Source organism: Sardina pilchardus, chromosome 2 (assembly GCF_963854185.1).
Source record: "Sardina pilchardus chromosome 2, fSarPil1.1, whole genome shotgun sequence".
Lineage (NCBI taxonomy): Eukaryota > Metazoa > Chordata > Actinopteri > Clupeiformes > Clupeidae > Sardina > Sardina pilchardus.
The window spans coordinates 21,551,729-21,623,817 of NC_084995.1; the positions used below are offsets into that span (position 1 = coordinate 21,551,729).

Genomic DNA, 72,089 nt, shown 5'->3' on the forward strand with positions numbered 1-72,089 from the left:
ATTACTCGATTTTAAGATTAGATTACCTAATAGTTACTTTTTAAACTAAGCCCCCCGCCGCCTCAACATAGAAATGGCAACCGGTTTTGCCAATACTCACTTTATTGGAAGTGCATTTTAACAGTAACATCTAGTCAGGGGGCCAAAACTGATATTAAAACTTTGCCGGACACTTTTTGGTACAAGCATACAACCTATCCAGTATTGATATTTAACCCCTCAACATGAGTTCTAGACAGGTTGTCAGCTTATAAAATTTTATTTTGTCCATTTTAACACTATATTCTTAAAAATGGAAAAAGCGGATTTTCCCCCTCAAGGTGCTTCCTTTTTCTTCCATGTTACCTACTGTAATTTTGGGCAAATGTGCAATATAATCCAACTTGTGTGCAAGCATGATCATTAAAAAACAATGATCAATAAATACCACAACAGTATCACACCACAAGGGCCACTGTTGTGTCAAGGGGCCAATTCTGAAAAGGGCTTCCGTTTTGCAGACATGTTTTGGTTCAAGCTGTCAGTGTCACCCTATTTTTTTTTTGTTAGAAGACACAAATAGGTAAGATATCAGGGTGGTTGTGAAGACGAAGTTAAAAGCTTGTAGGGAGAGACATGCAATGCTGCACAAGTTATAATATTTAAATGTCACAGTGAAAATGTAGAACTGTAGATGGTGGTGTATAGTGCTATTTAACTTCATTGATATATCAGGCTGTGACACAAATGATATTTAATGAACATATTACTATAGTTATTCATTCAATACAAACATAACTGCTCTCTCACTACTTTAGGGTTAGGGGTTAGTAACTAGCTAGCAATAACAACTTTGTTATAGTCGTATGGCAAAGGTATGTTTTTCCCCTGTAAAACCCGGGAAGTTAACTGAACTCAAATTATTTTAGTATACTGTAAAGCCTGGGAAGCTAACTTATCTGAAATTATTTGAGTAAACCGGATGCCTTGACATTTGAGTTTGGCAACTCATTTAATTTGAGTGTAAATAAGTCATTCAACTGGAGTTATTAGTATATTGTACAGTATGTATTGCATTTTGTGTTGGGATAACTTAAAGGAGTCAAGTAAACTACACTAATTTTATTCACCTAATAACAACTTGAGTGAATTGTCATGACAAGTAAGAATTATGTAGGCCTACACACGAAAAAATGCAATGTACTCAATGTGTGAGCTATCATTTTCTATGGATTATGGGTAAATGCTTCTTTGATTTTCTAATAAGTATTTGTTCTCTTAGCTGTTAATTGTGGCTTCTTACTGTTTACCAGGTGATGGGCAAAACTATTGTGTTGATGATGATTTTCAGAATATGGTCAGATATACCATTAAGGAGAAGCCCATTCTCAAAATATAAAGAACATTTTGAAGTTGAAGAACTTTTTCTTGGCCTAATGCAAAGTTGATTGCGTTTCCCAATTTGACTTTGACCTATAGTCACTTGAAAGTATCATAAAGTTGAGTATCCCAATGGTGTGATTGAGCCTCCTATTGTCTGTCTGTATTGTCTCTTGGGGAGATACAGACACATTATGCATGTTTACATTGAGTAGCTATATTACCCCTCTTATGGACAGGATATGAGCTTCAGGAGTAAAGATTTCAGGATTTTTTTATAGGTTTAAATTTCTATTAAATGAATAGGATTACTGCAGAATGATGGTAGTGAAACATAATATTTATCACCATTATTGCTTTGGCTAGCAATATCACACAATGATATTGCAAATGGCTGAATTGAAATATCATGGCATATCCGATCATTATAGTTCTGGTATCATTAAAGAAAACAGGTTAATTACCCTAAAATATATATTTTTCTGAGAAGTCTATATACTCTAGATGTGATAAAAAAATGTGCATTGAGATATCTCCCAACTTCCTCCATATCACTATACTCTAGCTGTAATGTATTTTGCATTACATTGAAATGCATTGATTTTCAATGGACAGCTATTGGTTATGGGTCTAAAGTAGCTGTGTAAAGTGTATGTTCAGCTATCTAACCCATACATTTTTCTAAAAGCCCATACTCTCTAGATGTGATATAGCAAGAGTTGGGATTTGACCCACCCACTTTCAGTCCTTTGCCTAATCCTATATTATGTAGGTGAAAAAGTGTACAACGGATACATTTTAGCCTATGTGATTCATGAAAAGCTATATAATCCATCTAAACTATATATTTTCTAAATGCCTATGGCATCTACATGTGATATAACATGGATTAAGACATATCCCATCATCCCACACACTTGCATACACCTATACCTACACATAGGCGTGTATTGTGAATTGAACTGGGTATGGGTATAAAAGCCAGTAAAAATACAACTAAGCTACTACTTAGCAAAGGTTATCATACCAAAACATATCTCTCAGACATAGAGGATTAAGAAAATCATTGCTAGATTTTGCCACCTTTGGTGAGACCAACTTCTGCTCTGGCCCATGGACTATAAACAAATAAAAATCCCAGTTAATAGGTTAACTTTAGCTGACTGAAAAAAAATAACCATGGCTCAGTGCACCAACCAGTAACATAGCAACATACAATCAGCATAGGCCTATATATATATATATATATATATATGTATATATGTACAGTATATATATATATATATATATATATATATATATAGCCTATATATATATATATATATATATATATAGCCTATATATATATATATATATATATATATATATATATATAATGCCTATGCTGATTGTAGCCAATGATATTTTTGGCATAGGCTGTAGGCCATGTGAAAGCGTCTCCAACATATTTTTAGACTCAGAGAAAATAACCTGAAAGATGTAGCCTACGTGACAAATGGCAGGTAGCCTACGTGACAAAATAACTACCAAAGAAAAAAAACGGCATGCTCCCTGCATCTGCACAGACTCTGCGCATCAGCTATCTGGCCGCAGACGCCGAACTGAAGCTTAGGCTAGGCTACTCCCATATTGAAAGTGAGAAGTTGTAAAATTATCGCCATTTTAGACGTTGAAATGTGTAGTGGAAAGGCTTTGTTGGATTTGTTGGAAACCTGATGTTTTACTACAGGAACCTATTTAGTGATGAGTAGGCTATACAATGTTTGTCCTGCTTCGTTATATTGCTTAATTATTTAGAACGATGGATATAACGTCAGATGTCCAAGAAGAAAACCGGAGACATAATCCCAACAATGTATTGTTTCATCTTCAAAAACGGGGATTTTAATGATAATTGTAATGTTCTGCTCAACTGTACAAATGAATGGTGCTGTACATTGTGATAATTTCTCTACAGAACGATATAGGCTAGCTCTCTACAGAGCTAAATGCAAGTATATTATATAATTAGGCTGTGGTATATGATGATATAGCCAATTATATTTTTGGCATAGGCTATGCCATGTGAAAGCTTCTCCAACATCTTTTTTGACTCAGAGAAAATAACCAAGATGTAGCCTATACGTGACAAATGGCAGGTAGCTGTAGGCCCTACGTGACAAAATAACTACAAAAAAAAAACAAAAAAAACCCCGCATCATGCTTCCTGCAACTGCACAGACTCTGCGCATCAGTTATTTGGCCGCAGACGCCGAACTTACTTCCATAATGAAAGTGAGAGGTTGTAAAATTTCGCTGCAAAACTTGCTATAGAAGATCGTTGAAGACCAGTAACCACTTGATGAGTTGCTATTTTTTTTTTTTTTACGAACATTTAGGGGTGTTTTAAGGACAGAATCATCCTGTCTCATAGCGAGCAATGCTGAAGTCATACAGAGATCACTTGCAGTGGAGATGAGTGACAACTGCCATGGAGATAAAGTAGGCCTAATAGTAATAGCCTAATAATAATGCAATTTAAACGGGGACTATAGGTTGTTTTAAACGGGGGCATAGTTTTTCTGTATTTTCCCAGGGACAGGCAACCAAAAACGGGGACTGTCCCCTGAAAACAGAGACAACTGGTCAGCCTCATTGGTCACTCGCTGCAGCTGGCTCTTGATACAGGTGCAAATCAGCTTAATCAGCATGTGATGTCACAGCAGTGCAGTGCCAGTGCGATAGACCTCTGAAGTTTGCCTACAAAAAAGCTTGGCTTCAATTAACTCCCGGATCTCCTTATATGGGTTTGGATCCTTTTTAGGCGAACTTCAGAGGTCTATGAAAAGTCAATGGGGAAAAATATTTTCATGCATTTTATTTAATCTTGTGAAATGTTGGATAGGCTACTCATTCAATGCAGGGGATAACGTATTTGAAGGGGACGTGACCTTTTACGACTTGATTCAAAACAAGGTCTGGAGGCATCGTTTTCACAGTTAGAGCCTCCCGATGCACCATGGAATGCATTGCTATCATAGTAGGATTCTTCTGCTTGGATTTGGTTGAGAAGCTTTCACCCAACCTGTTATGAAGGCCGCCCCGTCAGTGCAAGCACCTACGCAAATATCCTAGTAGGGCTGTGCAATTAATCGATTAATCTTTTTTTTTTCTCTGAAAATCGATATTATTAGCCTATTGTAAATCGTAATCTACTGTGAAATCGTAAAAATCGATTTTTCACTTTAACTAGGGTAAAAACGGTACTTATGTTTGCAAGTGTTGAATTTTGCGGCAAATGTTTGAAAAAGTTTCTTAATATCAATAATTTTAAATGAATTATGAATAATTCATATTGTTTAATAAGAGCAAGATTTGCACTTAAATCCCAATGGGGAAATTATTTGCAAAATGTTCAATAAAAAACAGCATATTTCAAACAAATTCTTGCCTTTTGTCATTTCAAAAATAATCGTAATCGAAAATCGGATTTTGAGAAAAGAAAATCGAGATTTCATTTTTAGGCAAAATCGAACAGCCCTATATCCCAGTAAAAGTGAAAGCAGAGTTGATCTACAGCGTTCAGAAGAATGTTTGATGCAAGTTCGATGTGTGTGGTGAACTAGGCTATTTGTTTCTTAGCAGAAGCAATCGTGATGCACGCTGATATTGACTTTTAATTTCTGTGCGTGTAAACTAGTCTACTGGTTTTCATCGTTTTAATCACAAAGCCTGTCTACCTTAGGTCTACTAAATTGTTTAGTTAACACCTTGTCATTTCGCATTTGTCCAGGCGTTCCACTGGTAGTAGGCCTACTGTAGTGTGTCTCTGGATATAGTGTTTGGTAGTTGTAACAGCTTTAGTCAGATAAGCCTTTTTTCTCTCAATAGTGCTCTTCCTATGAGTAGGCTATCTTGTGTTCCTTGTAAAAAAATACAATGTAGGATTATAATATAATATTTTAATAGGCTACTGTAGATCCTCCATTGCCTTCTTCATTTCGCGCACCCCTTAATGCCCCCTTTAAAAATTGTAAAAATTGTAGGCTACAGTATGAGCAGCTCCTGAATACCGCGATTAAAAAAAATGCTAAGTGTCTATTCGCATATCTCAATGACACATGCACACCTGCATAAGCCATCATGCTCTTCAGTGGTACCTTGTGGAAGTAAGAGGTGAAGCCCCACCCATTGATCAGACTGTAATACTTTCAGACTGTCAGTCGCTGCAGTCTACAGATCACTCAGACACTCTGTTGACTTCAGCCCTCAGACCCTGATTGAAGACTTGCCTATCAGACCTGAAGTAAGTAACTCTGGGGTGTGTTTCCCGATAACGATGGATACACGCACTACGAGGGTCTTCTGCGATTCATCTTAAGATCGTTCATTTGTTTTATCCGACTGTTTCCCGAACATGCTCGTATAGCGTGAACGCGCACTGCTCTTTAATGCACTTAAGGCAGCGTTTCTCAAACTGTGGGGCGCGCCCCACTAGTGCGGCGCAGAGACATGCAGGTGGGGCGCGAGCTGACGTGAAAAAACGGAGATTTCTTTTTAATCTGCAGTGTGCCTTCCTTTATTGATAATTACGAGAATGCACCTCCATCTCACAAAACAAACACAAACAAGGTAATCTAGAGTCTTGTAGGCCTATCATTGACCAGATGAAAATGTTAGTCTGTCCTGGAACCATAGTCCGAAAAAATGATTGATGTCGGAATTTTAATTGCAGCGGAAACAAAAAAAACCCGTTTATGTTCGAGACGAGCGCAGTAAAATTGGAGGATATCTTGGCTATCTGTCCGACGACATTGCTGTTCTGCGATCTCGAAGAACAACTGCTTGACAAACGCAAACACTTCATGTTTTGCCTTGCAAATGGACAAGGCCACCGACAGTTACAAAGGTGGTTTAGTTATTGCTTATGTCCGCGTTGTTAACTTGACAGCGGGCGAAGATATTCTATTCTGCGAGTATGCCAAAAGTAGGGCCACTGCAGATGGCTCGGACTGGCAATCTGTACAGTCGGGCAAATGCCCGGTGGGCCGGTGCACATGTGGGCCGGTGGACTCCGAGATACTTTTTTTTTTTTTTTTCTATGGCAAAATGTTTAAGTTATTTATTTGCGGCCAGTCATGTATAAATTGCTGTAGCCTAACATCATTGCTATGTAGTCCGCTGACAATTACGGCGGGGTTGGTGCTTCTTTCATTCATAGGCTATCACTCATTGCAAACTTTGTCCGTTATCTAGTGGATTTCATTGAAAGTGAAAGCAGACGGGTTGATCTGCGTTCTGAAGAATGTTTGATGAAGTGTTCGATGTGTGTGATGCACTAGGCTATTTGTTTCTTAGCAGAAGCCATGAAACGGTAAAGGTCAAATTATTTATTTAAAAATACATCATTTAGGACAGGGGTCTCCAACCTTTTTGGGGATGAGGGCTACCCGAAGAACTCAAAATCATATGGAGGGCTACCCATTTGAAACAAACAGCCCCTCACAACCTTTTATGCGAGGGTAACCCTCCTAAATGTGATTTACAATGTCAAATTATCAATATTATGTGCTGTGGGCCCATACCTTTATTAATTTTAAACAACTGTATTTTCATCTGATTCTTCAATATTTTAATATCAATATGCAACACTACCAACATCTTGTTCAGTTTGTTCATTTCAAAGTTTGCATGGGGAACCTAATATTTGTTTTTTAACAAAAAAAAAATGTTTTGTGCAACTAATAATTTAGGTTAGGTACATTTTTAAGGTAATACTCACCATTAAGAACAACTGTTTTTTTTTAACATTCAATAGCAAACACCACCTTCCCCAACTTATGAATTTATAGTTAGCCTATTGCTCGTCTCCATGATCTGACAACATGTTGCGCCCGGTAGGTTAATTGGATCATGGCCTAGCCTACATGCCACACGATTTCCAGCGCTACACGGAGGAGAAAAGGCCCGTGCGCTACAGTAAAGCAAACGTTTTTCAGTCCTTGAACAATCATGCACGAACCGATCCGTATGGGACAAACACGGAATGGGCACAGAACTTTAGCGAAGACATGCTTCCATTTGCTACACCAGACCAGCGAGCTTGTTTTTTCTGCATGTGTGCGAGCAGCATGTATATGCGCTCCACTTCCGTTGTCGAGTGAATGGGAAAGGTATTCTGAGCCAAAGGCTAAAATTTAACCAGCTAGGCCTACAACTTAAGGTATCACCACCAATCTCAAGTTAATGTTAATGTAGTTAAGGCTACAGATTGTTGTCTACATACATTCTTAAAATGGTTTAAATGATTAAAAACGTCACAACGGAGGATGTTTTTAGAGCGTGATCTGCAGACGACTTGTGGGCTATTTTTAGAAGGTGCGCTGCGGGCGCCTCATATATGCGTCTTGCGGGCTACCCGCGGGCACCACGTTGGAGATCCCTGATAGGAAGTTGTTGTTTTTTTGTTGGCTTTGCTCGCGTTCGCGTCCAGTTTGACTTGTCAGGATTTTCCGATAATGACTGCAATCTCGTGATGCTGATAGCCTATATTGACTTTTATTTTCTGTGCGTGTAAACTATAGTGTAGGCTACTGTGCTTGAAACTGTGACAGACTAGCCTAGGCCTACTGGTTTTCATCATTTTAACCACAAAGCCTGTCTACAGGTATACTAAATTGTTTAGCACCTTGTCATTTCGCGTTTGTCCAGCCGTTCACCTCCGTGCGCCCCATGTCATTCAAAACATATTTCGGGATAGAAGTAGGCTACTATGCGAAAACGTATGATGATAGTAGGCTACTAAGAGATTAACACTTTGGCATGCTTGGCAAACATCAGTCTTGTACATAATATTGAGATAAAGTTTTTAGTGGAAAAGTAGCCTATTTAAAGGCACAGTCTGCATTTTAATCCTATAGCTCTCCATCAGTGTGCGCGCAATTGTAAAACTATGATGCCTAGCCTACACAATCCTGGCATCTACAGTATAACAGGCCTACGATTTATTGTAGGAGGAGAGGTGTAGGACATGTTACTTTGGAAGGAGAGGGAGTGGTGCAATTTGATTTTCTATGGAACTTAAATAAATATCAACAACCTTCAAGCAACCTCTTCAATCAGCATCAATATCAATAGGCCTATATGGTTCACTATAGGCTATTGTACAAGACTAGAGGACTGTAAGGGGGCAGGCTATATATTATCATCAAGTAGGCCTATACTAAATAATGTAGTCCAAATTAGAACTTTATGTTGGTTTAAGTTCAAACAAAACATGTCATGAACTGAGAAAATCCATGGTTCTACATCATTGTTGGCAAAATGATCATGATATATTTCAGCCATATCTGGTTTAGAGTAGGCCTAGCTACTTTGCTCCATTATAAATGAGTTTTCTTTAGGCCTTATAGACTATATTGTAATATGCTATAATGTTTGAAACATGTAGGCCTATCTCAATTTATCAATAATTCTCATAAAAGTCATCAGATGTCGTTATTTAAGGGGTTATTTTTAAAAAAAAATCTCCCGGGGGGGCATGCCCCCGGACCCCCCTACTAATTTACATTTTGTGAAGTGCACAGTGGCCAACACTATAATACCTGAACTATACACTACAGTATACACTATAGCAGCGGTTCACAAACTTCCCCCCCCACGCCCACTGAACTATTCAACTTTGATCTCAACAATTAGTCTACCAGGCAGAACAGGACATCAAATGGGAAAACTGTGAGGGACTTTGCTCGGTTGGCGCACAGACGATAGCAGGTAAAAGAAATGCTATCGTCGTGATAAGGGTAGTGCCCGATGCGCAACAGACGGACTGTTTCATTCAGGGAAGCGCTCGCGTCAAGGCTTGACCTGAATAAGATTTTGAACGAGGTTGTGAGAGTGTTGAACTTCATTTATAACACAATGGTAACATATAGTTGGCTCTTTTGCTGTATTATTGGAAATCAGCTTTTTTTGAAGCAAGGATTGACACCTTGTCAATGACAAAAAACTGACGTTATTGGTCATTGATTTAGATTTTTATTTTCTCTATTTTTGAACTGATATTTATCTTTAGTAGCCTAACTGTTATTTGTTAGGCCTACTGATGTATATTTAGCAAGTGACGTTATAAATATGAAAATTTTGAGCTTGACCTATACTTTCTATAGAGCGATGATGGACAGGTGGGGCTCGAGAAAGCCCCCTTGATCAAAGTGGAATGAAAGAAAAAGTTTGAGAACCACTGACTTAAGGGGAGCTGTCCACGTTAACAGTTCGGAAATATCCCTTAATTTGATGGTGATGTCAGGTGACTGAATGTCACAGCTAGGCCCACCGACCGTCTGAACTTCGGATCTATAGGCTACATTAATTAACATCTATAAGAAAATAGAAAACCTTTGACATCTGCATGCAGCATCCCAAGTAGGCTATATTGGCTAGACCGGGTATGCTTGTAACACTTTTTTTCCAGCACCTATAACTCACTCATTTTTTTAGCTACAATCCTGTAACCTTTTTTTTCTCAAAATACCCACGTTTGTGTACTTCAGATAGAACCAACTCAAATTTCTGCAAGAAAATTACAGACCTAGTAATTTGGTGTAAAATTCAAGGTGACCCTTTGTTACAACCGACCCCACTACGGGGTGGGATGCAACACATACGGGGTAAGTTGTAACAGTTAGGTAAAAGAAAGAAAAAGAGAGGTCAAAGGTCCGTGTATGCTTCGTTCATTTGAAATTCAATTAAGAACCAAAAATCAAAAAATCCAAAAAATGACTTGTTATTTCATTATTTGTTTATGAATGTGATACGAAGAAGAAAATAATGCTTTGTTTTTCAGACTTTTGATTTCGTGGTCAGATCAAAAGTAGAACATTTAAAAAACGGACTCAGGGCTAACTGATTTTGATATTTATTTTTTTCCGATTGCTGTGACCTGGAAGTCAATTCAAAGTCTGTCTTGGTCTTTCAGTGCTCAGTGTTGCCAACTTTTAGGTCTATGGTTGCCCGTGTTGCCAATTTAGTGACTTAGGCTATTTGTTGCTGGCTTTAGCGACTTTTGGCAATTTTAGCGACAGAAAATATTGTCTGGCAAACCAGAGACTACGCGACTTTGCGCAACTCAGTTTCATTGTTGAATCGTCAGAAAATCATCTCCCTTCTCGTGCCTGTTTTCTTGAACATTGCATTCGCCCAAATCGTTGCTCCATGATTATAAAAGTAGCCAAATGATAGTCTGTAGTAGCCTAGGCTATCAGGCCATGTTATTGCATGGAAGTTGGCTGGAAGTTTCCGGTGTTATGCATCAGTAAAAGATTTGTATGTCTGCTTTTCCCCAACTAGCCTACTGGTTTCTTTGCGCATGCATGCTCGCGTTGCTCGCAACAGCTGCAGGAGTTTTCTGTGCCATAGCCTACACTACAACCACTCGGACGAAGACATGTGAAATATAGGCTGCTATTTTAGCAAAAAGTGGACCACAACTTCATTCACAAGCAGAGCAAACCATTCAAAATTAGAAAAACCTAGATTGTCAGCTGAGGGGACGGTTAAATAGCCTATAGCCTAGGCTAACCATAGTGTTTAGGTTAAATTGTGTAGCCTATAGCCTATGGTAAAGTTATATTCGGACTGGTCTGACAGAAGCAGCAGCTGGCAATTGGAAGTCAATAAATAATTTCCGGGTCACAGCAATCGGAAGAAAATAAATATCAAAATCAATTTGGTCCCAAGTCATTTTTTCAAATGTTCTACTTTTGATCTGACCACGAAATCGAAAGTCTGAAAAACAAAGCGTTAATTGCTTCTTCGTATCACATTCATAAACACATAATGAAATAACAAGTCATTTTTGTATTTTTTGATTTTTGATTCTCAATTGAATATCAAATGAACGAAGCATACACGGACCGTCAAACCATGCAATATGTTTCAAAAACATGTTTGGGGCACTGAAATAGGTCCATGAACACAAGAAAACAGTTTTCTTTAATTCTGTTTCTCTTTGAATGACCAAAGCAGCCTTTGTATATGTGGTTGTGTGTGTGTGTGTATTTGTTTTATGTTAGATGTGTGTAGGGGTGTGTTTGTGAGTGTGTGTGTGCTTCTCTGTGTAAATTTGACTGGATAGTATAAAGTATTGCACAAAACTTGTACTACAGGGCCCGTATTCACAAAGAATTTTAGGGCTAAAAGTAGCTCCTAACTGGCGAATTTAGGAGAAACTCCTAAAAATAATGGGCGTGTCACTCCTAACTTTAGGACTCCTAATTTTTCTCACTAAAAGTAATTCACAAAGCATTTTAAGCCTAAAAGTAGCTCCTAAGTCGAGAGGACTCCTAACTCAGTAAGACCTATTCACAAACCGCTTTTAGTGGCATTTCACGTCGCGATGTAGTGAAATGACCGTGCGGTTACAGGAGCTGTCATGCGAGGGAATCATTGTGCATTGCAACTAAGAGATGCAATAACGCCACCGACAATCAAAAAAACACCACTGCATTTAACTAAATGTAACGTGTCCTTGTAGGGCTTAATTAAATTAAATTGTTTATCCTCTTCGCGAATGTAGGCTACGTGCTTTCATACAGATTCATTTAAATTATGTTGCAAATATAGGCTACTGCTCCAGTCCGTGTTTCATTATGCTCCTAGGCTATTTGCTTTAGCCTACTCTTTATTAATTTAGGCTATACCCATGTATTCATCTTCCATCCTTCACAGTCCGACATAGCGCACGCATTCTCACCAGCTAAGACCTGACACCTGTCACTCAACTCGTCATCGTAGGGGAGGTTTTTGCCATCATTCCCGCGTTATAATTACCAGCCAATCAAGGTGGTCACTTTCATCAAGCTCGTGCATGAGTAATGACGTCAACCATAGCAACGAAGACTCACTTTTAGTTTAGGAGTGGGCGTTTCTCCTTACTAAAAGTAGGTCTGAAAGGCTTTGTGAATAACTTTTAAGGGAAAACTCCTAACTAAAATCTTCTAGCGCGATTTAGGAGTACTCTTAGTGGTAAGATAAAATGCTTTGTTGTAACACAGGTAAACTATAAGGCAAATAGGCCTATACCTGGAACTGGAATATCAGTGGCTCCAAGAGGCAGACCAAAGGTTGTAGCAAAACTTATTTATTTTGTTAATTCATAGATAAGATAATGGCTTGTACTACCACAGACACAAAGGTTCAAGTACCCCCAACCCTGCAAACAAACGTGTAAAAGTAACACTGCAAGGATCACGCTATAAGGCAATATCAAAATCACACCAGTCTCTCACACGGGTATAAATCTTACTGCAAGGGTCACGCTATAAGGCAATATCAAAATCACACCAGTCTCTCACACGGGTATAAATCTTACTGCAAACAATTAATACACACAGCACTGCAACCGTGAAACAAGGCAAGCTGGGGGCAATGCAACCTCACGATAGGGCATACAAACATAGTTAAAATAGACACGCATATAAAGAATAAATTATATCAAACATTTACATTTACCCAGGCGGGAAGTGCGACGGTCGGGAGAATGCGTTGCCTGCCGCTACAATTACAGCAGCACTAAACATGAACTGATTTGCGCTCTAGACTACAACAAATGAATTCAACTTCACATATCTCACCAACTCAACGTTAATGGCGATTTTCGTGGCGTGCTCTCCCGACTCCCGCATTTCCCAGACAAAGCGGCCGCTTCTCACCTGAGTCTCAAACATTTTAAAAACATACGTTCATCCACACACCTCCCTCACACCTCTGTGACGTCATGACGCAAGTTCATTCACTCAACCAGAGTGCAGCACAGGATGAGATCCAATCACACAAGCAGGACACAACACACACCCAATACGAAAGGCACTGTGTCAAATAACAAACAGACAGTATCCAAATCACCTCAACCACACAAAAATAACCCTCTACTGGACGCCCGTTACATCCCTCCCCACTTTGCAATAGCCATGTCCTCATGGCAGCTTGTCCGTTACGCTTCTTCAATGAGACGAGTGGGTGGCGCCCCCAAGTTAGAGCGAATGGATCGTCTCACACATTGTGATGGGGTTGGGGTAGTTCCAGCACCTGACGGTTGCTGGCTGAGAGGCTGACCATTGTCCTGTTCAGGTTCCTGTTGGAGCGCAAATGTTCTTACAGCAGGCTGTGGACCAGACTGATCATAGACAGTCGAGGTTGGCTGATCATCGCACGCTGGGGTGTGTTGCCGAATCGTCATACCAGAACAGTCATTGTCTGGCAATGGAGCAGTGTTGGATTGACCATCTGTGGAGGAAACTGGAACCAGACAGATGGATAGTTCGTCGTCCCCTGGGATGGACTGTATGCTGCCCCCGCTCGAGCGGTCATCGTCCCGCAGAGCAGTAGTGCTGGGTTGGCCAATCAGTAAGGGACCTGCAAAAGACAGACCATTCCACAGGGAGGCAGAAGGCCCCACATTACCTTGTGGAGAAACAATAGGTGGAATGTTAGATGGCACAACAGAAACAGGACATGGTTTCATTAAATTTCTGTGTAATACCATTTCTCTCCCCTCCCTGGTTTCTGGCTTTACCACATAAACAGGTAGATCAACATTAGGTTGTTTCACAATCACATATGGTTCATTTTCCCAATAATCTGTCAATTTTCCATAAGGCCTAGCACCCCGTTTCTTTAAGAGAACCCTCTCCCCGGGAAGTAAAGGCAAGTTAAGGGGACAATTATCATAATGTGTCTTTTGATGCATCTTGACCTTTCCTGTCTGCTCCCTTGCCGCGCTATGGGCATAAGACAGCCTGCGGTGGTGCGCATGTACCCACTCAGGTAGAGGATCTGACACATCTGGAGGAGATGTCCCTAAGGCCACATCGACTGGCAGGCGTGGGTGCCATCCCAAAAGAAGATAGGAGGGTGTGTAGTTGGTGGAACTATGCACGGCATTGTTATATAAGAAAATCAACTCTGGGAGGTATGATGGCCAGTGTGACTTTTTATCATTCTCCAGTGTGCCTAACAATTGCAGAAGAGTGTGGTTCATTCGCTCACAACCCCCATTCCCCTGAGGGTGATATGGGGTAGTATGAGTTTTCTTGATCTTATATAGGGCGCACAACTGCTGCATCACATGCGATTCAAAATTTGGACCTTGGTCAGCATGTAGTTGTTTTGGGCATCCAAAGAAACGGATAACATTTTCCCATAATGCCTTTGCTGTTGTTGCTGCTGTCTGATCCCGCGTTGGGACAGCCCACGCATACTTAGTAAAGGCATCTATCATCACCAACACATACTGGAGTCCCTCTGAGGATGGAGGTAGTTTAAGAAAGTCCATTTGTAGTATTTCCAGAGGAAATGACGTAATGATTGGGACCAATGGGGCTTTCGTTCGAGTTGTGGGAGCTTTTCGCAAGAAGCAGCGAGAACAAGATGTACTCCAATCCAACACATCACGACCCTGTCCCACCCAGAAGAAGCGACTTCGCATCAGATGGAGTGTCTTCTCTCCCCCAAAGTGGCCTGCGTGCTCATGGCATAGCTTCCAGGCTTGTTTTCTCCATGTAGCTGGCAACACCAGTTGGTGCCACTCTGCCAAACTTTTAGGGTCCCTCAAGCTACGGTACAAGATGTCATTCTTTAAGAAGAGTCTGGAGCGATGTTTCCACAGACGTTTCGCCTCTACAGGGAGTGCTGCTCTCGCTGCAGGTGGAAAGTGTCGTCGTCCTAGGGCCTCTATGACTGCACGGATTACCGGATCATTCCCTTGGGCCTGTTTCCAGTCCACAGAGGTCATCTCAGGGCACTGTTGGGCGGCATCAAGAGGTTTGACAGCTGGGGATCCCAGGCCTATTGTGTCACAGCAAGCATGCACCACCTCAGAGCATACCGTTTCCATCGGGTCAACTTCCTCCTCTCCAGGGTCGTTGGTCTGTAGGGGCACTCGAGACAGAGCATCTGCATTAGCATTTGTTTTCCCAGCTCGGAATTTAATCTCAAAGTTATAATTTGCTAGTTGAGCAGCCCATCTCTGTTCTACACTCCCTAAATTTGCAGTTTGTAAATGAGCAAGGGGATTGTTGTCAGTAAAAACAAGAAATTTTGCACCTAGCAGATACTCATGGAATTTCTGTGTAATGGCCCACTTAAGGGCCAGAAATTCCAATTTAAAGGAGCTATAGTTTGAGTCATTCTTTTCTGATGGATGTAAACTACGGCTCGCGTAGGCTATAACTCGCTCCTTCCCCTGCTGGACTTGGGCTAAAATAGCTCCCAAACCCCTGTGACTGGCATCAGTGTAAAGCACAAAAGGAAGTGTGAAATCGGCATATGCCAACACAGGCGCTTGGACTAGTGCCTGCCTTAGCTGTTGAAAGGCGTCTTCTGCCTCAGCGCCCCAGTCCTTTAGTGGCTGTGTCTTCTGACGAGTATGGTTCCTGGATTGGCCACAAAGGAGCTTGTTAAGAGGCATGGCAACTTTAGAAAAATCTTTTATAAAGCGGCGGTAGTAGCCAGTCAGCCCTAGAAATGCTCTAAGTTCCCGAACTGTAGTTGGTTGTGGCCATTCCTGTATAGCTTCTACCCGCTCATGTAAAGGTGCAATGCCTTGCTCAGACACCACATGACCCAGGTATTTTACCTCTTTTTGGAAGAGAAAGCACTTACTGGGCTTCAATTAAAGACCTTGGTCTGCCAAGCGCTGGAACACCAGCTCAAGTCGCTGTAGATGGGATGAGAAGTCAGGTGAAAAAATAATAATATCATCCAAATAAATTAATAAACTTTGAAAGTTTAAATCCCCTAAACAAGCCTCCATTAATCTTTGAAATGTAGCTGGCCCGTTACATAACCCGAATGGCATGCGATCCCATTCATACAAGCCCATGGGTGTTATAAAAGCTGTTTTTTCCCTGTCCTCTGGGTGAACAGGGACCTGCCAGTATCCACTGGCAAGATCCAGAGTAGAGAAGAACTTCGCCTGGGAAAGCATGGTCAAAGACTCCTCAACACGTGGGAGGGGGAAGGCGTCTTTACGTGTAAGGGTGTTTAATTTACGGTAATCCACACAAAAACGTGTGGACCCGTCCTTCTTTTTCACCAACACAATTGGCGAAGCCCATGGACTTGTGCGTTTGTGTATAATGCCAGCTTCCAACAGGTCTTGTAGGAGAACACGCACCTCTTGATAGAGGCTAGGGGCAATTTGACGATGACGCTGTCGAACTGGAGCCGAATCACCTGTGGGAATCTCGTGAAAAACAGTATGGGTGTACCCGTAGTCATCATCACTCAAGGCAAAAACATGTCTGTATTGAGCCAGTAAACATCTCACCTCTTGGGTCTCTTTGGGGGACAGTCCGGAATTCTCCAGCTCTACTGGGATGTTGCTTGGGTCGGAACTAGGGAAGGAAACTTCTGGTTCAAGGTGGACTTCCATCACGCCAGCCGTCTCCATCGATAGTTGCACTGCACCCGAGACAACATCTGTTGGTTTAATCAAGGACATTTGAGCTAATTTCTGGTACTTTTTGAGAAAAAGGGGGCGGTTACACAGGTTTTTCAGTCTTACTGGGACAGTGTTTCCTTTAGCAGACACAACAGCCCGAGCTACCCAATAGGCCTCTGTCTCTGGTGGTGCCTCAACCAACCCCAAGTATGGCCGACCTCCTGGTCCACCACGCACACGTCCTGGAAGAACCATCTCTTTTCCCGGTGGTACTTCAGTGTTGGTCAGTACTCTCACAAAACTCACTTCACCATGACCATCATTGAATTTGGCTTCTTCACTACAAAGTCGCATTGCGGACGTCCACGCCTGACGGCCAGATGGGGTCGCTTCGAGCACCAGATCCAGGTTAGCATGCTCTCTTGATGGGATCTTATCTTTAAACAAAATGGACCAACAGTGACGGAGAATATTCATTCCTAACAAGCATGGGCTACGGGTTAGACATTGATCTCGCACTACAATAATGCCACAGCTGGGGAGTGTCAGACCGCCGATACCAACAGTTGTTTCTAGGCACCCAACATACGGGATTGACCTTCCATTAGCAGCTGTAAGCGAGAGCCATGCAGAGGGGTCTTGTAACTGAGCACCACAGTCTCCAAACAGTTCTTTAAATGTACTTTCTTTTAAAAGACTAACTTGAGAGCCAGTATCGATCACACATGGCACTTCCTGTTCGGCCAACCGTGCCATAACAATGGGGCTTTGTCCTACCAAGTTGTTAAGAGCTCTTCCTCTCACCCCGGTTTCCCCCACTGACAACCCCGCGTCAGTGGGGTTTACTAGTTTAAAGGGCGCGAGCCCACAGAATTTGAGCGCTCCCGCTGCTGACAATGCCTCTGGATGTGACCTGGCTGATGGCATTGGCTACAAATGGGTTTCCTGTCAGAAGTATATTGATGTAAGCGGGGTGCATGGGGCCTAAAAGACTGCCTATTTGCATAAGAGGGGGTTGGTAGACTAGATCGCCGCCCCCTATGGTAGTCATAGGACTCATAGTTCTGTCCAGTCATGCTTCTAGAGGTTAAGCTAAACTCCTCTCTAAGCTCACTCGCAATACCTTTTGAAAGTGTCACCATCTGGTCCTTGATCTCAGCAGCCATTTCCTCTCTTAGTTCTTTCTTCAACTGTTGGAGGTCAACCTGGGTGGAAGGAAGTCTTGTTACCTGTCCCACAGCATCACATGCAGCTAGGCCAACCTCTCCGTTCACTTCCAGGCGTATGGAGGCCTCTCCATAAGTAGCTGCAAAAGACAGATCTGGAGTAGACCGAATGAGAGTACGCAATTCTCGTTTCAACAGTTTATCTTGCATTCCATCCACAAACTGATCACGCATTAGGGAATCGCAGTTACGCATACTGACTGAATCTTTTTGCTGCAGCTTTTTAAAGAGCTCCTGTAGTCTGAGAGAGAAGTCAGACACTGTCTCAGATGGTTGCTGTCGGCAGCTGAAACATAGAGAGCGGAGGACTGAGGCAGACATTTTATCCCCATAAAGATCTTGAAGCCTATCAAAGACTTTCTTAGCAGTGTTTCTGTTCTCTACAGCAGTGACCAATATTTGCCGTTTGGCATCCCCCTCTAATTGATTTAAAATAAAATCAACTTGTACACTGTCTGGGATTTTATACATTCGAAACATTGCGTTTAAATTTTCAACCCATTCAGTCAGGCTTATTTCTGAGTCCCTCCCCTTAAATCTTTGCCCCCACATATTGCCTGAAAAAAAAGGTGACATTAGCATTGGTGTAAAATTTGACTCAGCAGATGGTACCCTCCCCTGAAAGAGACATTTTAGCACAATGGTCTTAATTGAGGCCACTGAAAACCAGTCCAGGCCCTGCTTAGCAGCGCCAGTTGTAACACAGGTAAACTATAAGGCAAATAGGCCTATACCTGGAACTGGAATATCAGTGGCTCCAAGAGGCAGACCAAAGGTTGTAGCAAAACTTATTTATTTTGTTAATTCATAGATAAGATAATGGCTTGTACTACCACAGACACAAAGGTTCAAGTACCCCCAACCCTGCAAACAAACGTGTAAAAGTAACACTGCAAGGATCACGCTATAAGGCAATATCAAAATCACACCAGTCTCTCACACGGGTATAAATCTTACTGCAAGGGTCACGCTATAAGGCAATATCAAAATCACACCAGTCTCTCACACGGGTATAAATCTTACTGCAAACAATTAATACACACAGCACTGCAACCGTGAAACAAGGCAAGCTGGGGGCAATGCAACCTCACGATAGGGCATACAAACATAGTTAAAATAGACACGCATATAAAGAATAAATTATATCAAACATTTACATTTACCCAGGCGGGAAGTGCGACGGTCGGGAGAATGCGTTGCCTGCCGCTACAATTACAGCAGCACTAAACATGAACTGATTTGCGCTCTAGACTACAACAAATGAATTCAACTTCACATATCTCACCAACTCAACGTTAATGGCGATTTTCGTGGCGTGCTCTCCCGACTCCCGCATTTCCCAGACAAAGCGGCCGCTTCTCACCTGAGTCTCAAACATTTTAAAAACATACGTTCATCCACACACCTCCCTCACACCTCTGTGACGTCATGACGCAAGTTCATTCACTCAACCAGAGTGCAGCACAGGATGAGATCCAATCACACAAGCAGGACACAACACACACCCAATACGAAAGGCACTGTGTCAAATAACAAACAGACAGTATCCAAATCACCTCAACCACACAAAAATAACCCTCTACTGGACGCCCGTTACATTGTGAATACGGGCCCTGATGTGCCAGTGTTGATAAGCTACAACTGACAAAAACAATGGCAGAGAAATTACATTAAATGATGATTAAAATGACACATACAGCGCCCTCCACAATTTTTGGCACCCCTGGTTAAGATGTGTTCTTTAGCTTCTAATAAATTCATTTTTTTCCCAAATGATATAGGACCACAATGGAAAAAAAGCGTAAAATCCAACCTTTAATACAAGTGCATTTATTTAGAAGGAAAAAAATCCCACATTAAGAAATAATTATTCTTCATAAAATCACCTGTTCCACAATTATTGGCACCCCTAACAATTCCTAGGAAATAAATGTAATTAAAGTATTTCTGTCATTTCTGTAATTTCTACAGTAGTTTACAAAGTCAATCAGAGTATGTAGGAACATTTAATTAGTAATTCTTAACCTCCTGTTTCCATGGGCTATCAATATGACGTGACACAGAGGCCGTTTCTCTTCAACATGGGAAAGACAAAGGAACACACTGTTCAAGTAAGGCAGATGTGTGTCGACCTTCACAAGTAAGGCAATGGCTATAAGAAAATAGCCACTCGCACACCTGCCCATATCTATGGTCAGAGGAATTGTTAAGAAGTTTAAAACAACTGGAACAGTGGTAAACAAGCCTGGAAGAGGACGCATGTTTATTTTGCCACCATGCACAGTGAGGAGGATGGTAAGAGAAATAAAAAAAATCTCCAAAACCCACTGTTACAGAATTGCATCAAATGGTTGCATCTTGGGGTCACAAAGTCTCCAAAACAACCATCAGGCACTATCTACATGCCAACAAGTTGTTTGGGAGGCATGCAGGGAAAACAACCTTTCTCACTCAAAATCATAAGCACAAACGTCTGGAGCGGTACTGGGCCTTCAACTGGGACCGTGTGCTTTGGTCAGATGAGACAAAGTTAGAGCTTTTTGGCAACAAACACTCTAAGTGGGTCTGGCGTAACAAAAAGATGAGTATGCAGAACAGCACCTCATGCCCACTGTAAAGTATGGGGGAGGATCGGTGATGCTGTGGGCCTGTTTCTCTTCCAAAGGGCCTGGGAACCTTGTTAGGGTGCATGGCATCATGAATGCTTTGAAATACCAGGACATTTTAAATCAAAATCTGGTGGCCTCTGCCCGAAAGCTGAAGATGGATTGTCACTGGGTCTTTCAGCAAGATAATGACCCTAAACATATGGCCAAGTCTACACAGAAATGGTTCACCAGACACCGTATCAAGCTCCTACCATGGCCATCTCAGTTCCCAGACCTCAACCCCATTGAAAACCTGTGTGGTGAGTTGAAGAGGAGAGTGCAGAGGAGAGAACCCAGGTCGTTGGATGATTTGGAGATTTTGTGCAAAGAGGAATGGTCGAAGATCCCTCTTTCTGTTTTCTCTAATCTTGTGAAACATTATAAGACAAGATTAGGTGCTGTTTTATTAGCAAAAGGGGGTTATACAAAGCATTTACATCAGGGGTGCCAATAATTGTGGCACACATGATTTGATGTAAAATAATTATTTCTTAATGTGGGATTTTTTTCCTTCTAAATAAATGCACTTGTATTAAAGGTTGGATTTTACGCTTTTTTTCATTGTGGTCCTATATTATTTGGAAAAAAAATGAATTTATCAGAAGCTAAAGAACACATCTTAACCAGGGGTGCCAATAATTGTGGAGGGCGCTGTAAATAAGTATACATACAGTAAAGTGTTACAACATACCCCGATCCCTGACAGCCATATGTATCTTGCTGTATAGTCCAAGTGCTTTGGTTTATGCTTGGATGAAATGCATCATGTTTTGCCTCAGAGACTTTAATATAATATGAGGCATGTGTGATTGTATCTTCAATGGTAAAAGTACTAAGACTGTCAAAATCACTTTTTCCTGCCAAATTAGAACGGGTGACATTATAGCCTTAAAAATCACCATGTGGGATAGTGGTGGACTGGTGCAAGTGCTGAGGTGATCATATGTCTAATATCTTATTCCTGTTCTCTGGAAATGGTGGTGTTACAACTCTTCCTGTGTTACAACTATACCCGGTCTCCCCTACCACACACAGGCTACATAATTGTTATTATTTAACATCAGATTGTTACCCCGGTTTCATGTTTGTTGGAAGATAACATATCAGATTTCCACTATAGTCCTGCATCATTCATGCCAGTTCTTTGCTACTTGTGAGAGCACGGTGTGCTGCCTGTGCTATAATGTTTTGAGGTGTCACTTAAGCAGATGTTTGAAGAAAGAGGTCGAGTCAGAAAATTAGGAAATGTGTGGGCTTAAATAACATATAGCCTAGGCTTAGATTTTGACGCAGCACAGACTAAAACTAAAATGTTTGTCCGCCTTTAATCACATTATTATGGTAATTTAATTAATACTATTTTGCTTGCTAAAATCTGAATAATCACAAATACAGGGCCACTGCTAAGCTTCTGGGGGCCTAAATGAACAGGGAGGCCCCCAAAAATATTATCATTTTCTGATGACAAAAATATCATGTTGCACTACTGTCCCTCAAAAACGAATTGTACCTACCACCAATGATGAAGGACATACTACTGTACTTATAATAGTCCTCAGTGGAAGGCTACAGCAGTCAACAACAGCAGTAGCCTATGCCTCTGTGTGTGTGTCCTTAAACACTTGGAGGTCCAAGGCCTTTTCAGGCACTTTGAAGCAGTCAGGTATACCCTGAATTTTTTTTACGTTTTTCATCTAACTAAAAACATGTATGCAAAAGTGGCACATATGGTTATATTCTAGAACATAGGCTAGATCTATAGTGTTGAATAGCCTACACAAAACAACAAAGTTGTTTTGAGCTTAAATAGCCTACTTATAGTCACTCGTTTTGTTCAGGGTGAAGACAATCAAACTCTCAATTCTCCAACTATGGTACTTTTTCTGTCCTTGACAGACATTAAAGGAAAACTATGCGGATTGGCGATTTCATTGCCGGTTTCGCTTTCGCTTTTAGTTTTCGCTCGTTTTATGCTTGCATATGTCTCTGCAGAGCTTCCCCTGCAGCTTTAGCGTGTATATTTTACAAAACTCCTCAATCGGTCAGTCTGCTGGGCCTTTTCATGAGACTTTACATTAGTGATGTTATCCGTGAACCCACTGCTTCGAGGCGTGTATCGAAAACATGAACCAATTTGAGATGAAGCTTGTATCGGAGCTTGATTCGTTTTGTGATAATCACGTGACCAGTGACGTCCGAAACTTCGATTCACACACACCCATGTGACTGCTTCGAAGTTTAATTCAAAGCCGTAGCGCGACACTGGGCGGGGGTTTAGGTTCACTGTGTAAAAGCACTTCGCCAATCAATTGACTCAAACCTGACTTGCCGACGCATCAAAGCTGCTGATGGCAAACAGGTTTAAAGCTTGGCTTCGTGGCCTTGTTGTCAGCACGTGCGACCCCCGATCCGCCTCTTATATTTTGCGAGTTCGAGTCCGGGCGTGTGCAAGGCGCGACTGAATCGCGCAGGTTCAACACAAAACAAGTTACAAAAGATCCCTAAATAACCCAATTATCCATGTTATTATTTATTTATCCATTAACTCATGTTCAAAATTTATTCATCTTTGACTCACAGACATTCATAGCTAATAACTACGAAACAGTCTGTGACACAAGGCTATCCTAAACTTTCACCACTAGATGTCCTCATAGAGTTCTGAAGCTTCGAGTACTGAACCTTTTTTCGATACAATTGGATTGAATGCCTCACTGGTTCAGAAAGCTTCAGTTCGCCATCACTACTTTACATGACACTTCCTGGAGTAGACCGTGAGTGCGTGCCCGAGGGCTCCTGAAATTGCAAGCCTGGTTCTACCGCTACAGACCACTAGGGTGGCCAAAAAAAACATTGTTCGACCGGTAATGACTCAATTAATCATATATAACAGTATGGAACGAATTGATTAACTGAAAAACGTTGCATAGTTTACCTTTAAAAAAACAAAAAAAACATTTCCATTTCTTTTTTTTACACTTACTAGGCCTACATGTTTTGGGGAACCTATATATATATATATATATATATATATATATATAATATAAAACGTTGTTCAATTCGTTTTTTACCTCCGCCAAGGAGTTTATGTTTTCATCGGTGACCGGCGTCTGTCTGTCTGTCTGTCTGTCTGTCTGTCTGTTTGTTAGCAAGATAACTCAAAAAGTAATGGATGGATTTCGATGAATGGGAAGGTCAGAAATTACCCAACGTAGGGATTCCGGAGCCGTTTATGCGTTTCGCTTAGTGGTGTAATGGCATGGTATGGCCACGTGGTGGCGATCTGAATATATAAGAACAATACAGGTGGAGGTCTGCGCTCTCTGAGTGCTTTTCTAGTTTATAAAATAGGATGCATTTTATATATGTTTTCACTAATTTGCCTCTGTCCCTAGACCAGACTTATATATTTCTATATATCTATTTCCTTTATATATTTCTTCTCAATTTGGCATTTTATTCAATTTGGCTATTTCTATTGAGCGCCGCCTTCTTTAGCGAGGTTGATGGAATACCCCCAAGGTCAGTGTTTCTGTATGAAGATTTGTGCTGTTTTTCTGCGCAGGTTCGAAACATGGCCTCTGCCCTTGAAGGCGTGAATACAGGCCTTACCATGGCTGAACGCTTGCTTCCTACACATCGGGAGTGCAACATTGATATTAAAAACACCTCTGCTTTCATCCTGTGCAACCCGAAGTAAGTGCATCTCAGCCTGCATGCTAAGCTTCAAACGAGGCTACATGCTATAATCAAACACATACAGTATGTGGTTACTGGCAAATGTAGGTGCTCTAAAATACCGGACAAGTCAAATGACTTAAAAATATATGAGAAAACTGATTACCTTCAAATATAAATGTTTGACATAATCAATTTAAACTACTAACTAGGGTTGAATGCAGTGACTCATTATTTATATCTGAGGTGACCTTTGTCTGGCTATCACCATACTAAACTCAATCTTTTAAGATTGAACATTAGTATGGGGAGTCTGTGCTTTATCGATGACACCCCCGCGCTGGCCCCCCGAAACCCAAAAAATACAGTTTTTCCTAAATAACTACCTGAACCGTGGCACCGAGGATGATGAAATGTTTATGGTAAACCCCCATGATAAAAAAGGAAAATGCAATATTATATTGCTTTAATCGCCCCTATCTTCTGATGAAATGTTATGAACTGCACCACATTTCCTGTGTATTATCAACCTGACATCCTCTGGGAGTATGCCAAGTTTTGTGGAATTTCATCCATGGGGGGCTATAAAATAGATGAATTTATGAGTACATTTAGTGACTGATTTAGATGGTGCTCATATCACTAGAGATGCACCGATATGGAATTTTAGGGCCGATAACGATAACCGATATTTATCGGCTTGTTGTGGCCGATACCGATACGATAACCGATATTACTGTTGGAGAAAAAATATTAAAAAATACATTCAAAATTCAAAAGTAAAATAGATTCAAAATTCAAAAATAAAAATGAACATTTAATGCATAATTTAATTGCAGTAATTGTATACCACCAATGACTGACATAACTCATAATAGTCCTCAGTGGTACAGCAGTCAACAGCAGCAATAGCCTGGGCCTATGCGTGGCTCCTTTAAGTGAACATGACGTCATTGAGGTGCGAGTGAGTGAGTGGCAAGGGACAGTGCATGAATCGTTCTCATGAGTGAACACTCAACGCAGATATATGGCTAGAAGTTGTGAAAAATCTAGCGACCAAATCAGTTTCGTGGGAAACTTATGTATAATTTTAGCAGCGGTTAATTAAATAAAGCTGCAACTCCTCGGACTCTATGTTGTTGTAGGCTAATTGATTCCCAATGTGCCACCTCCAGCCGAACCGCAAATAAAGACGGCCAAATTAGCGGAGTGCTGTCCAGTGAAAGTACCTTCTGTTGCGCACAACCTGCAGTGCTGCAGCGGTAATATTACAAAACCCAACCGAACGAAATGCAAATATATCACTTAGAACTACTTATCTACGGATTTGTTCCACCAAAAACGTTGTTTGGCTCCCCGACTAGCGCGGCAGTAGCCTACGTGCAGACATAACACACCAGCAAAACAATTCTGAGTAGGCTGAGCTTAGGTTAAAATGAAGATCGTTCAGGAGAGGATTTTGGGCTGCATAGAATAAACGCAGATCTTCTTAGAATGGTGAAATACATCCACACAGCTGGCATTATTTTCAGGAAGAAGTAGCCAACCAAGTTCAAGTAGCATGCTGCCAGACGGGCCTTATGTAGTTGGGAAATTAGGGCTCTAAAAAATATCGGCGCAAATTATCGGCCGAAATTCTGTTATCGGACCGATAATAATATTTTTAAAATGTCACTTATCGGCCAATAATATATCGGCCGCCGATATATCGTGCATCTCTACATATCACGATTGTCAAAGGTTTTTTTTTCCTTTTTTCCCCATCATCTACTTCCTGCATTGTTTTTCAATGATTCCTAGGACACCGTTACACCGGGGCACTTGAAACTTGGTGGGCATGTAGCCCCAGTAGACTTTAACAGAAACATTTTGTTTGGTCCCCGCGACTCCACCCCCGTGATGCCCCCCCCCCCCCCCCCCCCCCCCCCCCGAAACCCAATTAGTTTTTTTTCTAATTAACTACCTGAACCGTGGCAACGAGGATGACAAAATGTTGATGGTATGTTGGTCTCAAGAGCCCGCATCAACTTAGCTTATAACCAGTCATTTGTGATTTGCACCCCCATAGTATCTTTAGATGAGATGATATGAACTACACCAAATTTCATGTGTATGATTATCCTGACATCCTCTGGGAGTATGCCAAGTTTTGTGGAATTTCATCCATGGGGGGCTATAAAATAAATTAATTTATGTGTACATTTAGTGACTACACCCATCGGCCTGCAGATGGTGGTATTAAGCGAAGGGTTGCTCTGGTTGCTCAATGATACTGTCACACACACACACACACACACACACACACACACACACACACACACACACACACACACACACACACACACACAGGAATACACGCACAGACACACATTCTCACACACACATAAATACATACACACATTATGCACATACAGTACCTACACACACATAGTACCTACACACACAGTAGACAGGCAGGCACACACGTCCACACGCAGAAACACACACACACACACACACACACGTACATAAAAATGTACACAAACATATGCATAAACATGCCCACACGCATGCACACACACAAACACACACACACCATTACCCACACACATACACAAACTCACAAGTACACACAGAGACACATAAAACACAAGCAAGCAAGCAAGCAGACACACACACACACACACTCACAGCGAAAACTCACAGACAGAGAAGCACTCATATACAAAAGCAAGCGCAAAGATGTCAACCAGCGACAGAGTAGACCTAGTAGTTCTACTAATCCACTTAAAAAATACTTATTTAATGCACATAGACGAGGGCTATGACTTATAGTCTAACAGATTGGGAAATGTTGTGAAAGAGAAAATACGATATTAGAGAGGCAAACAAATTATGGTGCCTTATAGTACAATGGAAAAAAAAACGATCCTCTGAATACTGATTCACCTGTCTTTTCAAGTTTCAATTTGTATTTTTTCAACAGCGCGCAGAGATAAATGTCTGTTGGCTGTCTTTTTTTCCAGGTCTCACAGTGTCAGTGGATACTGTAATGATCCTCTGCCTCCGACACTCAACCCATCCGAAGAAGGCAAAGGTTGCTTCATCAAGACTGCCCACACAGCCTGTGGGTCTGTGGGCGTCTTCACCTATGACATCTTCCAGCAACATGAAAATCAGTACATTGGAAAAATAGCTGTGATGTTCTCTAATCCGTATGACTTTAGTTTGTACTCTAACTGGTACGCTGTGGGAGTGCTCGGAATGGAAAAGTCCTGTGACTATGAGCTGTATAATGAGATGTATAACGGGGTGCAGATGGGATTTGTCAGGGGTAAAGCCTCTGGGAGCAGTCTCACTCACGATGGCTCTTCAGTGGGCATCACTGCCAGTATGTCAGACAGCTATCAGCCTGTCCTCAAGATCAAGGTCTACAACAGGGGTCGGCAATAGGCGGCCCGCAAGCAAAAACATCTGGCCCGTGAGATCTTTTGAACCAGAGGGGGAAAAAAAAAACACTTTTTAAAAATCGGACTGCCAGTCTCAAAAATGCTCTTTAATTTGAAACGTAACTTTCCAGAACAGAAGAATTTCAATCAATCTAAAATTATGTCTGACACCAGGGGTGCATTCAAATTCTAGCATCCAAGCAGTGTTGCGGTAACCTCCCTATGGCGGTGTAACAGCTCTAGATCAAATGAACTGAGTTCATATTACATTTAGTTTCAAATTTGATTCTGTCTATTTTTACTACCTTTACTTTTAAGCGCTTATCTTGGTAGCCTAATTATAATGGCCATCTATACTTATATACTGTATATTTAAATATATCGGCCAGTCTGTGCACAATGTGCTGTGGGCAATTGATTCTGATATTTTTTAGCTTGTGTAAAACATATTACGTGTGTAACCTATAAGAAAGACGAACATCTAATTAAAAAAAATTAAATAATAATAATAAAAAAACATCTCAGTCGTCTATGGATGTATTTGGAACGGTTCAAGCCAATTACATTACAGAATTTGTAGTGAGCCAGCACGCCACTGCTTTGACTGCCTCACTTCCAACCTGCTCTTTCCTCTTCACTTGTGGTAAGTTTGAACTGAATTAATAAAATATACCTGCTGTTGATTGTGTACTTGGTTGCTTAACGATAGCTGTAAATGGTAGGCCTATCTGTGTGACGTTTAGTAGGACCATATCTACATCATTCGTGTCATTTACTTTGCATTGGGTGAGCGGGGTTTAACGTTATGTAACGGTGTGTATGTCATACATTCAGGTTTATTTAATTGATGTCTACACAAAACTTGACATTTCAATGATAAAAACAAATGGCTGCAACCTGGGCTCCATGTGAAGATGACACTGAGAAGCAGAGACAACACTCATCACGATGGAACTTTTTGGAGAAGAAACAGTAGGCTACAGCAACTACTGCTTATGCAAACAACAATTTAGGAATGTCAAATTCACCTACAGTACAACTAGTTTTTCTTTAATCCTCCTGCACGCCAAGGGGCGTAACGTAGCCATTTTTCATGATGTCACTGAAGTTTTCTGTCATACTGCAGAGCAGCAACTGAAAGACATGAATAATACAAAAGCTCTTGACATTTTGTTTAGTAATTTGTATTTTAGCATTTTTGTCTAATAGATAATGGTTGAATAATATTGATTCAGTAACATTATCTCAACATAAAATCAACTGGAATTTAAATTCCCATTTAGATGGTTGAATCACCATTGATTCAATGTCAATATGGTTGAAACCAATATTGATCCAGTAATATTAGGCTACTGTATTATTACCTCCGCCAAGGAAGTATTCATCTGGGTTTGTTTGTTTGTCTGTCTGTCTGTTTGTTTGTTTGTTTGTTCGCAATATAACTCAAAACGTTATAGATGGATTTCGATTACATTTTCAGAGAAGGTCTGAAATGACCCATGGAAGAAACAGTTACATTTTGGGAGTGATCCATATCACCGTCTGGATGCAGGAGGCGGTTAAGTTTTTGCTTGGCGGAGGTTTGCGCTCTGAGTGCTTTTCTAGTTTTAACATAAAATCAATGAAAATGTTAATGTAGATTCCCATTTACAGTAGGTGATGGTTGAATATAGTCAGGGAGCCATGGGGTCAGACCTTGTTTTGTCGGTTAAAGTTTTTTTTTTTTGCAGAATCTAGTAGACTAGGGGTACCTCTTTAAGATAAAGTTACTCACGTAGGCTACTGGCTGTATGGTATTGATCACATTCTTCAAATCGTTCTCCATGCACTTGTTCCATTAAATCCAACCATATATATGGAAAAAAAAAACTTTAACCAACAAAACCAGGTCTGACCTGGGTTGGTTGCAACCTGACCCCATGGCTTAGTGACTGGTCTGGTCTGCCAAAAGCTCACGAGAACCTTAAAGGAACACTTCACTTTTGTCGGTTAAAGTTTTTTTTTGTGCTGAATCTAGTAGAGTAGGCCTAGGTGTACCTCTTTTAAGGGTGCCCGGTGATATCCCTTGGGCAATTTCGTATATTAAGCCTTTCTTCCGAAGTATCCCCACGTCTTTATGTGGTCGGATAGAGAGTCCAGAATGAATTTAATCGAGTCCGTACGTTTCCGGAAATGTTATTAAAATGTTGTTAACGCGTTGCTAGCTTCAGCAGTGACATTTCCGGAAAGGTACTGACTCGATTAAATTCATTCTGGACTCTATCCGACCACATAAAGACGTGGGGATACTTCGGTTTGGCTTTAGGGACCCTCTACTCACTACCACGTAAGTGTAGTGTTGGTTGGAACAGTAGAAGAGGTATAAAAATAGCGTTTTGTAGCGGCGAAAGGACTTGCCCCGGTCACTTCCAGGCTAACGAGTTTTGGCTAAAAACGGTGAACTCGAACTTTCTCAAAATACATCCGAATGACATGATTTTGGTGTCAACTCAACGTATACTCCCAATAGTCCGAAAAATTGATCTAAAGTGCATTTCACTCCGGATTATCCCTTTAACTGAACAGCTTCGTCATTGTCATTGGAATGGTTATACTGTATGTCTTTCTTTGGGTTGAATGGTCTCGCTTCCCCCTGGCGCCTGTGAGCGGAAAAAACACCCTTGCAACTTTGGGCTGGTGGGACACTGGACTCAGAGACAGAAAGTCTTGCAGCCTCGCGATCATGCTCGCGATGTAATGAATTGCTTTACTGCACCACACACATACACGGCAGGCACCAGCTAGAACAAGATAGCAATGGAGTTTCTCAGACATACGTCATGACAGAGCCAGCGAAAATAAGCAAAAAGTGAGTAAACCATTGTCGGAGGAACAGGGAAAGAGGAAACGGCAGACTGACAGCCGATTGAGGAGTGTAAATATACGCTGAAGCTGTCGTGGGAGCTCTGCAGAGAAATCTGCAAGCAAAAAAACGTGAAAACAGCAAAGAAATGGTTCAAACTGCATAGTTTCCCTTCAAGTAAACCTGCAGTGTCATAAATTATACAATTGGCATTACATTACACTGGTTATGGAAGTTGTACTGTACCTTGACATTGTTTGAGAACGACACAACCTACTAGCACTGCACAAATGATAAGTACCACTGGCACTAATCCTCCAGTAATAGCAGTACTGATCGTATTCTGGTTGTCACTAAAATGTTGCGCTGTATAAATAGAAAAATAAACTTTTATTGCATTCTCCTTCCGATTAACAAGAAGCCATCATCTGATCTGAGTCTCAAGAACAGTGGAGAAAAACAACATCCCTTATTGTTAATTTAGCACATGTTTAGGTGCAGTGTGTGTATGTGTGTGTGCATCTGTGCATTCACATTAGAGAGAGATTAAAATAAATGCTCTTTATGTTTAAGAGGGTTGCTTTAGACATTGGCAGTAAAAATCACACAGGCTTTTTCTAGGTAGTTATCATCAAAAATATCAATAGATCAATACCTTGCAGACAAAAGTTTGAGGACCCAGTCAGCTCCTTCTGTGTGCAGGTGCTGCTGTTACAGGTGGAGGTCAGAGAGAGGTCACCAGCGGTGCAGGTCACCCTCACGTTACAGTCGTCTCCACTGGACTGGACAGGAGCCACGGTCAAGACGGGCAGATATTTGCTCTGCAAATACATACACACACACACACACACACACACACACACACACACACACACACACACAGTACATACTGTACATCTTTACGTATTTAGGAGACACTCACCAACGTAGAACATCTGAGAGTAGCTGCTGTGCTAATTCTGGGATGCAGGTCTCCTGTGTCTTATATCACTCCTGACTAAATGACCAATCATTTGATGTATACCAATTAGTCAAATTTGGAATTTTGATCGTCAAAATTTCAGCAATCCAATTTGGCCCCTAATCTGAGAAACGATTGGCGTTAGTGAAACGAGTTTAGCAAGAATGATTAGACAAACCTAACATAATGTGTTTCCCCATTCAAAAAAGAAAAACTTTGCTTCATTTCTAGTCTGCTTGCTTGTTCACTTTGTGTGAATGTAAGGATCCCAATTCTCAGGCTGATGACATTTCTTTCAATCATAATGTGGACTCTTGATTAGCTATGAAAAATGTCACTAGGGCCTACTACATGCAACTTTGAGTAAACTTTTACCTTTTCATGAGAAACTAACTTGGAAGCAAGAAATGTAAATACAATGTATTTGTCTTCACTGATACCCTCTGAGGAACACAATGGTCTCTGTCCCACAGACAATGTAAATGCAGTGTACGTTGTGATGTTGTATTTGATTAGCACTGAAGAAAACAATGGTACTCAGTCTCACCCATAGCATCCCCCATGTGATCCCTACAGGAATAACCCTTAACCTGTCGACCTCCAAACATGTGACTATTCTCAAATGTCCTTAACCTGTCACAAACTGGGTAACCTATAAAAGGGAAATCAACACATTATTCTGGGAGTCATTCTGTAATGCAGGTGCTCCCACACAGTAGGTGTGTAGTCTTCAATCCTCTGAGCTGGTAATGTATTTTCATTCTCTGACTGTTTTGCACGATAGCCTAAGTAATTCCTTTAACCTGTTGAAGTAACTTTCACACTATGCATTTAGATGTACTTCTGTAATGTGTTGGATGAATAACTTGAACCTGACAAATAAATTATTAAACTCTGACCCGCATGGCTTTCTTGCGGCAATTAGATATCCTTTGGGTTACGGTGAGCCACAAGGAACGGCTAGGATTAGTTCTCGTGGCCGTACAGGCTAATCAAGTGGAGGTGGCATGCTATTGGGAGAACTGACCATTGTATTATACTGTGATGGATCGCTGATTTTATTAGTAGTCTGGGATTGGGCATCTAGAACCTTAGCACACCCTGAACCCTCTGTAGCTTTGGTAAGATGTTTATTTCCAGGTGAGCATAGCGACCCAGGTCAGCACTGTAGCCTCTGACCGGTCCACAACTAGGATCATTACTTGTGCTTGGTACCTCTCGAATTAACCGGCCGAGGAGGACCTGCGCAACACTATCCCCGGAGAAAACGAGTCTAATTAGCAATTGTGATGGAAAGCACTCATAGTATGAATTGACGTTCATATGGCAATATTTTGGGCGTCTGCCTACCATGTATAGTAATAGTACTTTGTAACAGAAACTTTTCCATATTTAGCGAGGTCAGAAATGATTAGGTTTACAGGGGTTCTTAATCCATTGATATTTTCAACAGTGCGCGGATGCTTCACGAATTTCCTTCGACCGCTTTCTGTTCCCTCATTGGTTCAGAAAAGTGACGTCATTACAGGAACGACGCTATTTTCTGCATTATTATATATATATATATATATATATATATATATATATATATATATATATATATACTGTAACTGTATATACTATATATTCCACCCATGGGCTCTTTGGATCAAAAACGAGAACATACACATCCTGAATTATAACACCTGGCTTGACATAGTCGCTCCTACTTATCCTGTATTGGTGTAAATGAAATGTGTTGAGCTAGGATGACCAGCAATATATCAAGCCTCGTTTTATCACTCATTTTGGATTTATTAATTCTGCCTTCATGAAATACTCCTCTGGGGTATTCCAAGTATGTGGTTTCATGACAAATGGGTAAGCTCAGAGTAGGCCTAATTGGTAAACCTGCTAATAGAAGAACTGTATGGCTTAATTCGCCTAACAAAACAAAACCATAGGACTCTTGTTTTGGATGTTTCTTACTCTGAATGAACTTACCCAGGTTTACCACTAAACCACTATACTTGGAATATTTCCCTGGGCCATTAAAATATAAACAGAGAGGGAGGGGGAGGGAGTAACAAGCTATCTCTGTTTTATTTGAACGTCAACAGAAGTGACGTACCCAGCATCATTTGAAATTCCTTTAAATGTCTTGCCTTTGGCTCTGTCGAAACAAACATCATCTTTTAATCTTAACACGCACTGGACAACATTGGGAGCAAAAAAACAACACACTCCACCTCAAACTTTACACAAGCAGCCACTCATAGAACACCACTCTTTTTCCTGTAAGGTGAAGACCAAACACAAAGGCACAGTTGGACATAAGTAGTATAGGCTATAGGCCAACAAAACAACTATCTAGAATTATTGAAGAAAATATGGTGTAACCCTATAGAATTTTGGTTATAAGTTTTATTTTCATGTTTGTTTATTTACAAGGAATGTGAATTCATAATGTTCATAATGCAAATGTTAAAATGAATACTAATTCATAAAGTTATTATTGTCATGTTAAAATGTAAAAATGTGATAAATAAGAAAATAAGGTTACCTGCAAGAATAAATAAATAAGTTAGTTTAATTTACTTACCTTTTGATATAAATCCAATCAGCATCCGGGGTGAGAGGTCAGGTTGGAGTAGGAAGTGGGTGAGTGGAAGGAGAACGTGGAAAGAGAGAAGAAGACACGAGTGTGAGAAGCTGCGCAGTCTAGCTGCCAGTAGAACATATTAGAAAAGCACAACGTATAAAGTGAATATTAGTATATGCAGGTAGATGAACAGACCGTGAGTCTTTTATGTGTATACTATTGTTCTTTGACGTTACTGTTACCGGACTTATTATCGTGTTTAACGTGGAGAGACTTGTGAAATCCAACACGGAATTCCCGCGAGTGGAAAGAGCTAGTCAGCCAGATTTAGCTCGACTGGACTGAGAGACTGCTAACGAGAGACCTGCCCGGCCACTCGTCTTGGTGGCTTTCACGGACGCCCTCGCTTATTGAAGCTACAGCCTCCGTCAGGAGAGACGTCGCCCATCCGTATCACCAGCCCCACGCTGCGTGGTGAAAGAAGGGGAGCGGACATCTTGCCCGACTGTGAGTTGTTTTATTTTTGTTGCGCCACGCGCGAAGCAGCCATTTTGGTTTTTGGCTTCTACGAACCCAAGCCTCGATACAGGCCTGCACCTCGAACTCCTAAAACTGGTTGGATACCCATTCAATTTAATTAGCTGTTGCCGGCTATAGGTTTTGGTTATATTCTGCCTACTGATTTATGTGCATTGTTTACGGTGCTAGTTGAATGTGTGCATTCTACATTTGAAAAGTAAATAGTGAAACGTATTTGTGTTTGCCTTGTGAATAATTAATGTTGATATTTGATAGTTTAATGGTTCAATGACTTTAAAAAGTGGTTATTGCATATCTCATTGCTAAGGGTCTGTTTAAGAGATTAAGTACATTCACACAGGATTTACTTTTGGTTAACTTTATTTGAATACTAGCTTACATTTAAATACTAGTACATGCTTTATTAGTGTAATTAAGTGTAAAAGCTTTATTATTGTGTTAGTACAATCAAAATAGTGTTAATTACCTAGTTACACACAGTATTGATTAAACCTTATATTCACAGTTTGTAAGTAAGAATTCGGGGAGCGCACTCCAATTAACAGCCAGACAGCTAGGGGGCGCTACATAAAATGGGGGCTCGTCCGGGATGGGTTTAATTAGTGCTTAATTAGGTAATTAGTAATTTCTAATTAGCAGACAATTTAAGTTTTCTCTCTATTAGCTTTTTATTAGTCACTTAAAGAAAATAAAAACTCAGCTTAGTGAATAGTAAAATACAATCCTATTGGAACATGGATAGTCAGAGTAGACACACAGCATTAGTGAAAGAGCTCCAAGCATGGTGCCGTGGAGAGGGATTGGATGAGGCTCATACCCTCATGGTGCTTGTTCCAGAAGGATTAGAGATCTCACAGATTGAAGAAACCATGGAAACCATCAAAGTGTTGGGTCGAGTGCGTGTGAGAGGGCGCGCATTCAACGAAAAGCTGAACCGTTTAACTGTTCTATGTGAGTGCAAAGAGAAGGTAGAGCCTAGTAAGGTTCCCTCTGAAGTGTTGCCTAGTGGTGGAACAGCGACGTGGCAGATTGTGATGGTGTCTGATGGTCCTGTGTTATCTGAGAGTTCTGGGTTGAATGAGAATCCTCAGAGCCCATTGGAGAATTTGTTAGGGAATGCTGGAAATGGTAGCTCGGCTGAGTCTATTATTCGTGCGGTGAGTGACTTACTAGTAAAGATGGAGAAACCGTCAGGTGAAAATAGTAGTTACCGTCGTTTGCGGCTTTTCTCGGGAACGTTGCCGACCCCAACTGGGGAAGAGTCGTTTGAGCATTGGCTCGAGCATGCACGCCTTATGGTAGAGGAGAGTGATTGCTCTTCTAAGGAGAAGAGGCGGCGCATAATGGAGAGTCTTAAGGGTCCTGCATTAGCGGTGGTGAAGGCTGTACGGACCGCTGACCGTGATGTTAGTCCGGCTCAATGTCTAGAGGCCATCGAAAGTGCTTTTGGATCTGCGGAGACAGGTGAAGATCTGTATTTTGCTTTTCGGCTGCTACAACAGCAACCGAAAGAGAAACTGTCTGATTATTTAAGGCGATTAGAACTTTCTTTGACCAAAGTGGTTCGTCGTGGAGGTCTTCCCCTTGACCGTGCAAATCGTGCTCGAGTTGAACAGCTGCTTAGAGGTGCTGTTCACTCCGACATGATGTTGGTTCAGCTTAAGCTTAGAGAACGGAAGGAAAGCCCACCATCCTTTCTGGAGCTTTTGAGTGAGATCCGCAATGAAGAAGAATATGAGTCTTCCAGAATGAAGCTGAATTCATCTGTGCAGCGAGTCCATGCAAACGCTGATATGGATAGTAGACAGTTGGATATTCAGGCTTTAAAATCAGAAATGAAAGAACTTAAGTCCATGTTTGCTTCTATGGCAACCCAATCTTGCCACACAGTTGCAGATAACAAGGAATCAGAGTCATTGATAAAAGTGCCCACTCCAGAGACATGTGCTGATACTGAAGTAGCTGCATTGAAAAAACAATTGAAAAAGTTGCAAAATCAGATGACAGCGAAACAGTCAAAAGTGTCTGATGCCCCTGCTGCAGCGTTGAGAGTGGAACCAGCTAGACCTGCACAGAGTGAAACCAGACAACAAACAAGCGACTCAGATGGAAACTTCTGTTATCGCTGTGGCGAAAATGGACACTTTTCTGCAAAATGTAGAAACACAGAGAATCAGACTAAAGTTATTCAGAAGTTGATACGGTCTCTTAGAAGAGCTAAACAGGGTGAAGCATCTTCTCAGGGAACACAAAGCGGTAGCACTGTGTGTGCTGCTAAGAAGAGTGAGGTGGTCACACTGAAAAGACATATTCCACAGGGGTTGATTGGCCCTTCCTCAATCGTTCCTGTGAAGATAAATGGCCAACAGTGTGATGCGCTTCTTGATAGTGGCTCACAAGTCACTATTATCTTTGAGACTTGGTACAAGCGTTACTTACCTGATGTCCCGATCCAGCCAGTGTCCGGGTTGGCGATATGGGGGTTGAGTGACTCGAGTTATCCCTACCTTGGATATGTAGTGGTGGATATGGAGTTTCCAGAGAAAGTCACAGGCACGAATGAGACCATTTCTGTCCTGGCTTTGATTTGTCCAAGTCCTCAAAGTCCTGAGCAGATTTCTGTAATCTTAGGCACCAACGCCAATCTGTTTCAGAGGTTAGCTAAACTGTGCAAAGAGACTGCAGGAGTGGACATAGCACAGACACTCGGCATAAAAGCAAAGGACTCCGTCTTGCCTGCAAACCAGTCAACCGCTGAGGGAGAAGAGGATGAAGTGGGATGCGTGAGATGGATGGGTCCGGGTTCCCTTACCTTGTCTCCTGGTGGCGAGTGTTGTGCTATCTGCGAAGTAGAGTTGAAGACACCTTTGGATCAAGACATGCTGATGGTAGAGGCCTCCACCACTGTTCCTTTACCGTCTGGGGTACTGATACAGCCCATGGTTGTACCTGCCAGAGCTGTAGATGTTGACCACTTAACTGTTCTGATACAGAATGAGTCACTGAAAGACACGGTTATCCCAGTGGGGACTGTGTTAGGGCAGTTATGTCATGCTGATCCAGTGGTGCCCTCCCCAAAGACAGACACAGCGTCAGTGGATGTTCCAACCAAGTTAGATCCCAAGTTGATTCAGTTTGGCGACTCGCCTATACCTCATCAGTGGAAAGAGCGCTTGCGCCAAAAGCTGTGTGAGAGAGCTAGTGTGTTCTCTTTGCATGAATGGGATGTTGGCCTGGCCCAAGACGTAGAACATCACATCCGGTTGACGGATCCGAGGCCATTCAGGGAACGTTCAAGACGTCTAGCTCCAGCTGACATTGACGACGTTCGTAAGCATTTGCAAGAGTTATTGAAAGCTGGAATTATTAAAGAGTCGCGTAGTCAGTATGCATCTCCTATAGTAGTAGCCAGAAAGAAGAACGGGCGTGTTAGGATGTGTATTGATTACAGGACACTGAACAGCCGTACTCTTCCCGACCAATACACTACTCCACGCATAGATGACGCCTTAGATTGCTTGTCTGGGAGTAAGTGGTTTTCCGTTCTAGATTTACGGAGCGGTTATTACCAGATTGCAATGGCGGATGAAGACAAGGAGAAAACCGCCTTCATCTGTCCTCTTGGATTTTTCCAATTCGAAAGAATGCCACAAGGCATTACTGGAGCACCTGCGACGTTCCAAAGACTAATGGAGAAAGCTGTGGGCGACATGAATCTCCTTCAGGTGTTGGTGTACTTAGATGATCTCATTGTCTTTGGACGTTCGTTAGAAGAGCATGAAGAGCGCCTCCTGCGGGTGTTAGACAGGCTCGAGGAGGTTGGACTGAAACTGTCAATGGACAAATGTCAATTTTGCCAACCACGTGTCAAATATGTGGGGCACATTGTGTCTGCCAATGGCGTTGCCACTGACCCTGACAAAATAGAGGCAGTCGCTAAGTGGCCTAGACCCACAGACCTAAAATCATTGAGATCTTTCCTTGGGTTCTGTGGGTATTACCGACGCTTCATTGCGAATTACTCTTCCATAGTCAGGCCACTCACCGAACTGACAAAAGGCTATGCGCCCACACAGCGTGGAAAGAAAAAAGACCTGGACAAGACAAAGACCTACTTGAAAGAATCTGAACCATTCAATGAAAGATGGGACCAGTCCTGTACCGATGCTTTCAAGCGCATTATCCAGTGTCTGATCAATGCACCTGTGTTGGCCTTCGCGGATGCCAATAAGCCGTATGTGATGCACACCGATGCCAGCTTCAAAGGGCTTGGCGCTGTTCTGTACCAGGAATATCCGGAAGGATTAAGACCTGTGGCATTCGCCAGTAGGAAATTGAGCTCGCCAGAACAACGTTATCCTGTCCATCAGTTAGAGTTCCTTGCTCTAAAATGGGCAGTGGTAGATAAATTTCATGATTATCTTTACGGAGCCAGGTTTACGGTGCGCACTGATAATAATCCTTTGACATACGTGTTGTCTACTGCTAAGCTCAATGCGACCGGTCATCGGTGGCTTGCTGCTTTGGCCACATATGATTTTGATGTTCAGTACCGGCCCGGAAAAGCCAACATAGATGCTGACTTGTTGTCTCGTAACATAGCTGATGTCACCGAGTGTGGTGAATGGGATAGTATGTCACAGAATGTTGTGAAATCCATTTGCAAAAGGGTGCAAGTTGATGTGTTCTCCGGATATGTTGAACAGTTAGGAGCATCACCATCATGTATCCCTGATGTGTATGCCTTTCCATCGCAGCTACGCTTAAGCTCTCTGGAGCAACTGTCAAAGGCTGATCTGATTGAAGCTCAGAGGAATGATTCTGTGATCAGGCTTGTGATTGAGGCTGTAAAGCAGGGGGTTTGGCCTAGTAACAAGAAGTTAGATCCTGAGATGCTGTTGATGAAGAGGGAGGTAGGCAGACTAGTTATGAAAGATGGACTCTTGTATCGAGCGAGTAAGAAAGCTGCAGAGGAGGCACTACAGCTTGTATTGCCTGCGGAATACAGAGAGTTGGTGTTGCACTCTTTACATGATGACATGGGCCACTTAGGAGTAGAAAGAGTCACTGACCTCCTAAGAGCTAGATTCTACTGGCCGAAGATGGCGAATGATGTGGAGGAATATGTCAGAAATTGTGGACTGTGCATTACCCGCAAAACACCGTGCAAGAAAGCTGCTCCCCTACATCAAATTGTCAGCAGTGGTCCAATGGACCTTGTGTGCATTGACTTTTTGTCAATGGAACCAGATAGCAGTGGCATAAGTAATGTACTGATTGTGACAGACCACTTTACCAGATACGCTCAGGCTTTCCCTGCCAGGAATCAGAAAGCTTTGACGGTGGCAAAGATCCTGGTCGAGAAGTATTTTGTACACTACGGACTGCCCACAAGGATTCACTCAGATCAGGGCAGAGATTTTGAGTCTCGGTTGATAAGAGAGCTTCTGACCATCTTGGGCATACGGAAATCTCGAACGACTCCGTATCATCCCCAAGGGGATCCCCAGCCGGAGCGTTTCAACCGGACCCTGCTCTCGATGCTGGCTACTCTTGGCCAAGAAAAGAAGAGGTCCTGGAGTAGGCATGTAGCATCATTAGTACATGCGTACAATAGTACCAAGAGTGACGCCACGGGATACTCTCCCTATTTGTTGATGTTCGGCAGAGAGGCAAGACTCCCAGTAGACCTGTGCTTCGGAACATCAAGTGATGGGAATGAGGACGCCAACCACTTTCAGTATGTGGCAAACTTGAAGCGTGACCTGCAAAGGGCTTACCAGCTGGCGAGTCAAGCAGCAGACAAGGTCCACCTACGCAACAAGAGAGCCTATGACAAGAAAGTTAGTTTCCAGAACATACGAGAGGGAGATCGGGTTCTGCTGAGAAACTTAGGACTAAAAGGGAAGCACAAGCTTGAGAGCCGTTGGAGTTCACTGCCTCATGTGGTTGTGGGAAAACTGCCAAACTTACCTGTTTACCGTGTGAGGCCTGAGGGAGGCAGAAATGTTAGGACCATCCATCGCGATCACCTGCTACCTATTGGACATGCAGTGAGAATGCCAGAGGATCAAGCATGTGATGAAGCCCCTGCGAGACCGAGAACCCGGTCAACAAGAAGGAAACCAAGACCGAAGATGACAACACAACATGAAGAGGTCCAAGAGACAACAGATTCATCTGATGTGGAGTATGACCGACCACACAGGCCGTACAGAGAGTATGTGGACCGCCTTCTGGAAAGAAAAGAAGTCTCTGATAGGATTCCTGAGAGCTCCGGTGATGAAGATGGCAGAGACCCCAGTCCTGATCTTCCAGCCGTGGAGTGTGAACCAGACAGAAATGAAGCGGAAAGTCATGAAGTCACAGATACGGAACGCTCTGACTCTGAAACAGACCTGGATGTTGTGAGAACCCCTGTCTGTGCACCAAAAGAGAGACTGAGCTCCAAACCAAGAGTAGATAGAATACTTAGACCAAGAACAACAGAGAAAAGACAAGTAAAACCAGTTCTGAGACTTACTTATGATGAACCTGGTAAAGCCAGTGAGCAACCAATAACAATAGTTCATAGAGGCATTATTATTAAGTTAGGTAAAAACTAAGTTAAGGTTAAAATCTCCTAGAGCATATAAAAAGGCGTAATACTTAAAACAGTATCTAGAGTTAAGGTGTTAAGATGTTTTAGTGTCTGATGAGGACATCTAGACGTTTAGTAAGGGGAGGATGTAACCCTATAGAATTTTGGTTATAAGTTTTATTTTCATGTTTGTTTATTTACAAGGAATGTGAATTCATAATGTTCATAATGCAAATGTTAAAATGAATACTAATTCATAAAGTTATTATTGTCATGTTAAAATGTAAAAATGTGATAAATAAGAAAATAAGGTTACCTGCAAGAATAAATAAATAAGTTAGTTTAATTTACTTACCTTTTGATATAAATCCAATCAGCATCCGGGGTGAGAGGTCAGGTTGGAGTAGGAAGTGGGTGAGTGGAAGGAGAACGTGGAAAGAGAGAAGAAGACACGAGTGTGAGAAGCTGCGCAGTCTAGCTGCCAGTAGAACATATTAGAAAAGCACAACGTATAAAGTGAATATTAGTATATGCAGGTAGATGAACAGACCGTGAGTCTTTTATGTGTATACTATTGTTCTTTGACGTTACTGTTACCGGACTTATTATCGTGTTTAACGTGGATAGACTTGTGAAATCCAACACGGAATTCCCGCGAGTGGAAAGAGCTAGTCAGCCAGATTTAGCTCGACTGGACTGAGAGACTGCTAACGAGAGACCTGCCCGGCCACTCGTCTTGGTGGCTTTCACGGACGCCCTCGCTTATTGAAGCTACAGCCTCCGTCAGGAGAGACGTCGCCCATCCGTATCACCAGCCCCACGCTGCGTGGTGAAAGAAGGGGAGCGGACATCTTGCCCGACTGTGAGTTGTTTTATTTTTGTTGCGCCACGCGCGAAGCAGCCATTTTGGTTTTTGGCTTCTACGAACCCAAGCCTCGATACAGGCCTGCACCTCGAACTCCTAAAACTGGTTGGATACCCATTCAATTTAATTAGCTGTTGCCGGCTATAGGTTTTGGTTATATTCTGCCTACTGATTTATGTGCATTGTTTACGGTGCTAGTTGAATGTGTGCATTCTACATTTGAAAAGTAAATAGTGAAACGTATTTGTGTTTGCCTTGTGAATAATTAATGTTGATATTTGATAGTTTAATGGTTCAATGACTTTAAAAAGTGGTTATTGCATATCTCATTGCTAAGGGTCTGTTTAAGAGATTAAGTACATTCACACAGGATTTACTTTTGGTTAACTTTATTTGAATACTAGCTTACATTTAAATACTAGTACATGCTTTATTAGTGTAATTAAGTGTAAAAGCTTTATTATTGTGTTAGTACAATCAAAATAGTGTTAATTACCTAGTTACACACAGTATTGATTAAACCTTATATTCACAGTTTGTAAGTAAGAATTCGGGGAGCGCACTCCAATTAACAGCCAGACAGCTAGGGGGCGCTACAATGGTAAATGACAATAATAGACTACACATTTCACCCGACAAAAGAAATTTGTATCCCCATGACATATTGATTAATGTCAGGCCTATTAAAATTATTTCACTGACCAAAGATTTCAGCACAGACATTGTACAGTCTTTTTTAAAAAAAAATTTTAGGCCAGGGAAATAACTACAACCACTCAGGCAAGCTGTAATGGGAAAAATAACCAAATAAACACAAATGCTGTGTGGAAATATCTTTGTATTAAAGAGGAACTATGCAGGATTGGCGATTTCATCTCTGGTTTCGGTTTCGTTTTTCTTTTTCACTCATTTTATGCTTGCATATTTCTCTGCAGAGCTTCCCCGACAGCTTTAGCGAGTATATATAGGCTATATAAATATGTAAATTGCAAGCGTCGTTCTTCTTGTTCCTTACGCGTCTCATACTTCCAGATGTAAACAAGGAGCGGTCGTCTCCTGCAGAAACTGCAAGGTTGCACTGGGGGCGGGAGGAAATATTACTGTTTTCGATTACAGTTTTTTTCAATCGCTAACAAGCGTTTGTCCATTCATTTGACACATTTTCAAAACTCTAAACACAGACTCTCACCTAGAAAACACAATTGGCCAAATTATTAATTTTCCTCTCAAAAGCACATTCCATGTTGTTACACCACATTTTGTTACATATACACTAACTCATCATTTCTCTGCACACACTAACTTTACCAAAACACTGGAAACCTGACTCAAAATGAAGTTATTTTGTCAAAGAATGAAGCTTGTTTTCACTTCACAAGATACATGCAGTCAATCAGAGTACACTAGGTTTCAAAATACTGGCTACTGTTGACATTACAAAAACTGCATAGACTTTTATGTTTCAGTTTTACAGGTATTTGCATGCAAAACATGCAATTCAGCATTTTTACACAAAATTTCTTGAAATGTATGTCCAAGTGTAATGTTCACATTCAAATGCATTCCAGTAAAAAGCAAATCTTTTCATTTTTTTAAAAAACAAAATGTTTTACTGTTCACTAGGCCTACAGGAGGTGCAGTATAAATACTGTTTACAGTAGACTATGATAGAATAGAAAACGTTTTACAGCATTGCAGTGAACAAAATATCCATGAAACACAAGAGCATTCTGAACAAAAAACAACAGCAAAAAGCCCAGATAAAAAGGGGGTGAACAAAAAAAGCACAATATTACTGTGTCTAATCTCTGCACCTGCTCCTCTCAGTGCTCCTGCACCTCTCACTGGGCCTGCTCTTCTCTGGGCCCCTTACTCTTACTCTTCCTCGTCCAGATATTACAGTATTTGTCTGTTTCTGACAAATACTGACAGATATTACAGTATTTGTCTGTTTCTGTTTCTGCTTCTACATCACCTCCTCTTTTTACTGTGTAAGTGTCAATGTAGAGAGAAATAACCCCTGCCACTGAGTCTAAGATAGACTGGAATCAGCTGTGGTTGGCCCAATTTACCCAACATAAATCATCTGTGTGTCAATTATTCGATTGTTTGTTTATTATCAGCTGAGATATATTGCTTTTGAATTGATAACATTGCAGAAACAGAGGTTTTTATACTGTATCTAAGGTTTGGAATATTGTTTTAACTATTGTGGAATGTTGTGTGTTAACATTCGAAAATAATACAAAAACGATCCATTGTTTTGTTGGGAGGTGTAGTTTGTCTGTTAAGAAAATGTAAGCATTGTGAACATGTATTCACTGACTGCATACTGTGTGAAAACAACATGAAATGTGTGAATGGTATGGCCACAAAAGACCGATGCTGTGCTAACTGTGTTTAGAGTTTTGAAAATGTGTCAACTGAATGGACAAACGCTTGTTAGCGATTGAAAAAAACTGTAAACTGGTTAGTCAAGCAAAACAACGATTTCTGAGCGATTTTATGACTATGAGAAAGTTGCATAGGGTCTCTTTAATGTGTTTTAACAAGGCTAGGCCTACAGTACATTTGAAACTAGGCTAAAATCCCTTGATATTCCCTGACTCCAACATGATCCAACATAATCAACATAAATTTCACAGATTAAAGATTTAACAGAGTAGAAAACGAGCTGAGAGCAACAATTTTCAAAAAATGCCATCCTGGATTTCTAGTCCGCCCACTGATCTATAAAGGTGACCCCGCCTAACTGCATACCTGTGCACGTGCAGGCTGCTCTTTTACAGCAATGGTTTACTATCGTTCTTTCACACAAATATAGCGCATTTGTGGGCAGTCGGTAACCAATCGGTAACATCGGTAACATCGGTCTGACTTGCTGTCGGAGGTGCAAAGCAATCAAATGCTGCATCGCCATGTAGATTAAATCAAGAAAGGAGCTGGCTCAAGAGTTATCCAAATGTAGGTAGGAATGCATACGGAGGAGCAAGCTAAGACGGTACTGGAAAGAAGGTAGGCTACTATCCAGCGTGCACGCTTGACTTCTGGACACAGCCATGAATTGGAATTGGAATTTGAATTGAACCGGCCCACCCCACAGGAAGTTGAATTGGAATTGGAATTGGAATGAGAGGAAGTGGAATTCATTCATGGCAATTCAAAACAATACAATAAAACAATACAAGTTTGTGTGTTTGTTGCGATCATATATGACATATATTTTGAAACTTCATTGTTAAACACTACCCTTAAATTATGTAGGCTATATTCATTTCTTTGACCTCAATTCAAGTTCAATTCAAATTCAAGAATTGAATTGTAATTTAGGAGTCATTCTCGTTCAATTCTGATTTTGCACAAGCCTGACTAGCACACATATGTATAACTTGCGCTCCTGGAGTAAAAGGTTGCACATTGTTATACGCTCACTACAGCATGTTCAAACTCATCATTGTAAGAGGTGCAGATAGAGATTTGAGTTTGCCTAAGATATATCCGTAGCAACATAGAAACATTTTGAATTGTGAATATGATCCCAGTTTTTTTAAAAACATGTTGGTCTAAACATTTCAGAAAATATTATATAGTTTGTACTGCAAGTGGTTTGGCGACCCTCTTAAGAACCAACCATAAAATGGGCTAGACCAGTGGTTCTCAAACTTGTACAGATACCACTGGTGGTAGCCTACTCTGGGAGTCTCCAAGATATTTTATTTCATGAAGACAACAATAACTTCACAAGATATAAAAGTATAGGCCTAGCCTTTTTAATGAAAAATTGTTGAATCTAAACTACACTGTAAAAAAATTCCCTGTAAAATCACAGTATGCTACTGGCAGCTGTGGTTACCTGTAATCTACTGTTTTTTTACGGTAATTTTCCAACTACAGTATTCACCTCTTTCCTTAACCCGGAAATATGTATCGTTGCGATGGTTACGATACTGTTTTCAACTTCCGTTCATTCTGTTAACATGTGCGTTCTCCATAGCAAACTAGGTTATGCCTCAACTTAGATTTCTTTCGAAATGTTGACAATTCTGCCCTCAGCATGTATATACTGCATCACATATAACCGATATAAAATAAAAAAGTTGACTTTTATATGCGTTATGATATGTTAAGCACCGTAAACCGTCACGTTAAAACAGATACAATGCAGCTTCGCCGGAAATAGAAAACCGTCTCGGTGTCATGGCGACCCCCATTGTTGGCTGCGGAATATCGTGGATAATACTGTTTAATGTATCACAGTACACTGCAATATTTACACAGTAGTAGTACCGTAAAGTTACAGTACTCTACAAAATGTACACAGTACTAGTACTGTTAAAATAACACTACTCTACAGCATTTTCACAGTACTTGTATCGCTATATACACTACTGATAATAAGAGCAGCCCAAACAAGATGTCATTTAAAAGCTTTTTTATTAAATACAGTAAACAATATTAACATTTTAATTCATACAACTCACTTTCAATTCATACAACATCTGCGCACCTATGATACATGAAAATGAACACCAGGCAGTGTAACGTGTGTGTGTGTGTGTGTGTGTGTGTGTGTGTGTGTGGACAGGATGAGAAAGCTTAGACACTCAAACCAGACTGGAGCCGCTTGTGAATAACCTGTAACACAGATACATAAAATGTAGGGTTTTACAGCAGACAAAGGCATTTATGTATGTTGATATTTACCTTCACTACATCCTGAACTGGTAACACCAGTTACAGAAGCATATGGCTATTTTTTATTATTAATGTGTGGACCAAAAGTCAAATAAATTAAATGTAAAACTGTATAGCTTACTTTACTTGGGTGGCAGGACAGGGTGAGAAAGCGTAGACCCCCAAACCAGACTGGAGCCACTTGTGAATAACCTGCAACGCAGATACATAAATGTACATTTCAGAGAGCTTTTGAGGTAGAAGGTGGGTTTTATTACAGCAGACAAAGGCATTTATGCATGTTGACATTAACCTTCACTACATCCTGAACTGGTAACACCAGCTACAGAGGCACATGGTTATTTCTTATTATTAATGTTTAGACCAGAAGTGAAATAAATCAAATGTAAAACTGTATAGCTTACTTTACTTGGGTGGCAGGACAGGGTGAGAAAGCGTAGACCCCCAAACCAGACTGAAGCCACTTGTGAATAACCTGCAACGCAGATACATAAATGTACATTTCATTAGAGAGCTTTTGAGGTAGAAGGTGGGTTTTATTACAGCAGACAAAGGCATTTATGCATGTTGACATTTACCTTCACTACATCCTGAACTGGTAACACCTTTACAGAGGCATATGGTTATTTTTATTATTAATGTTTAGACCACCAGTTACAGAGGCATATGGTTATTTTTTATTATTAATGTTTGAAACAAAAGTCAAATAAATCAAATGTAAAACTGTATAGCTTACTTTACTTGGGTGGCAGGACAGGGTGAGAAAGCGTAGACCCCCAAACCAGACTGAAGCCACTTGTGAATAACCTGCAACGCAGATACATAAATGTACATTTCATTAGAGAGCTTTTGAGGTAGAAGGTGGGTTTTATTACAGCAGACAAAGGCATTTATGCATGTTGACATTTACCTTCACTACATCCTGAACTGGTAACACCTTTACAGAGGCATATGGTTATTTTTATTATTAATGTTTAGACCACCAGTTACAGAGGCATATGGTTATTTTTTATTATTAATGTTTGAAACAAAAGTCAAATAAATCAAATGTAAAACTGTATAGCTTACTTTACTTGGGTGGCAGGACAGGATGAGAAAGTGTAGACCCCCAAACCAGACTGGAGCCACTTGTGAATAACCTGTAACGCAGATACATAAATGTACATTTCATTAGAGAGCTTTTGAGGTAGAAGGTGGGTTTTATTACAGCAGACAAAGGCATTTATGCATGTTGACATTTATCTCCACTTCGTCCTGAACTAACACCAGTTACAGAGGCATATGGTTATTTTTATTTTTATTATTAATGTGTGGACCAAAAGACAAATAAATCAAATGTAAAACTGTAGCAGCTATAGCTTACTTGGGTGGCAGGACAGGATGAGAAAGCGTAGACCCCCAAACCAGACTGGAGCCACTTGTGAACCTGTAACGCAGATACATAATGTACATTTCATTAGAGAGCTTTTGAGGTAGAAGTAAGGGTTTTATTACAGCAGAAAAAGGCATTTATGCATGTTGACATTTACCTCCACTTCGTCCTGAACTGGTAACTTAACGCTTTCGTTAGTTAACAAGCTAACGCTAGCTGACGCTAGCTAACAAGCTAACGCTAGCTAACGCAAGCCAACTTTTGTTGATCACAGGCAAACACATTACGTTAGCGTTAAACCAAATTAAACTTTGCTCATTTTAAACTCTGAGTTTAGCTTTAATTAAAAAGGTAACAAAGCCCAAGTTGGACGACGTAGCTGGCGTGTAAATATGAGCAATATCTGCCGGCCAGCAAATCTTCGGATAATATCAGCAAATAAAGCTAGATAAGTAGGTAACTTGTGTTATGGAAGTACGTTTTCACAGAATAGACTAGGTAACTGCATAAATAAAGCATATAGGAGCATACTTACAGTGAGCCTTCAGACACCACTGTTTCATCTTCCATTCAGCAGCACTTCAACTAGAAAACTGAAGAAGCCGTGAGAATTTCCAGAAGTCGAACGTTCCTCTTCTACGGCTGATGCTGCTTTCCTACAGTAGTTACTGTTTATGCTCAACAACACAGTATTTCCACAGTAGTTGACTGTGTTGTGGAAAAACAGTAGCATGCTGTTGCAAAATTGCTGTTAATTAACAGCAATTTTTTACAGTGTAGCTTTTATCTTTCTTTAAAAAAAAAAGTCACACAAGGCAAAACAGTAGCCTATGTACAATGTAAAATATATCTAAATTGGCCTACACTACTGTATTTTAATGCTGGTCATAATGGTGACTTGGAGAGTCAGTTGTTCTCTGAGGGGGTACTCATTAAGTTTGAGAGTGACTGGGCTATACAGCCATTAATCCATTAATTCGTGAAATAAGCATTTGGTTAGCAAGAGTAGGCCTACTACAACTATAGACATGGTGTCACAAAAGTGTGTAAGGCGTTTCGAGAATTTAGGGTTGTTGTTTTAGCTCTAGGCCTATTAAGGTTTTGCTTTAGTCAGTATAGGCATATTAGTTGAAAATATATATATACTAACTGAATGAAGTAGCAGGGTCAGGCAGACTAATCCAGAATTGATTTAACAATTGAAAGATCTCCTGGTCGCATATATATTGGATCCATCTTCAGTGATGCTCATTACCCATGTCCTTGGAACCGACCGGCACCAATCACAGCTTAACAGATGATGACAGCGCTGCAACGTAAAAGAAGTCCAGAATCAGTGAGTAAACATTGGTCATAGACTCATAGTGTTATCCAATTGCGTGCAGTGATATTTTTTAAAGTGCAGGCTTTGTGCCAAAGGTTCCAGTCCCTTCAGTTTTATGACCAGTCTGTTAGGCAAGCTGCAGGATATTGACTGACCCATTACATGTCCTATGCTACTCTGACCTTTTGGCCACAGGTAGGCTAGATACAGAATCCCTGTTAACTGAACTGCTTTAAAAAGTTATTTGTGCCTACCACAATCAAACTTTTTAAATTAGGTTGTAGTCATTGTGCATTGCGATAGACTCTGAAATTCGTCTACAAAAAAGCTGCAGTGTGTCCAAAGTCCAGTGTGTTGCCATTTTTCCTATGGGAAAATAAATGTGGGGATTTTGAATTATCGCACCTGTTAAAGACATTTTACCGTTGATGCATTTTGAACCTTTTATGATTTATTTATTCTGTTTACAGCCCTTGCGAGCCATAGATAATACATTTGAAAACTGAAGCTGTGTGCCATATGAAATCTGACTGCGGCCTGAGATTGGACTTTAGACTTTGGACATGCCTGGTGTAAATTGTCATTGGGGATATCAGGCTTCCTCAAAACTACTCAGATTAACATCGCAACACCTGACGGTGCATGACCATTTTGAAGGTAAACTGACGTAAGTGCCTGTTGAATGCCTGTAGGTCTAGACCACACGGTGCCCTCCTTTTCCGGCACAATGAAAAAGCAGCTGTAAAAAAAATGCTGGGACATGTCTGATAACTCTGTTCTGTAGTAAGGAATTGATATGCTCCTTCAGAACAAAGGCTGTCCACTCTGGGACAGGGGACATGAGCACACACAAAAACCTTGGTGTTTTTATTGGCAATGCAAAACCAAGGGTGTAGTTACAATTGTTTACCACAGGGATTAGCAGAAAGCTACACTGTTGGCCTGATGCTCTTGTGATGCAATGTCATTCTCTAGTGGCCATAAAGGGGGCGGACCACTGGCCCCTGTGTCCAGTAAAGTTGGGCTCATATTTTGTGCACAGACAAGTTGTGGAAGTTGCCCAATTATTACAGGCTTTGTTGTAGATGGTTTTGTAACTTAGATGCATGCATTTTATTAGTATTTTAATGTGTATAACAAGATGTTGCACAATAACAATACAGGTGCATCTAAAAAAATCATTTTAAAAAGTGAAACTTTCATATAATCCAGATTCATTTCAAGCATTTTTTGTTTTCTTTCAATTGTTTTTAAATACTGAAATGTACAGCTCAAACATGCAGTATCTCAAAATATTAGAATATAGAATGAATAGAATGCTGCAATAGAATGTCTTTGCTGCCATCTGTTGGGGCAAGAGCATCAGAGCCGCAGACTAAACAAGTTGATGAGGAAGGCTGGCTCTGTGCTGGGGACTTCTCTGTAGCTCCTATAGTTGGTCTTGGAGAAAAGATGTTGCATATAATGGACAAACATCACATCCCCTAATTCACTGCTAAAACAATAAAGGGACACCTTACCGGCACAAAAGACAGTCAGATTCCGAAATAAATTTTCATCACTGCAATAGTACTTTTTTAGAGAGAGAAGGAAAACATTTCAATCTTTGACCATTACACTTCTACCTCTATATTTAATCTTACTTCATGTTGTATCGGTTACATGTATGTGTAGAGAAAGAAAGAGACAGGAGGCGCCTGATGATGTTTACAATTTTGATGTAAATAGAATGAAGACTGATTCAAAATAAGATTGTAAATATGCTGTACCAGTAAAATAAATGTTAAGATGAAAAATAACATGTAATGTAAATCGTCGAATAATGCAACACGTCATTCATGGATTTTTAATTAGGCTAAATGTCCTGCCTCTGGCTCTGTGGAAACAAGCATCATCTTTGAACCTTTAATGTACAGCAGACAATATTCGAAGCAAAAACAACACACGACACACCTCGAACTTTATACTACAAGCAGCCCACACATAGCCCACTCTTTTTTTTCTGTAACGTGAAGACCTAACACACTAACACATTTGGACATATAGGCTAGACCTAAAAACCAAATATCAAGAATTAGAAAAGGAAGTAGCCTAAATGATCATATGTATAGCCTACATTTGACTTAGAAATAGTCATGGTAAATTTCACAGGGGAAATAGCATACTTAACCACATACTTGCGCAAGCCTATTGCTTGTAGCTTTATAGCGGCCCACGTGATCATGTTGCACAACTTTGAGATTATAATAAGGTCTTGAAAATGTGTTTTAGTTCCAACTGGAGGAGAAGATGCATTTAAAAGTAATGCCTCTTACTTTCTCCATCGACTCCCTGGTGAATGGAGCTGGGCCCTATGTAGCATTGATAGATTTGTCTGGAACACAGGGAAAGAACATATTGATTCGTTTAACCCAGAGCCATTTAGACAGCTCTGATCTCATCCACCAATTAATCTGTGAAATAATTATTAAGCATTGGCAGGCTATTTGACAATAGTATGCACTGTGTCACAAATATGTCTAATGGGGTTTGCGAATTTAGTTTTAATAAATGTTTAGGCCTGCTATATGATGTTGTGTTTGTTAGTGTAAGCCTATTCATTTAAAAAATACTTAGTAATGGAGAAGTAAGTAGCAGAATAATCAGACAGGCTCAACGAACCCATAATGAATACAAACAGGTTGGAAAAATATGACTGACTCCATCAGTTGCCATCTGCACACCGAGGAGTTGAGATCAGATTAGTGGAAACAAAGACAAAGTACAAGGATTTTATTTGTCACATAGAGATACTTTGTAAAACATTTAGTCAAATGGCATTTAGCTGCTCAACTTTCACGTGCAGAGGTGTCACTAACTATGTATAAGTGTAAAGAAGAAAGATTTTGAATATTTAATGAATAGCTTGAGAGAGAAGGAGGTAAAAAGTGCATACAATGCATTTAGGGTGTGTAGGAAGTCCAATGCATTTAGGATGTTTTATGTATTCCATTAAAGAGGTTGACCTGTAGGCCTACGGTTAAAATAATGGGCTATTGTATATTTCTAAGCAGTTCTGGGGAGTTAGTATTGCTGTTGTCTAACCATGCTGACATTAAAACAAATAGGCTAAAGGAAGTTTATGCAGCTTAGCTAGATGAGATGAGATAGGATGACACCACACACTTGAAATAATGAAACATGTGGTCAAGAACCAAAAGGTCACTGCTTCCGCGCCACGTGCCACTTTGCACAGCTTGCACACACAGAGGTGATGAAAAACACATTTCAGTTATTCTTATTGTTAAGATCACTAGGCCAATCCTCCACATTAATATTTTTTAAAAGGAAAAAGAAAGGGGAAAGATATTTTCTGTTTTGTTCTATTTCTATTCTTGGTCCCTGTCCACATTCTGTGTTTTCTGAGTTAGTCTTAAAGGTGTGTTCAAGTGATGAAGAGCTGAAGGAGTGAGCCCTAACGGAGTGAGCTGAGTGGAAATTCACACTCTTGTGGTTGTGCCAGTGGTGATGCTCACTTCTCCTTTCTATGCTACTGAAGCAACATGTTGATTGGCTGTTGGAGTGAGCAGCTCTGCAGAAGCCACATGGTTGTGCATGAGCAGTGCATGAGCACTGGCTTACAGTAGAAGGTGTCATAGAATGTGAAGAAGGTGTCACATATTTTGCTGAATACAAACAAATGGCTTTGCATCTTAGCTTTTAAAAAGGATATGAGCCCCAGGAGAGGAACAGAAACTCAGTGTCCACCCTGATCTCAGTTTCATTCTGAATCTGAGAACGTGACATGGTCAGAGAAATAAAGATCAGTCATCCATAATGTCTGAATCTAAGGACAGTTGTTACGACCCGGCTCTAAGCCGCAACATAAAGAGGGAGTCCGGGCAACAGAGATCAACTTTAACCAGTAAAGCATTTATTTAAAATGGACCAAAAGCATAACCGTTACCAAAATATGTCTAGGGGAAAGTAAAAGCATGCATACAAGTGTTCATGTGGGTGCGTGTATGTTAAAGTCAGTATGATGTTCAAAGATAGAAAGAGAAAGTGCCAGTGGGAGAGATATAACCCAAAGGTGCCTGCAACAGAATGTGCCTAACCGAAAAGTGCCCAAATCAAGAGAGAGAACAACCCCTTAAATACTCACACACCTTCACCAGGTGTGCATGATCAGTAGACCAGCTAGGCATTTCCCATGCACTGGCCATGCCAGGCCTGAAGGGGCACAGGGGAATACAAGTTGTAGCTCATTAATATGTTCAACCCAATGAAGTGTGTGTGTGTGTGTGTGTGTGTGTGTGTGTGTGTATAATAATAGCACATTCATGCTCATTTACTATGTCCACCACGCCACCAATTAAGGCCAGAAAAGTCTAGAAATGCTTTAAAAACTATTCTATATTAATCTTTAATAACTTTTATATACAGTAAAGGCAAGCAAACACATGTAAATGCATAGTATACAATACCAAAGGCATATTTGAACAAACATAGGCTAGATATTTGAGCAATATTTGACGATCATAGGGCTACACGGACTTGCATGTGTTATTTGAAAAGACAAGGTCTATAAACACATGATTTGCCTTTGCTTTGTTAAGTCTGTCAACATTGATATGTATTCAAGTAATGATAATCTACATAAATAAAAATGCAAAATGTTTATCCTTTGTATGTCTTGATTATGATACAGTTTTTAAGGTGTTGTAAGATGAAAGATGCCAAAAAACTTGCTGTATCCATGCTTGTAGTTTTGTGTAGTGAAAAATGACACTTTAAGCATCAGTCAAGATTCATTTGGATCCAAGGGCTGCAGCTGACTCATACAGTATCTATTAATCTTGATCTAGTAAGTTTTGAATATTTGAGAGAGAGGAGTAGACGTGCTCTGGCTTAGTCGTGTCCAGGTCAGTGCTGGGGCCGGTGTGGGGCTGGATCTGGGAATAGGTGCAGGGAGGACTTTCAACTGAACTCAGCCGCAGTGCATTCTAGAATTGGGACAAAATCAGCAAAATGGGCTATCAAGACTATGACACCACAGCATATAGTACCTAATAAGTAAGGGATAATGTATAGAACGCTGGTCATTATTGGGAAAATAAGTACCGACAGGGCGAACTGCAATATACCGAAATATAATGACCGGTAGAACTTTGGGAAATCCCATTCAAGTCAATGCAAGTAGAACGCTCCATTTTTATAACAAGAAACCAAACAAGCTGGTAAAAGGGACTAGACCAATGTCATTAGAGATTGACATTAATGACACCACCAATTTAAAATATCCCTCCCTAACATTATAGAGACACTGCATGGTTGGGTCCCATTCCACCATTTTAGACATGAAAATTAATTCACCAGAATCATAACAGAAATTCTAAACATGACCCATTCCTGGACTACTGGGCATTTGCTAGCCATTGTGTCGTCAGGAACCAATATTATTGTGATTGACAATAATGTCACCTGTGAGGGGCCTATCTCAGCATGGGATGAGGAACACTGAGACTTGTTGAGTTTTGGTCTCTGCACATCTGATGACGTTCTCAGAGCCTGTAGAGAGATGTGTCTTGAACTTTCACATTCTCAGTGAACTAGGACTGTGCAGTGGTGGTCAAAAACAGTTTCACAACTCATCTGAATTTGCAGCTGGTAGAGGTTTCTGTGAGGTTTACATTTACTATGAGAGAGGGAACGGAGCTCATCTCTTATTATCAATATCATTATCATTATCATTATAATCTAATGTCTTGTAGGGAATATGTGAGGGAGAAGTGGTAGAACACAGACAGAGGTAATCAACATCAGTCTGATTTTTCTCCAGGTTCTCAGAGGGACACAAACGACAAAACAGACTCTCAATCAAGCATTGGGCAATTACAGTATTAAGTTATTATTAAGCAACAGTTGTGCCACCAACAGTTACAGTAAAACACAAAGGAAAACCAAATTCATATGAACGGGGGCAACTCCAAAAATGATCTGTGTGGGAGTAACTGAGCACTGTTTGAAAATACACTTTTGAAAATGAGCAACTAAGACAAACTTACCTCTACTGACTGATAAATGTGTGAAGATAAACTGCCTGCAGCAAAATGATACACAGTGTTAGTGAATACATGCTCACCCCACCACAAGTTATTAATGAACATAGGCATTCTCAAAATAAACTGTACTTGTGACATTGTGGAAACTGTACATGTATGTGGTTTTCTAACAGAAGACGTTTGTGTATGTGAAAGTGATAACCATGCATTTATTTTTCTTAACTATGTTTTTTTAAAATTTTTGAAAATATTGTTCCATGAAATTACTCAAATTACTTACTACTGTATATAGTAATTTCATCTTTTCCCATCGAGTTAGGGTCTGGGCCAGTTGAGGTAAGATTATGATCGGGGCTAACCGACTACAAAACTACAGTTAGTCAACATTTAAACATTATTCCACTGTACCTTTATTCGTCACATGCATGCGGGAATACAGAACTCCACAAATGAATAGTCCTGTGTTAGTCCTCCAGCAATAAGAAGTTTCCATAAGAGTTCCATGTGAAACTCTATCAAAGACACAGTATGCAAAGCATGTCATCATGACACACACTTACACATTTAACCCTTAGGCGCCATAGGTTTTTTCCTAAAACATTTGATTTTGACATAATCATTTCAAAAGGCTTTAAAGTCTGTATTTGTGTGTGTGTGTGTGTGTGTGTGTGTGTGTGTGTGTGTGTGTGTGTGTGTGTGTGTGTGTGTGTGTGTGTGTTTGTGTGTGTGTGTTTATGTGTGTGTGTGTGTGTGTGTGTGTGTGTGTGTGTGTGTGTGTGTGTGTGTGTGTGTGTGTGTGTGTGTGTGACTGTGTGTGTGTGTGTGTGTGCATGAGTGCACAGTAAGTCTCTGCATGTGTTTCTTGACAGCTATTAGGGGTGGGAATTGGCAAAAGAATGACAATTCGATACTATTGCGATATTTGGGCCAAAATTCGATATTATTGCGATTCTAAACATATTGCGATACAACAAGTATTGCGATTCGATTCTGCGATATATTGCTATTCATGTCTCTCATATTATTCAAAGGCATAACAAAAAAATAAGGAAAATAACACTGTTCAACTCACTTTGTCATGGCGTGGTGCATATCAAGGTCCTTACTATTTGCTTTTTGTTGAAAACCGAAATACACCCACACTTTCAAAGTGATGGAGGGTCGTCTATAACAGGTTGTGATTGTGAAGCCATTTTTATTTGAAATTGCCGTTGAATGCACAATAAAACGCCACAACAAGCGCCATCTTGTGAGTGTAATATCTTGAAATTCCCCTTGGGGACTCAAATAAAGGTAAAATAGATCATTAAATTCTATAATTAAGTATTGCGATACTTTGAGCTACTAGTATCGATATAATTGCATGCACAAAATATCGCGATACTGAACAGAATCGATTTTTTCCCCCACCACTAACAGCTATCAGAAAGATTAAACTGATTCCGAATTGTTTCTTACTTTGTCTATTTTTGCACAGTGTTACTGTGGCATGACTCCAGTTGAGTGGGTTGCTATGGTTGCAGATGATGTCACCATCTCTACTAAAGATGGCCAGGTTTGAGGATCCAGTCAGCTCCTTCTGTGTGCAGGTGCTGCTGTTACAGGTGGAGGTCAGAGAGAGGTCACCAGCTGTACAGGTCACCACCATGTTGTAGACGTCATCACTGCACAGGACAGGCTCCACAGTCAACACAGGGGCAGATACTTGCTCTGCAATACACACAAACACACAATGTCAACATAGAGCTGGCACAGCCACTTTGCACTTAAGATCTTGCCCTTTCGTAATAACTACAGTAAATGAGTAAAAGTCTGAGAGTACGTTAACTTTTTGTTTCATCCAGCGCTTCCTTTTTTTCCGCACCCAAAACCCCTTTTTATGTGCATAGTAGGCCTATACCTTTATGTTTATTATTTATTGATTATTTACTTTCATTATTTATTTATCATTAAAATGTTTACCTTAATAATGTCTAAAGTGCATGGAAAATTCACTTAGTGCATTTACATTACATGGTACTGGGAACTCACCGAGAATAGAGAGGTTGTATTCAACTAAAGGATTATTCATAGCAGTCTTTATCTGTCCTTTGTAGATTCCACTGTCATTGTTCTGAAGGTTCCTCAGCACCAGAGAGAATGTGGTGTAATTAAACTCCACTCTGCCCTTATAAGACTGCTCGACAACCAGCTTGTGAGATGTATTATTTGGGTAATACGAATCTCCAAAGAGTGGCAACAGCTCTGGGTGTTTGAGAAGGATCACTATCACTGGTTTGCTAAATTAGACTCTGGCAAAGTCTATCTGTTAAAAACAGACCTGTTATTCCACCTTATGTCTTTTATGTTAATTATTCTTTATTGCTTTATTTTTATTTTTTTTATTTTATCATTATTACTATTATTATTATTATCATTCCTCTTTGCTCATCTATGCTTTTATCTGCTATTACTGTCTGGTTTTTGTTTATGTAAAGCACATTGAATGACCTCTGTGTATGAAATGCGCTATATAAATAAACTTGACTTGACTTGACTAATATTTAACAATATTGCATGTTTCATTGAAGGTCCAGCTGACCTCATCTAGATCCACATTATTGTTTTCCTTCATGGTCAGAGTGAAATTGTTTCCCTTTAGAGCAAACACAGACTTCGGGGCACATGCCGCTGTGGAGAATGTTAAACAGAGTGTTACAAGTGTTTCATTGTGGGAGAATGTAGAACATCAGCAGAGTGAAACTAATTACAAATAAGTTTGAATCTATTTAAATCTTATTCTATTCAACAAGATGTCGAGAGACAGATATGTTGCAGCAGATGCAGATGCCTACCTCTGTGAAGAATAGCAGCAAGGAGAAGAAGAATACATTTTGCATCCATCTCTGTATACCTTAAAGGGATATTCCGCCATTTTTGGAAATACGCTCATTTTCCACCTTCCCTCGAGCAAAACAATCGATATTTACAGTACCTTGTTCCCGTTCATCCAGCCATTCTGTGAGTCTGGCGATACAACTTTTAGCTTCAGCCTAGCATAGATCATTGAATCGGATTAGACCATTAGCTTCTCGCCTGCTAGCTTCATGTTTAAAAGTGACTAAGATTTCTGGTAATTTTCCCATTTAAAATGTGTCTCCTCTCAAGTTAGAAAGTGCAATAAGACCAACTGAAAATGAAACCTGGCGTTTTTCTAGGCTGATTTGACATGGAACTACACTCTCATCTGGCGTAATAATCAAGGCACACAGTGGACACATTGTCTTCAAAACCATTCTCTGTTAATCTTTTAAAGAATGAATACTCGATAGATTCGTCAAAGCGGTTGAAATAGCAGAATCAATGTCAGCACAAGACTCCTCGCTGCGTGCCGCATTGTTGTTTGAATCAAACACTCGCTTCGGCGCTCCTGATTGGTTCATCATGTTTTGCTCCCTGGAAGGAGTTTGGATTGCCCTCGAGTCCAGACCCTTGTGTGGAGCTCAGCGAAACGCCTCTGGTGGAGCATGGCGGAACTACAAGGGTCTGGCGAGAGTCAGGCTAACAGGGCATAGCCACTGTGGAAACATAGATACTTGTGTAATGTACAGACAGCACCAAATTACACAGAAATGTACAATTCCATGCCAGATGTTTTGCTCTTGCATGGCTGTGATGTAACACTATGCAACTTAACATGTTTTATTCTTTACCTTTGTGAAGACTGAGGGCTATGAGTCAGCGTGACCACAAAGGCAGCCATAGTTCATATGGACAGGTAAAGATAGAGAAGCAGAGAAGGAACTCAGCATAGCTGACCTCAGAGTTCCTGTGGTTATATATAACTGCTTTGTCAGACTCAGTTCAGTCAACCTGTGTGAACTGGGCTGTCTGCAAAGTACTCAACACAATTAAGATAAGAAGAAATCATACACAAATTTAATATAGCCTACCTGAGGTGGGGTAAAATAGATTTGTGTAAATATTGGCCCAACAAGAAAGAGTCACAGAGTCACTGAGAAATGCTGTCGTCATCTGACTATGTGTCTGATGTACTGTACAAGAGCAGTGCTGATCAGTAATAACATAATGATACGGGAAGTGCAGTGTGTCTAATATGCGTCAGACTCCCATTTAAAGATGTTTGGGAAGCACTCCAATGTGTAAAATTAAATGTGGTTATCGTCATTATAACTCCTCTAAAAGGCTTTGAAAAACATTATGATTCAGCTGGGCATTAATCTGCAAAACATTACAAACTAGACATCTTGAGTTTTCCGCACAATACTCGAGACTATGGAGATTTCAGCAATATTTTGGTACAGAAGATGGAGAAAGTTGTAATGGCCCCCATGGCTAATGCCTCCTACTTTCTGCTTCCTTAGCACTATTTCCTTCTTCTACACTTTCACGAGTACTTAAACTTCTGCATACCCAGCCTCTGGTCGTAGTATTTACATCTGTATTTGAAACTGCTTTCTAACTGAGCGCATTTGGCCCTTCTCGGCCACCGTACTAATAGGTTAACTTGGAAAATTCTCAATGATCAACAACTCAACTCTCTAGTCCAAAAGCAGTGCAGGCAGAATTTGTAGTCATGATGCCACCTTATCTGTGCTGGTCTGGAGTATGGACATGTCCCTCTGGTTGGATGTAGCAAAGGGCAAGAGTTAGCCAGAGTGCAACATACAGTAAAGCACTCAAGATCATCTCTGAACAGGGCTCTTGGGTACTTCCCTAACTCCCATCTCTGAATTAACATAGAGGGGAAGCAGCCAGCATCTTGCTGAAAGGTGGGGGTCATGAATGTATCCTCCACTCCTACAACTCCTTATAAACCCTAGTCCCAAGTCCTCTCCATCCCCCAACAGCTGCAACACTCTATAAACCTCAACTCTTACATCCTCTTCACCATTGGTTGCTGAAGGATCATGTTATTACATAATACAACAATTAACCCAGTTGATAGAATTCCAAGAACATGGATTCTGTCTCATAAGGTAAACAAACAAAGGTTTCTCTCCGGAGAATTCTTAAGAGATAGTTTGGTGGCTTGAGAAATGTGTAGAAAACTTAGTTTAAAAAAATGTACACACATTAAAACAGTGTGATTTCATCAATACTGTGAAGATGGAACTAAAAATAAATAGTCCAAATAAGTTCACAATAAGTAAGAATGTATAGGATTTCAAATTTTGTAGTACAAAACATTTTATTTTCACACACCACACACATCAGATATACGAAAATATGTACTAAACAACATAAAAACACAAAAATGCAATGAAAATAGACTTAGAATTTAGAAGGTATGATACCTCCTTTACCCTGGCAAGAGCATCTCTGTCAAACCAGCGAACAGAGGTCGTTCCTGAGAAGGGATTTAGATTTAAGTTGCAAGCCTATCGTTATCGTTGTGTCTCTTGTGGTTAACATACGTCATTACAAACGTTTGTGATTGAACTCCAATGACTTCAAACTTCAGACAAGCGTCCACCAACCAGGAAATACATGTTTGCCAATGGATCTAGGCCAAACTCTCTGCGAAGTCAGAGAGTGTGGTCCCTCCAGGCTAGCATCTTGAACCCATCCATGAGAATCTGTGTGGATAAAAGTGCCTGCTGAGGAGGCAGCATTAGGAAGAGGGACACAGGACGACTGGACAGGCTGGCGAGGAAAGCTGCTGTTGTTGCTTCATTGAGCAGAATGTGCCGTGTCAGACTCCAATCACTGTCATGCTCATTGGACATGCTGAAGTCTTTTGTTCCCATACATCTGGCCGTCCAATGAACAGACTGAACTTGTAAATAAAATAAAATTCCCTGAAAGTTTTTTTATATATATATATATATATATATATTGCATATTTTAATGACGCTATCAGCCACCAAGGGAGCACCTTCTGAAAAATCATGAACAAAAATGACTCCATAATTTTCAGAGTCTATTATAATTTTCTTCAGCGATCATGATCTGTTTTCTACCTTTTCTCCAGTCGTTTGATCCAGCAGCACACTCCAGCTGTAACTATGGTAACGCAAAGGCCTCCTATAGCAATCCTGATCCACATAGAGAGGGCTCTTGGGCCTGAGAGAATTAGACGGAACAAGTTTTTTATAAAACACAGAACAACAGTACACTGAGAACACATCTCAATTCCCACCGAGCATTACTATGCCTGACTGATTTGCCATGGTTACAGATCATGTGTCACATAGAGGTATGATAGAAATTAAATGCATTTCTTACGTTGTGTATGTTGGCGCGGTGTTGCTGTGGCATGACTCCAGTTGAGTGGGTTGCTATGGTTGCAGATGATGACACCATCTCTAATAAAGATGGCCAGGCTTGAGGACCCAGTCAGCTCCTTCTGTGTGCAGGTGCTGCTGTTACAGGTGGAGGTCAGAGAGAGGTCACCAGCTGTACAGGTCACCACCATGTTACAGACGTCATCATTGCACAGGACAGGCTCCAGCTCCACAGTTAAATTAGGGGCAGATACTTGCGCTGCAAGACACAGATACAGGTATACACACACACACACACACACACACACACACACACACACACACTAACTATATGACATAATATGATTTATTGTTAAAATGACACCACAACTCCCTTACGCACATTACGTTTCCATGTTGAGTTGGAGATTCATGTATGGATGCGAGATCAGCATGAGAGGTGTGTGAGATATTTACCAAATGGGCCATTTTATTCCCAAACCTAATTGAAGATGTGCTTGTAAAATAGCATTTGATCATGCTTTTGATAGACACAAGTTCCATGTCTTCTATGTTAACATCAGAAAACAAAAGGTGCTCCATTTGTGTTTTCTTATACAATGTCTGACTTGCATGTGCAGATCCACTTTGATTAGTGGACTTTTGCAATATAATAGTAACTCACCGAAAATAGAGAGCCTGTATTCAACAACAAAATTACTCCCCTCAGTAATTATCTTTCCTCTGTAGAGTCCACTGTCATTCTTCTGCAGGTTCCTCAGCTCCAGAGAGAAGGTGGTGTAATTAAGCTCCACTCTGCCCTTATACCACTCAGGGACAACTAGCTTGCCAAATGTATTATAAGATGTATTATAATGTGGATAATATCTAACAACATTATATGTGTCATTTAAGATCCAGCTGATCTCATCTAGATCCAGACTGTAATTTCCCTTCATGGTCAGGGTGATAGAGTTTCCCTCTACAGCAAACACAGACTCCGGGGCACTGGCCACTGTGAAGAATGATAAACAGAGTGCTACAAGTGTCTCATAGAAATTCAGCAAAGTGAAACTAATTACAAACACAATTTCATGCACATGATTATAAACATATGTTTATAAGTCTTACATCTCATTTTAATTAACACAGTGTGTAGACAGATGGTGCATCAGATGCAGGTGCCTACCTCTGTGAAGTATTGCAGCAAGGAGCAGTAGAATACATTTTGTATCCTTTTCAGTACCTTCAATAAGCCTCTTTCTCCCCGTCATGACAAAGACAGACTGATGAAGCAGTGACAAAAGAAAGTCAATACAAATATAGGCCAGTGACAAGTCAACCACAAGAACTATGAAGTGAAACATATCAGACGCATGCTCTGTACAGATGAGGAGGTAGCTGTTAGTTTTAGACACAGATCATGTCACGGCCGAGGTGGCTTGGAGTGTGATTCTTGGATCCAACAGCAGACACTAACAAGACTCTAGCAAGGGTAGTAAATTCTCAGAAGTCAGCAACCATCTCGTCTAAAAGCAGTATAGGCAGAATCAGACATGCTGTATGATCACAACACTTTAACATTTCCATCAGCATGCAATGCTGACATCTAGTGTACAAGTCCAGCACTGCCACACTTGTTGCAAACACACACACATAAATAAATATAGGCACACAGGGGCAATTGCTCTGTCGCTAGTTTGGAGTTTAACACGGTTTTAAACTCGGTGGTGACGCAAGAAGTCACGTGACGACTTAAGCTCCATTGCTGTGTCATAAGCACCTGCGGTTTAACCTGCTGCTGCGTTTTACCTTGATCTCAATTGCTGTGTCTTCAAGGAAATTTCAATCACCCACTAGAGGGCGCATTTAATGCGTGTTAGTCTAATCTCGGAAAGGACATGGTTTAGCGGTAGACTAAACCATAGTTTGCAGGATAGCAAGATAGGTGACAGCTTACGCGTCATAAACCGACACATACACACACTGTTGGCTAGTTTGGACTTATTACACAGTAGGCTACAATAAAGGCTACAAGATAGCAGTTGCTTAAGTTGGCAAATGCCTAACTACAAATAATGTACAAAGAACCAGTAGGCCTATTCGTAAAATAGCCTAACGCACGGTAGATCGTACCATCAACACTCGATTATGGTCTTTATTTAGGCTACTTAGGCTGCGCAAAGCATTTATTTGAGGCAGACTTCCAGGCAAGAACTTTTGTTACATGCGTTTTATTGTGAGACCAGAGAGACATGCGTTTTGTTAGCGGCACCGGTAGGCTATTAAAAGCAGTAGTTTTCAGTTTAGTTTGGGGTTTAATTTACTTTCGGACTGTTTGGTGATGTTGCTAAATGTAGACTGATGGGCACTGAAATATTATTATATTTGAAGGTTCACTATTACGTTTCATGTCGTTGAAAGGGATTTCCACCCGCTGTTTGCGGGAGGCGCTTTCATTCATTCAATGACTGAATAGAATATGTAAGGGATAATCAACGACGTGCCGTGCGTTTATAGGAAAATAATGCACGTTCGAAGTGGTAATAAGGACCCGACGCCGCAGGCGGAGGGGACTTTATACTTCGATAAGTGCATCATTTTCCTAGAAACGCACAGGGCGCGTCGTTGATTATCCCTTTCATAGAATAGAATAGAATAGAATAGAATAGAATAGAATAGAATAGAATAGCCTACTTTTTTCATCCCGTGAGAGAACCAACCAACCAGCGGCGCTCGGGGAGCAGTATGATTTGAAAACGTCTGCCCCTATCCGACACACTAACATGCATTTCACAGGCATTAAAGACAGTTGTGACATTATGTAGCCTACACCGCACAGATGCATTTTGCCTGGCCATGGTGTAGGCCTGTTTAGGCTGACAAAATACGTAGCCTAGTCCCACATGGATTCGTAAAGGCTGGAATGCGCACGGAGCCATGGAATGTGGGTTTAGTGCCCAGCATAATTTGTCCACAGTTGGGCTGAAGTGTGGCGATTAAAAGGCTTATTTTTGCTCCTCCGTGTAATGTTCTATTTAATTCGTGACAATTGATTGATTGACTGATTTAATGTTATAAATAGCATAGCCTACTGGATAAGATTTCAGATTCAGATTTCCACAAAAGTAGCCTAGACTATTTCATGATATATTTCAACATTATTTGCGTTTTATTAAAATGTACTTTACATTTCCAAAGTGTTTTGGCACTTAGAGCGCATTTAGCCACAAGAGTCATAAAAGGTATCCCGTCAAAATCCTGAAATGCGTTAAGACTGATGAATTAAGACTGCATCTGCTGGGGTAAAACTCAAAACAGCGTACTTCCGGCTTCCAGGCAGTTTAACCCCAGTAACTAGGAATCAGCTGATCCTGTCTCATTTCTGACACAGCAATCACGTTAAACTTCGTGCGCAGCTGCGTGTTAAACTCCAAAACCTCCGTTTTAAGGAGCACGGTTTTAAATCGTAGCACAGCTAGCACAATGCTAACTGACAGAGCAATTGGCCCACAGTGTTTAAGAGACACTATTAGTGAGCACAGTAAACACCAAGTCTTTACAGAGTCAAAAAAATGTTTAGATGAACTTTGACCAGCTTTTAATAGATGCTGAATGGGCTCCACAGTTAAGACAGGTTGACACTTGCTCTGCAGAAACAAAGTGATCAATCAACACAAACACACACACACACACACACTTGACTGAACATATTTGAATCAATAGCCCTTTTTCCATTAAAAAGTTAATTCGCTTAAAAACGATGCGCATCAAAAGTTAGTGCGACAAATGTGATGGAAAATGGCTTATATCGCTCTAACCTCGGTTTTGTCGTGATAAGTTAATTCGCTCGCCAGGTGGTTTAAGGAGAGTTAAATCGATATGTGATGGAAAAGGTTTGTAGCGATATAAGTTACTGTGACGCCTGCTTAGAATGTTCACAAAGTCGGCGCTAAAATCTGAGTTCTGTCTCGCGCATACAAAGACGTTTACCTCAAAATGGTGTAGGCCTACCACTTGCTACCTTTGATTAATTCGCTAGAAGTGTTCCATTCGCTACAAGTGTTGATGGAAAACCATCTAGCGCAGTAGAAATATGCGCATTAACAGGGCTCTGATGACATCATTTTAAATCGCTAGAATTGTTCTTTTGAATGGAAAACCGTCTTGGCGCTTCTTATATCGCTAAAACATAATTCGCTTTAAGAGTTAATGCGCTTGAAAATCTGATGGAAAAAGGACTAATGTTATGTGATAGTGTTACAGAAGTCTGGACCCTGGTAATCTAGAAAGATCAAGGGTCTGGCCACGAAAAATGGCCCAACTCAAGACCTAGCCTATATCACAGTAGCAGTGGGAGCAAGAACTGTACTGTACTGTTGCTGGTGTCCTGTGAACTGTCCCGGGACACCCAGCCACTGTCCCGGGACACCCAAACACTGTCCCAGGAGCAAGAACTGTACTGTACTGTTGCTGGTGGCCTGTGAACTGTCCCGGGACACCCAGCCACTGTCCCGGGACACCTAAGCACTGTCCCGGGACACCCAAACACTGTCCCGAGACACTAGACACTGTCCCGGGACACCAAAGCACTGTCCCGGGACACCCAGACACTGTCCCGGGACACCTAAGCACTGTCCCGGGACACCCAAACACTGTCCCGAGACACTAGACACTGTCCCGGGACACCGAAGCACTGTCCCGGGACACCCAGACACTGTCCCGGGACACCTAAGCACTGTCCCGGGACACCCAAACACTGTCCCGAGACACTAGACACTGTCCCGGGACACCCAAACACTGTCCCGGGACACCCAGACACTGTCCCGGGACACCTAAGCACTGTCCCGGGACACCCAGACACTGTCCCGGGACACCTAAGCACTGTCCCGGGACACCCAAACACTGTCCCGAGACACTAGACACTGTCCCAGGACACCTAAGCACTGTCCCGGGACACCCAGACACTGTCCCGGGACACCCAGACACTGTCCCGAGACACTAGACACTGTCCCGGGACACCTAAGCACTGTCCCGGGACACCCAGACACTGTCCCGGGACACCTAAGCACTGTCCCGGGACACCCAGACACTGTCCCGAGACACTAGACACTGTCCCGGGACACCTAAGCACTGTCCCGGGACACCCAGACACTGTCCCGAGACACTAGACACTGTCCCGGGACACCCAGACACTGTCCCGGGACACCTAGGCACTGTCCCGGGACACCCAGACACTGTCCCGGGACACCTAAGCACTGTCCCGGGACACCCAAACACTGTCCCGAGACACTAGACACTGTCCCGGGACACCTTAGCACTGTCCCGGGACACCCAGACACTGTCCCGGGACACCCAGACACTGTCCCGAGACACTAGACACTGTCCCGGGACACCTAAGCACTGTCCCGGGACACCCAGACACTGTCCCGAGACACTAGACACTGTCCCGGGACACCTAAGCACTGTCCCGGGACACCCAGACACTGTCCCGGGACACCTAAGCACTGTCCCGGGACACCCAAACACTGTCCCGAGACACTAGACACTGTCCCGGGACACCGAAGCACTGTCCCGGGACACCCAGACACTGTCCCGGGACACCTAAGCACTGTCCCGGGACACCCAAACACTGTCCCGAGACACTAGACACTGTCCCGGGACACCCAAACACTGTCCCGGGACACCCAGCCACTGTCCCGGGACACCTAAGCACTGTCCCGGGACACCCAGACACTGTCCCGGGACACCTAAGCACTGTCCCGGGACACCCAAACACTGTCCCGAGACACTAGACACTGTCCCGGGACACCTAAGCACTGTCCCGGGACACCCAGACACTGTCCCGAGACACTAGACACTGTCCCGGGACACCTAAGCACTGTCCCGGGACACCCAGACACTGTCCCGGGACACCTAAGCACTGTCCCGGGACACCCAGACACTGTCCCGAGACACTAGACACTGTCCCGGGACACCTTAGCACTGTCCCGGGACACCCAGACACTGTCCCGGGACACCTAAGCACTGTCCCGGGACACCCAAACACTGTCCCAAGACACTAGACACTGTCCCGGGACACCTAAGCACTGTCCCGGGACACCCAGCCACTGTCCCGGGACACCTAAGCACTGTCCCGGGACACCCAAACACTGTCCCAAGACACTAGACACTGTCCCGGGACACCCAAAAATTGTCCCGAGACACTAGACACTGTCCCGGGACACCTAAGCACTGTCCCGGGACACCCAGACACTGTCCCGAGACACTAGACACTGTCCCGGGACACCTAAGCACTGTCCCGGGACACCCAAACACTGTCCCGAGCTACTAGACACTGTCCCGGGACACCCAAGCACTGTCCCGAGACACTAGACACTGTCCCGGGACACCCAAGCACTGTCCCGGGACACCCAGACACTGTCCGACGACTAGACGCCGTCTTGAGACAGCCAAGTACTGTCCCTGGACACCCTCACTGTCTCGGGACCATAAGACACTGCCCTGCCACTCCCAACCACTTTCCCAGACATCCAGTCACCTCTGCGGAAAGCTGTCTTGCCACACTGATACCAGAGAATAGGCTGTCCTACGACAGTGCTAACACCTAAACTCCATTGGCACCTAAGTGTGACCGAATGTTAGATTAATTTCTCTTCCAAACAAAATTAAGTAAATTTTTATGTAGGCCTCTAAGGGTTTTCTAAAAGCCCTTTCCCATAAAATTATAATTATTATGTTTATTTGTATAGAACCCCTGGCGTGTAGTCATTGTATCTTTTCACTTTGTATGCTGTATGTTTGCCTAAATTAATAATTAATTTGCATCAACAAACACGTCACTGATTTCAGAGGTTCCGTGCCCTCCCCCCATTTCTCCCAATGGTTTTTCCATCACGCAACGCGAAAGTTGTCATAGTGACAGAACAGCTGACTGTCAGTGGTGCGCCCGCTTCGGACGTTATCAGTCCATTGAATGGGCGTTATCAATCGTAATCAGCCTCATAGTTATGGGTTAGAAGGCGCCATCTCCGCCTTCTAGCAGGTTCAGAAGGCTGTTATCACGCATTCGCATGGTTTACCACGATACAAACACATTAGGATCCCAGAATCCAATCAGAAATCAGAAACGGAAATTACCGAGCAGTGACGAAGTAAAACGAAGAATTCAAATCGGGGAAAGGAAGTGAGCTGCGTTTCGTTGCGTTGTTATTATATTGAATTGTGCATTTGCAAAACTGATGAAATCGGGGGGGAAAAATGGTAGCCTACGCCATATATTACCCTGCACCGTATTGTTTGGTTGCTCTTCTGGTTTATTCAGGTTGTTCATCTGGTTTATAAATGCCTGCATTTCATATTGATTTGTGCATTTGCAAAACTTTAGATCGGGAAAAAATGACAGACTACGCCACATTACCCAGCACCGTATTGTTTGGTTGCTCATCTGGTTTATTCATTGCCTAGAAATCTAGACGCACCCTAGCGGCCAAAAATATTTTTGCCTAGCGGGATGGTCTAGGGTCGCACCGTTGAGGACAAGCCTGCGCTAGGCTCGAGTTCAGCCTAGACAATCAGAACGCTCTATCTGTGTATGGAGTCCTTGAGCCCGCCTTAGCTCACCTTCGGCTTCCGATAAGATGCCAGGGGGCTGGACCATGCGTCCTCGTTCGACGAGTTGGGTTTGCGACCGTATCGCACAACCATAGAGAAAAACAAAAGATGAATGAGGCTAACGAAGCGCGCTCGTTTGAATCGGCTTTGGAAGAGTTAGACTTGGGCTTTTCTTTGAAGTTTGAGCAGAAAGAAGCACTCATTCGCTTTAAAGAAGGATGTATTTGCCGTTTTGCCGACCGACTACGATTGGTCACAAATGCTGGCCTATTACATGCAGAGGCAGTTTGAAAGACAACTGTTCATCCCACCCACAGGCTTCAACTCTGTGAATGGTCCGACCCCAAACTATACATGTCTCTGTAGTTTGGCTTGCCAGGCTAGTTTATTCAGGCTTTTATGTCTAATAAATGGCTTGATTGCATGGTAATTTTGCTAGCAAAGAAGTTGAATTAACATTACATAATTGGGCAAATCTGTCAATGCAAGGTAGGCCTACATAATTTATAACTAATACTATTGATGCTACAGTATGAAATTCATTCATATTATTATAGGGTGTTGCAGGGATTGATATGGTGCTTGCTATGCTAAATACAAAATCCCAACACCCAAAAAACTACCACCACTCAAAAATATAGTCGTAATGGTGATGTCATCCTGACCCATGGTCCTCTCAAGCACACAGAAGGGAGGAATATAACTTGTAACTTAAATCGCATTCACACCGCAAGCGTTCAAAGGGTATTACAGCTTAAATCACATCTACACTCCTCAAGCTTTCCAAAAATATATGATTTAGGCTACTTCAGATGAGCTATGCTTATATTACACCCAAAAAACTACCAACACTCAAAAATATACGTCAGTCTTAACGGTGATGTCATCCTCGCATATGGTCTTCTCAAGCACAAAGAAGGGTGGAATATAACTTATTACAGCTTAAATCACATCTACACTCCTCAAGCCTTCCAACAATATACAGTATGATTTAGGCTACTTCAGATGAGCTATGCTTATTACACCCAAAAAACTACCAACACTCAAAAATATACGTCAGTCTTAACGGCCATTTGGTTATTGGCTAATTGTGATGATGACACCTGCTGGCGGACACACATGTATTCGTGGTAGACCTTTTGCTTTGGTACACTAAGGGTTAAATGGGCCAAATTGGCCCACCTGTCACCTGTCTTGATTAGCAAGCCTGTTTTAGACAAAGGAGTGTGATCAGAGTAGAGTAGAAAATGTTGGAGACGCCAGCAGGCGAATGGTTTTCAATTGATATGGAAGTTGATTTGATATAGAACTTGATACGTTTGATGTATTTTGTAGAGTTGAAGTAAAAACGGACTTTAATTTACTGAGTTTTTGACGAAAAGTTTTTGGAATCTATTGAAACCCCTGAGGCGTCAAGATGATGAAGTGACTTAATGAAAGGCACTACAGGCCATCTCCACCTTCTTGCAGGTTCAGAAGGCTGTTATCCCTCCATTGAATTGGCATTATCAATCGTAATCAGCCCCATAGGTATGGGTTAGAAGGGGCCAGCCTTCCGAACCTGCTAGAAGGTGGAGATGGCCCCTTCTAACCCATACCTATGCAGCTGTAATAAGTTATATTCCACCCTTCTTTGTGCTTGAGAAGACCATAGGTCAGGATGACATCACCGTTACGACTGACGTATATTTTGGAGTGGTGGTAGTTTTTTGGGTGTTGGGATTTTGTATTTAGCATAGCAAGCACCATATCAATCCCTGCAACACCCTATAATAATCTGAATGAATTTCATAGTATTGTAGCGTGTCTAAGTTCTTAAAAAGTATGTGGGCACAGTTAATGTGTTAGATGTTCTGATAGGCTCTGTTACCTGGGCCAATGGTTGGGGTGCCACCCCCTTCCGGGGTGTGATGTGTGTGTTTTGGGGGGAATCAGTGTGGTGATTATGAGGAGACTTGTGTGAGTTGGGCTCTTACATCATGTACATGTCAAGAGTTGTGGCGTGGCTGTGGCTGACAACAGTCATTATTAAAAGTACCGGTTTGTGATAAACTGTCTCGTCATTGACATGGGACGTTACAATAGGCTAACAATAGTATTAGTTATAAGTTATGTAGGCCTACCTTGCATTGACAGATTTGCCCAATTATGTAATGTTAATTCAACTTCATTGCTAGCAAAATTACCATGCAATCAAGCCATTTATTAGACCTAAAAGCCTGAATAAACCAGATGAGCAACCAAACAATACGATGCTGGGTAACATAATGGCGTATGCTGTCATTTTTTCCCGATCTAAAGTTTTGCAAATGCACAAATCAATATGAAATGCATGCATTTATAAACCAGATGAGCAACCTGAATAAACCAGATGAGCAACCAAACAATACGGTGCAGGGTAATATATGGCGTAGGCTAAAAATTTTTCTCCGATTTCATCAGTTTTGCAAATGCACAGATCAATATAATAACAACGCAACGAAACGCAGCTCACTTCCTTTCCCCGATTTGAATTCTTCGTTTTACTTCGTCACTGCTCGGTAATTTCCGTTTCTGATTTCTGATTGAATTCTGGGATCCTAATGTGTTTGTATCGTGGTCAACCATGCGAATGCGTGATAAGAGCCTTCTGAACCTGCTAGAAGGCGGAGATGGCGCCTTCTGACCCATAACTATGAGGCTGATTACGATTAATAACGCCCATT

The 72,089-nt window shown here is 41.4% G+C and overlaps 2 protein-coding genes across 2 annotated transcripts; one reads left to right on the top strand and one right to left on the bottom strand.

The window, feature by feature from the left end:
- The first annotated feature begins 17,092 nt into the window (after positions 1-17,092).
- On the top strand, positions 17,093-27,764 carry LOC134098511 (uncharacterized). Its single transcript, XM_062551577.1, has 3 exons — positions 17,093-17,188; positions 24,220-24,350; positions 27,338-27,764. The coding sequence occupies exons 1-3, from the start codon at positions 17,093-17,095 to the stop codon at positions 27,762-27,764; spliced, it is 654 nt and encodes a 217-aa protein (XP_062407561.1).
- Positions 27,765-60,920: 33,156 nt separating this feature from the next.
- Positions 60,921-63,034, bottom strand: LOC134066597 (SLAM family member 9-like). Its single transcript, XM_062521968.1, has 4 exons — positions 62,960-63,034; positions 62,456-62,785; positions 61,793-62,050; positions 60,921-61,630 (listed from the first exon to the last, which is right to left on the bottom strand). The coding sequence occupies exons 2-4, from the start codon at positions 62,727-62,729 to the stop codon at positions 61,524-61,526; spliced, it is 639 nt and encodes a 212-aa protein (XP_062377952.1). The 5' UTR covers positions 62,730-62,785; positions 62,960-63,034; the 3' UTR covers positions 60,921-61,523.
- Between the last annotated feature and the right edge of the window lie 9,055 nt (positions 63,035-72,089).

Bases quoted from the DNA above. Each gene is read 5' to 3' on its own strand.
- LOC134098511 (XM_062551577.1), top strand. From the start codon at position 17,093: ATGACCATCATTGAATTTGGCTTCTTCACTACAAAGTCGCATTGCGGA. The intron at 17,189-24,219 runs GTTAGCATGCTC...TTTTCTGCGCAG, and splicing joins GCTTCGAGCACCAGATCCAG to GTTCGAAACATGGCCTCTGC. The intron at 24,351-27,337 runs GTAAGTGCATCT...CTTTTTTTCCAG, and splicing joins TTCATCCTGTGCAACCCGAA to GTCTCACAGTGTCAGTGGAT.
- LOC134066597 (XM_062521968.1), bottom strand. From the start codon at position 62,729: ATGAAGGGAAATTACAGTCTGGATCTAGATGAGATCAGCTGGATCTTA. The intron at 62,051-62,455 runs GTGAGTTACTAT...TGTGTCTTGCAG, and splicing joins ATACAGGCTCTCTATTTTCG to CGCAAGTATCTGCCCCTAAT. The intron at 61,631-61,792 runs GTAAGAAATGCA...TAATTCTCTCAG, and splicing joins ACCGCGCCAACATACACAAC to GCCCAAGAGCCCTCTCTATG.